Source organism: Trichosurus vulpecula, chromosome 8, assembly GCF_011100635.1.
Source record: "Trichosurus vulpecula isolate mTriVul1 chromosome 8, mTriVul1.pri, whole genome shotgun sequence".
NCBI lineage: Eukaryota > Metazoa > Chordata > Mammalia > Diprotodontia > Phalangeridae > Trichosurus > Trichosurus vulpecula.
This window is the reverse complement of record NC_050580.1, coordinates 194,657,017-194,729,105: the sequence shown is the minus strand read 5'-3', so window position 1 is coordinate 194,729,105 and position 72,089 is coordinate 194,657,017. Positions and strand designations below refer to the sequence as shown.

The 72,089-nt window shown below is 40.0% G+C and overlaps 2 protein-coding genes, 1 non-coding gene and 1 pseudogene across 3 annotated transcripts in view; 2 read left to right on the top strand and 2 right to left on the bottom strand.

Moving 5' to 3' along the window:
* Window positions 1-14,486: 14,486 nt before the first annotated feature.
* Window positions 14,487-15,787, bottom strand: LOC118829816 (annotated as a pseudogene).
* Window positions 15,788-41,245: 25,458 nt separating this feature from the next.
* TRNAS-GCU lies at window positions 41,246-41,327 on the top strand. The gene has a single exon. It is a non-coding gene; the product is annotated as a tRNA-Ser (tRNA).
* A 13,997-nt stretch (window positions 41,328-55,324) lies between these two features.
* On the bottom strand, window positions 55,325-63,337 carry RPUSD2 (RNA pseudouridine synthase domain containing 2). The gene is made up of 3 exons (XM_036769638.1): window positions 62,719-63,337; window positions 59,255-59,551; window positions 55,325-58,047 (listed from the first exon to the last, which is right to left on the bottom strand). Exons 1-3 carry the CDS (start codon window positions 63,319-63,321, stop codon window positions 57,331-57,333), a joined length of 1,617 nt encoding a protein of 538 aa, XP_036625533.1. The 5' UTR covers window positions 63,322-63,337; the 3' UTR covers window positions 55,325-57,330.
* A 7,387-nt stretch (window positions 63,338-70,724) lies between these two features.
* The window catches only part of CCDC32 (coiled-coil domain containing 32), a 13,734-nt gene continuing 12,369 nt past the window's right edge, over window positions 70,725-72,089 (top strand). Inside the window, exon 1 of the mRNA XM_036769515.1 lies at window positions 70,725-70,786. The gene's annotated coding sequence lies outside the window, so the exon portion shown is untranslated. The remainder of the gene's footprint in view (window positions 70,787-72,089) is intronic.

Sequence of the window (72,089 nt, the reverse complement as noted above, 5' to 3'; positions counted from 1 at the left end):
AACAAATGTTTATTGGCTTGGATAGGATTAGTCATTCTTGAAAGCAATTTGGAACAATGCCCAAAAAGGCATTAAACCCAATGATAACAAATACTAGTTGGAGTGGGCCCAAAGAGATTGAGTAAAGAGAATAAAAAACCCATAGGAACAAAAATATTTTTAGCAGCTTTTTTTGTTATTGTAGAGAGCTGGAAATTAAGGTTACCCATATGAATGTAATGGAATATTATTGCACTATAAGAAATGATTAAATGATTAAAATTAAAGATTTCATGGAAATCTGGGAGGACATATGCACAATGAAGTGAGTAGAACCAGGAGAATAATTTATACAGTAACAACAATATCATAAAGACTAACAACCTTGAAAGGGTGGTCAATACAGTGACCAGCCACAATTTTGGAGGATAGATAATTAAGCATACTTCTGACACTTGGCAGAGAGGTAAAAATTTATAAGAGACATGCAATTTTGGACATGGCCCATGTGGGAATTTGTTTTGCTTGACCATGCACATTTGTTATAAGGGATTTGTTTTTCTTATTTTCAGTGGTGTGGGAGGTATAGAAAAGAAGTGTTTGCTAATTTTAAAAAATGTGTTTACAAAAAAAATCTGTATGCTTAGAGAGACAGAAAGCAGTGATGACTGATCTGCATATCTCATTACTTATACCCTAGTAGATATGGGATTATAGATAGAGATCAATAAGGAGTGCAGAGAAATTAAGCCCACAGTCACACAGGTACTAAGTAGCAGAGAGGGCTTGAGCCCTTTGGGCTCCAAATCTAGCACCCTTCCACTGTCTTACACACACAATTTTCTCAAAAAGCACTTAAAACAAATGATATTGTAGATATAATACCACATTTACTCTTGGAAGTCTACTACAACAAAACAAACAAAATAGCATATTCAAAGGCTCAAAAGCGCTATCAGTGACAAGCAGTTAACTGAAGCCTCTTATTTTACAGATGATGAAACTGAGACCTATAGAGGTGATGTGATTTACCCAAATTCATGGAGCTAGTTAGTGGCAAAAATGAGACCAGAACACAGGTCTTCTGGCCCCCAGTCTAGTGATCTTTCCACTGCAATATGCTATTTTCTATGCTATCTATGCATTACAGTTGATCCTGAAAATGTTTCAAAGGGTAATCCAGGATATTGATTTTAATTTAGCAAAAACAATTTGTGGTTTAGGGCCTAAATTATTTTAGATATTCTCTCTATTGGTCATTAGAGAAAACTGAAGTTAAATAGAATATTCCTATTAGTCTTCAACTTTAAATCTCAGAGAGGATGGTATATATATTACCTAAGTGTGCTCGCTTCTGAAATTTCTTCCCTCTTTCAAAGAATCTAACTTAACTTATAGACTTCAAAGTAAGATGCAAAAATGAGTACAGTTGACCCTTCCACACTGCAGGGGTTAGGGGCATGGTGACCCTGCAATTGGGAAAACCAGCATAAAATGTTTTGACCCTCCCTTCACACCAGAGAAGTCTGTTGTTGATATTATACAATACTATATGTATGTATGTATATGTGTATATATGTATACACACAAAATATGTGCATACATATGTGTATGTATGTATATATGTGTGTGTATGTGTATATATATATATATATGTGTGTGTGTGTGTGTGTGTGTGTATATTTTTTATGCATTTTTGAGTTTCTAAATGTTTTCTGTATCACATGCTCCCCTAAAATTCCCATTTAATTTCTTATGCTGACCCACAATATATCAAAACCGTGATAGGTAAAGTTGTGATGTGGAAGGGTATAACTTGTGACACAACAGACTTAATATCCTTTTGGCTTCTTTGTTAGGAATCTTTCCTTCTAATATAATTAACTGGTATTATTTTTCAATTTATGCATGTATGTTAAAAAAGCTATAGGTTAAATACATACCTTAAAAATTTCTTTGACAGCTTACCTGTGCATACTGAATTAATAGGTGGCTATCAGTAATATCCTAAATTACACATCATACTGAATATAAAGAACAAGAAGATTCTCAACTTAATGCCTCATCCCAATACCCCAAGGTTCTTTTACATCTAATATATCCAGATAAACAGTTATGTGGTAAAGAACTCTACTTTTTCGTACTCACCAATGATCTCACATTGATTATCTTCTGTTCTTTTAGCTCTAAAAATTAAATAAAAGCAATTTTATCACGCTTCACAAAACTCGTTACAAGAATCATAACTTGCATTAAATGTTAAGAGCACAGAGTAGACAGTAATAAAACTTTCTTGGAATACATACAGTATGGATGTAACAGACATGTACGCACATATATGCATGTATGTATATATGTATTCTTTGTGCACACGCATATTCTGTGTATTTCCCTTGGAAGAAGTTAAAGGATACAATATATGATTACAGAAAAATTTTGCTACAGTGAAACATTTCATTTCTACTATATCTACTGACTATGGAGAGGAAATGAAAGGGGCCTAAGTTGATACTGTTTATTTCAAAACCACCGTAGAATACATTAAAAAAAAAAAAAGATGTACATGGTTTCCTTTTATTCAATTTCGGTAATCTCTTCCAGATTTAACTCTACTTTAGCTTATAGATATCGAGATGGAATATAGAAAGGTCCACTTCATATTAGTGACATGTCTATGGGTGTGTCTCCTGATACTCATCTCAGATTTAACCAGCAGGCAGAATTTAGATTAATAGTCTCAAAAGCGGTCAGCTTTATAAGGTTTATCTGAAGACAATCATGCAGAAAAGTAACGTAGGTTCAGCATCATCTCAACAATGATCGTTGAAGTATATTGCTTGTATCAAATTATTATAATTTGAGCTTTAAGAACATCAGACCGACAGAAATTCTCTCAAACATATTTAAATGCACTTTATTTTGGACAAACTACATAACTTTTTAAAAAAACAATCGTCCACTTCAAAAAAATTAACAAGGATCAAGATGACATCAGTTCAAAGTTTGTCCAATTCTTGGTGTCGCATGGGTGATGGAAAGCAGATGCCAGTTATCCAAAGTAGTCGGGTAAATTTGTTAATATTTCTCCAATCTACATTATCCGTAAAGAAAATCAAAATTGAACTACTGCATTCTTACAGAAGTCCAATAAACCGATTGTGCCACCTGGATTCATGTTTTTGCCCATAAAGTGCCAATAGGTTTTGATATGAACAAGGATATGTTTAATTTTTTCTTTAGCTCCCATCAAAAATGCTATTATTTTTTTCTGGTTTCTGTCCTTCAAGTTTTTCTTTGATTTCATATAATTTTTGTATACTTTTTGAAGGAGTTTTTTGTGAACCTAGTTTCTTGTAGATGGTGGTTCATTTAACTCCAATGATTAGAGTGGCTTCGGTTTCTTCACCCTTAGGACCTTCAGCAGAGGCATTTCTATCCAAAAGTGATTCATCAATATTATACTCTGACCTAGTGGCCATCTTCCCTTCTACCTCCAGACTCAGAATGACTGAGATCCCATGTTTGAAAAGATCTATCTCATCATGGCAAATGAGGTCTCAGTAAACCATAAAGGCAGCAGATGGAGGGAAATACCTGCACTAAAGCACTTATGGGGCCCAGAGCTCAGTGTGACCGTGAAGCAGGCTGAGATGCAGTTGAGGGCAAGGGAAAACAGATGGAGAAGCCAGAACACACTCTTGATAGCCACCAGGCAACATTTCTTAAGTTTTAAAGTGGAACATCTACCAGAGAAAATTTAGGCTTCATCACTGTTCCAATCAAGTGAATCCTGTGCTTTTTCCTATATGTATTCGGAGTAAAATACTTTTAAACTTTTTATTATTCTATATTTAAACTGCATATAAGTCAAGTTACATAGATACTACATAAATCTACTTGCTGAATACTGTAAAAGAAATACTTTTTGTTTTTCAGATTAATCTTGAGGGACCACAAGTGGAAAATGTTTCATACTCTATATCAGTAAGTTTTGCTTAAATATTTCCTTTTTCTGTCATATGGAAGGATATTATTTGGCAAGAGTAGGGAGTGATTACTGGGAAGTGATTCTAATGTGAAATCGAAATACATTAATAAAATATTAAAAAATGAATGCTGAGTACACTGAGAAGGTACAGAAATTTTTAAAAGATAACATGTAGTTATTTCTGAGAAGGAATTTTATTGGAATTTTAAATCCTTAAGTTTTTATTGATCTCAAAGTTGAACTATTTTAAAAAGAAGCCAAATCAAATTTGTTTGATAGAAACTAGGAAATAATAAACTTTGTAGAATTTGTATAACATGCACCAGAAACTCTTACAAGCAGTAAGATGTTTTTCTACTTACTGTTTAAATGGAACTTTTTCTCCTACAGCTAGTCCTAAAAGAAACCCAAAAAATACAATGTGTTAAGGAATGAATGAATAAAGCAATAAGAAAAACTGCATTAAGAATATTCATGAAAAGAATAAACATACTCTGGCAGAGGCCAAGTTGGACCTCATTTACAGAGCTTCATTAACTTTAGACAATTTCTTAGACATTCACAATTACTTAAGGAGACAGAAGGAAAACTAATTTGGGAAAGCTTGACCTAATTTAGGTTTAGTGAATTAAACAAATAACAACATAGTCACCTGTATTTTTTGGCTCTCCCTTAACTTCTGTAGGAACTTCTGTCTGGAATACTCTGGAAGAGCCAATAAAGGTTAATGAAAATCTGTAGATTTCAAAGGAAGAATGCTTTAAGCTTATATTCTGTTCTAAGCCAAGAATAATATTTTTTATTTCTGTCCCACTGTATAACTGTCCATAAGCTGAAAAAGCTAAAAGAACTTCATTTGTCACAAAACAATGAATTTCAAATACATCACTTAAATTTGCTAGTGTGGTCTTACTACCAATTAATTAACTGAATTACATTTGAACTGCCAGTGAAATGATATGATATACTTCTCATTAGAGACAGGATCTTGTTTTAATGAATACTATCCAGTTAAAAAGATGCATATGTATATGTGTACACACACACACACACACACACACACACACACACACTATGGGAGGGTCAGAGGCCTGGTTAGGGGAAGACTGCAGGACTCTCTGCTGACACTGGACATGGGACCTGGGGCCAATTCAGACTAGATGCAGTTCCAGGCTGTGGCTGTGGACAAGGAGTGAGAGCAGGCTGGTGAATGTGATTGCAGAGCCCTACTGGTTGTGGTCACTTGCAGAAGAATGGAGTCCCTGGTTTTGGTTCTAAGGCAGAGGGGTGAGCTGAAGCTTGTAGCACAGGAGGGACCACAGGGAGTAAGAGTGTTTGTGGAGACAACACATCTGGGGGCCCTGGTCAGATTGAGAGGCAGAGAGGAGTATCTGAAGTCAGGCTCAAAGAAAGCTCAGAAAACAACAGCACTAAAAACCTGAAGCTTGAGACATTATCCCTGATACCTCAGGGTTAGTGTCTGACTCTAAAACAAAAAAGTTAAATAAAAGTATTAATAAATTAATAAAAAAATTAACAGACAAGAAACAAGCCACTTTTAAAAAAATGAGTAAGCAAAAGAAAAAAAACCTGACCACAGACAGGCACTACAGTGATAGAGAAGAACTGGGTTCAAACTCAGAAGATAGTAAAGTCAAAACAGCTATTTTTACTTCACAGAAAAATGCTGAATGTTCACAAGCCCAAAAAGAGTTCTTGGAAGAGCTTTAAAAGGACTTTAAAAATCAAATAAGAGAGTTTAAGGAAAAATTAGGGGAAAAAAGATTAATGCAAGAAAATCAAGAAAACTATGAAAAGAAAGTCAACCAGCTAGAAAAAGAGATCCAAAAAGTTACAGAAGAAAATAACTCCTTAAAAATTAGAATTGGGCAAAGGTAAGCTAATGACTTCTTAAGATATCAAGAAATAATAAAACAAAATCAAAAGATGGAAAAAAAATAGAAGAGAATGTGAAACATCTCATTAGAAAAAACTGACCTGGAAAACAGAATGAGGAGAAACAATATAATAATTGCTGGACTACCTGAAAGTTATGATCACAAAAAGAAACTAGCCACTACACTTCAAGAAATTATTATGGAAAATTGCCCTGAAGTTTTAGAATGAGAGGGCAAAATAGAAATGGAAAAAATTCACTACTCATTGCCTGAAAGAGATTCCAAAATGAAAACTCACAGGAACATTACAGCTAAATTTCAAAGTTCCCAGGTCAACAAGAAAATACTAGAAGCAACTAAGAACAATTTAAAATACTGTTGAATGCAGTCAGATAACACAAGATTTAGCAGCTTCAACATTAGAAGACCTAAGGGCATGGAACATGATTTTCCAAGGAGCAAAGGAGCTGTGTTTGCAACCAAGAATAACTTACCCAGCAAACTGAATATACTCCTGAATGGGGAAAAAAAAAAAAGGATATTTAATGAATTAAAGTACTTTCACGCACTTGTGAGGAAAAGACCAGAACTAAATGGAAAATTTACAAGAATCGGAAGAAACATAAGAAGGCAAACATGAAAGACCAACTAAAAGGGATTTAATAAGGTCAAACTTTTTACTTTTTATATAGGAAAATATCTAACTCAAGAATGTTATTATTATGGTAGTTTGAAAGTGCATTCATAGATAGAAGGCTTGGAGTTAAATTGAGTATGATGGGATAATCCTAAAAAAAATTGTAGGGAGAGGTAAAATAGAGCAATTATCTCATATAAATGAGGCATGAGAGGAAGAACTACTATAGTGGAGGGCAGAAAGGGGTGGAGGGCTGGTAGTGCTAGAACCTTATTTTCAACCAGAACTGGGTTAAAGATGGAATAATATATACATCTAGAAAGTTATAAAAATCTTCTTAACCTATAGAGAAATAGGAGAGTGAGGGGACAGGATAATGTGGGGAGGAACCTGATAAAAGGCATGCAGATTAAGAAATAAGAGGGCAAAAAGGGAAGGGAAGGACTTTTAGAAGGGTGTGCAGATCAAGAAATAGGATAAGGGGAGGGGAATAGGAGGGCAAGGGGAAAGGATAAGAGAGGGAATCTTGGAAGTGGTACAGATTAGGGAGGCAGTGGTCAGAAGTAAATTAGATGTCTGAGGAGAGATAGGGTAAAAAGAAAGGTAGAAGGATAAACAGTGAGGAAAAAGAGGATGGAGGGAGGAGAGGATTCTGGGAAGATGGCAGAGTAGGTCAGAAAATTCCAAGCTCTCCAGATTTCCCCCACAAACAAGGCAAAATAGCTCTTCAGGGTGAAATTAGAGTGACAAAAATAAACAAGACTTGGGGCAGAACAGTGGTCCTCCTGGGGCAACTAGAGAAGGTCTGAAGAATGTCTGGAGGTTCAGTCCAAGTAAAGTGTAAACACCTACAGGTTAGCTCTGCTTAAAAAGCAAGCAGCAAGCCCTGAGGGCAGCTGGGTTGGGAGGTAGCCTTGACCTCAGGTACAGGAATTTTCACCTCCCAGACAGTGTGGGGAGTTGGGGGAGGATTGAGGGAGCCTCTGCTGACAAGGGATGCCAGGCCCAGCTGGGAGTGGTCCTGGGCAAGAAAAAACCAGCACACACATCCAGTAAGTGCAGAAGCAGTATAGCAAGGGTGCTGCTGGCTGTGGGCACTTACAGGATAGCCAAGTTCTTGGTCTTGGTTCCAGGCCAGAGGGGAGAAATGAAGGTTATAGCAACTGGCAGGTTCTCAAGGAGCAAGCGCATTTCCAGCATAGTGTGCCAGAGAGCCCTAGTTGTGGCTTGGAGGGAGAAAGGACTGCAGACATTGGGCCCAGGACAAAACTCAAAAAATAACAGTAAGGAGGACCTGAGGCCAGAGGCACCATCCCCCACACCCCAAGATTAGAGGTGATTATAATAACAAGCTGCTAAAATTTTAGAAAAAACAAATGAGCAGGCAAAGGAGAAAGAACCTAACCATAGACAGTTATTATGGGAATAGAGAAGACCAGGTAAATCTTCAGATACTGAAGCAAAAAAAGCCTCTCTTAATGCAAAAAGTAATGTCAAATGGTTACCTCCCCCAAAAGAATTCATAGAAGAACTCAAAAAAGACTTCAAAAATCAAATAAGAGAGATTGAGAAAAAAATTTTTTTTAAAAAGTAAGAGCAATCCAAGAAAAACAAAAAGATTATGAAAAGAAAGTCAACCAACTGGAAAAGGAGATACAGAATCTTAAGGAAGAAAATTATTCCTTGAAAATTAGCCAAGGGGAAACCAGCTTAGTTATAAGAGCCTAAGAAATAATCAAACAAAATATAAAGAATCAAAAAATAGAAAGGAATGAGAAAGAGCTTAAAAGAAAAACAACTGGAGAACAGATCAAGAACAGAAAACATAAGAATAATCAGACTACCTGAAAGCTATGATAAAAAAAAAAGAATCTTGATACAATAATACAAGAAATAATGAGAGAAAATTATCCTTTAGTGTTAGAACAAGAGGGAAAGTAGAAATAGAAAAAACTCACTGATCACCACCTGAAAAAGTTCCTAGGAGGAAAACCTACAGGAATATCACAGCCAAATTCTGAAATCCCCAGGTTAAGGAAAAAATATTACAAACAACAAGAAAAAAACAATTCAAATACAGTGGAGCCACAATTAGAATTACAGAAGACCTAGCAGCAGCTACAACATAAGACCGCAGGTCTTGAAACACTATAGATCAAAGAGCAGAAGAACTGGAGTTGTGGCCAAAAATATCATACCCAGGAAAGTATAATCCTGAACAACAACAAAAAAGGGCATTCAATGAATTGACAGACTTTCAGGATTTTGTTGCCAAATGACCAGAACTTAATAGAAAATTTGACACATGAGATCCAAGAGAAATATAAGGTAAACATCAAAGACTAATTATAAGGGACTCAATAAGAACAAATTGTTTACTTTTTATATGTGGAAATTTAAACCATATATCTAAGATTGTCATTTGTAATTGGGTAGTTTGAAAGAAAGAGTGGGGTAGAGCTGAATATGATGTGTTTCTAATGGTATAAGAAAAAGCAAAAAGCATCACTATATAAATGAGATGTGAGAAGAAGAATTGATACAGAGAAAATAGATGGGGGAAGAGTGCTGGTAGTTCTGGAACCCTACTATCATTAGGAATGGGTTAAAGAAGGAACAATACCTGTATATCTAGAAGGGTATAAAAGTCTTCTAAATTCAGAAAGAAATAAGAGGGTAAGGGGTAGGGAGCAGGGAGAAGGGAGGGATAGGAGGTATGTAGGAGGGTATATAGATTAGTAGGAGTGGGATAAAGAGGGAATACACACACACACACACACACACACACACACACACACACACGGACAGCAAGGTACCAGGTTAGAAGTAAAGCAGAGGCGTGAGAAGGGATAGGAATAGGGTGAGAAGGATAGTGAGAAAAACAGTAATGAAAAAAATATACAGCAAGTAATTATAAGTTAGAATGTGAATGGGATGAATTTACCTATAAAATGGAAACTGATGGATTAAAAATTTGAATCAATAATATGTTGTTTTCATGAAATGCTATAAAAATGAGAGATACACACAAACATAAAATAAAGGTCAGCAGTAGAATTTATTATATAAAAAAGCAGGGGTAGTAATTATGATCTGAGCCAAAATTAAAGCTAAAACAGATTTAATCAAAAGAGAAAAATAGGGAAACTGTACTATGTGTAAGCCATATTAATCAATAGTTTTAGACCATACAAAATAACTAGACAATATAAAAAATATGAAAAGTGGAAATAAACATAATACGGTCTTACATATATGTGTTTGAGTGTATATGTTTATGGATAACTATGTATATGTGTATATATATGTATACACGTGTGTGTGTGTGTGTATCTGAGCTTAATTGTAGTCTTCTTGGAGAAATATTGTTTATGGGTGGGCAGAGTCAACATAATAAAAATGACAATTCTACCTAATCTAATTTATTCAATGCCAGCCCAATTAAATTACCAAAAAATTATTTTATTGAGCTGGTAAAAAATAACAAAACTTATTTGGAAGAACAAAAGGTCAAGAACATCGAAAGAATTAATGAAAAAAATGTAAGGGAAGGAGGCTTGGCAATACCAGATCTTAACCTCTATTATAAGGCAGTAATTATCAAAACTATCTGATACTGGCTAAGAAATAGAAAAGTGGAACAATGGAACAGAGTAGACATATAATACACAGTAGAAATGATTATAGAATCCTTGGGTTTAACAAATGTGAAGCCTTAAGCTTGTGGAATGAGAATTCATTATTTGGTAAAAATTTTTGGGAAAACTGGAAAGTAGGGACAGCTAGGTGGCATAGGGAAGAGAACACCAGTTCTGGAGTCAGGAGGACCTGAGTTCAAATCCAGCCTCAAACATTTGACACTAGCTATGTGGCCCTGGACAAGTCACTTAACCCCAACTGCCTTGCCTTTCCCCCCTCCAAGAAAAACCCCCCAAAACAGGAAAGCAGAAATTGGATATGCACCATTTACCAAGAAAAAATCAAAATGGATACATGATCTAGATATAAAGGCAGATATCATAATTAAAAGAACATGGGTACCTATCAGACTTATGGATAGGAGATTTTATGAATAAGAAATTGAGGGCACTGTGAGGTGTAAATGGATAATTTTGATTATATTAAAAAGATTTTGTGCAAATAAAACCAAAGTAGCCAAGATTAGAAGGAAAGCAGAAAACTGGGGGGGAAATTTACAGGCAATTTTCTCAGATAAAGAACTTAGTTAAATTTATAAGAATATTAACCATTTGCTAATTCATAAATGATCAAAGGATATGAACAGGCAGTTTTATGACTAAGAAATCAAAGCCATATATGAAAAAATGCTTTAAATCATTGTTGATTAGAGAAATACAAATTAAAACGACTTTGAGATATCATCTCACACCTACCAAATTGATAAAAATGACAGATGTTGGAGGGGATGTGGAAAAACTAGGACACTAATACATTGTTGGTGGACTTGTGAACTGATCCAACCATTCTGGAGAGCAATCTGGAATTATGCCCAAAGAGTTATAAAACCGTATACCCTTTAACTCAGCAATACCACTATTAGGTCTGTTTCCCAAGGTGATCAGGGAAAAAGGAAAAGAATCTATATGTTCTAAAATATTTATAGCAGCTTTTTTTGTGGTGGCAAAGAACTAGAAATTGAGGAGAGGCCTATCAGTTGGGGAATGGTTAAACAAGTAGTATTATATAATTGTGATGGAATACTACTGTACTATAAGAAATGATGAGCAGGTTGATTTTAGAAAAACATGGAAAGACTCGCATGAAATAATGAAGAGTGAAATAAGCAGACCCAAGAGAACACTGTATACAATAACAGTAATATTATTTGAAGAATAACTGTGAATGACTAAGCTGTTTTGAGTATTATACTCAAATTAACTACAAATGACCTATGAAGGAAGATGCTATCCACCTCCAGAGAAAGAGCTGATAAACAGAAGTATGCATAGTCTGGTCTGCAGTTTGGAATTTAAAATGTAACAAAAAAATAAAGTTTAAAAATAAATACAAAATTAAAAGTGAAGCAAGTTAAAAAAAAAAGTACATGCAATGAACAGAATGAAGAACTCGAAATGAGGAAAATGTGAATTAAAATCATTCCTCAGATACTAACTACTTGACCCTGGGCAAATCTTCTCTAAGCCTCAGTTTCCTCATCTGTAAAATGGGAGTGATAGCACCTCACAAGGTTGTTGTGAGGACAAACAAAATAATGCAAAGCAACTTTCAAGACTTAAGTTTTACACACACACACACACACACACACACACACACACACACACACACACACTTTACCACTTTACTTTTATTGGAGAGAATGGTCAATAGGAATTCAAAATATCTGAACTCAGAAGCACTAGACCAGAAATCAGGAGATCTTGTCTATAAAATTGGGATATTTAGACCACATGAATTTCAAATTCCTTTCCAAATCTGAGATCATTAGTTTGGCTGGAACAGTACTGGTTTTTGACAATCAATTGGTCCCATTTGGTCTTATACATTCCTTAATGCAAAGCAGACTGGAACCCAAGGGGCTACCTTTCCTTATACCAGTTTGATGGGTATGTTCCAAGTTCCTAATTTATTTAAAGTATTTATGCATATGTGATCCATAGTTACTCCTGATAGACTAAAAGCCTTCTTCGCTTTTACCTCTCCCCCACTGAGTTCATCCAGCTCAGCCCCATACCTCTTCAGTACTTGTTCTTTGCATTATGCCTTCTGCACCTCCAATCTATCACTAAAAAGTAAATTCCTCTTCATTCTAAATCTTTCTCTCAATTATTTTTATCTTTTTGCAATCAGGGAAATGTGGTTCTGCATCTCATATCATCCTCTCCAGGGCTGGGTGCTCCTCCCTCAAACCTTCTGACTACACACAGGATAATGAGGTCAATATGTGCCTGGCACCCACTGTTATTCCAGATACACTCTGACATAATCACTGTGCAACTTCTCCCATTCAGATACCTGTTGCAATATACTAGCCTATTCCTTCCTTTTTTCAAGAAATTCATTACCCTTGCAATCATTCTTGGGAGCTACAATATACACATTGATTTACCCTTAAAGATCATGACTTTCTAGCTTATTAACTTTTCAACTTTCATGACCTGTATCTTCACTCCACCCTTAGTCACCTCAAGGTCTCCCTTATAATCACCTAAAACTGTGCCACCTCTACAATATTACATTTTGAAATTCCTCTCATCATAATTTCCTATCATTCCATCTCTCCTCAGCCTCCTTACCAATGAACTATTCTTTGTCCTCAATGACTTCCATTCACTCTACTCTTCCCTGTTCTCCCAGTCCAGCACTCTTGATTTGGCCTCATTTCCCTCCCTTCAGTCTTAACCTCTGACCAATCCAATCATATTGTTTTCCATGCTTAAATTCCTTACCGCCTTGGCCTACTTCCATCCACCTCCTGCTAATCCTTAACTGTGGGTCACTTTCATTATGTGTTTTCTAATCTCTTATTCGTAGGCTTGTTGAATGCTAACTAGGTCCACTACAAATTCATATCATCCTACCTCACTCAGATCCTCACTGCTGTACCCTGAATGACTCAATGATGATCCCTGTAGCAATTGTTCCAAAAACTCTCAAGGCCCTTATGCTATCCCCATGCTGCTCTCTCAGCAGATAACCTGAGGAAATAAGAGGCCATGCTTCCTTAACTTGTTCATCTCTCTGACTTCACACCTCAAAACCTACCTACATCTTTACCCCACCATCTCTTTCTTTGTTTCAGTCTAAGGATGAAGCTGCCTTCCTCCTTGCCCAGGTCAACCCTTGTATCTGAGCCCTGGATCCCATTCATTCCCATATCCTTTGGGTGGGGCAGAAAGGGACTCATGCTTAGGGGTGGCAAGTGCTGGATGAATTAGTAAAAGAGACTGAGAAGTAGCAGTCACCTCTCCTCTTCCAGGCTTTATCTTGGGGTTCTCTTCTCTTTCTATTCTCTCTTCCTTGATGATCTCATCAACTCCCATAGATTAAATTATCATCTCTGCACAAATAACTCCTGAAATTATATAGCCCCAGGGCTAATTTCTCTCCTAAGTTCAAGTTGTATTCTAATAGCTTCCTAGACAGCCTTCCCGGATTTCCCCTTGATACCTCAAATTCAGTGTCTAAGACAGAACTAATCATCTTGTCCTTTAAATCTGTTCTTCCTGAACCCATGCAAGACAGCTAGGCAAGGGAAAACCTGCTCCCACTGGGAGCACACTTTCCCTTTCCTTTTTCCTCTCTTGCTTGATTGATCATACAGCTTGAAAGCAATGAAAGCCACCAATTCTTTTCCTTCTAGTGAGATGGGGGAACACTAGGCTTGCCATCTGCCCCTGCCTCTACTCCCTTCAGAACCTCAAGCACTGTTATCTGAGTAACAAATATAGCCTATGCCCCCCTCCCCCCAGGTCTTGCTATCCAACCCACTGCTAAACCCATAGGATTTCCAGGCCTTTCCATCTGCTTAACTTTCTTTTATGTGTTATCTCTCCCAACTAGAGTATGAAGTCTTTGAGAAGGAACTGTTTCATCTTTTCTATTTTTCTACCCAGTGCTTGGAATTGATAGCCTTTAAGGTCTCTCTAGGTCTTTATATAGCACCTACTATGAGTCAGTGTCACAAGCTTTTCAAAAAACAAATAAATATCTCATCTGACCTTCACAATAACCCTGTGAGACAGATGCTATTATTATCCTCATTTTACAGCTCAGGAAACTGAGGCAAACAGAGGTTAAATGACTTACCCAGGGTCATACAGCTAGCAAGCATTTGAGGACATATTTGAACTCAGGTCTTCCTGACTCCAGGCCCAGCACTTATCCACTGTGCCACCAGCAATTTAGATAGTAGACCCCAAATGGTTATACTATATAAGCTGTAAAATTTTAAAATATACAATGAGATTGAAAAGGAATTTTTCTACTTACTTTGAGGAAATTTTCACTTAAACTTCAGTGACCAAAACACACTGAAAACCCATGAAACTTTTAGCTGGCTATCTTCAGCTAATCCAAGCTCAGGGAGGAACCAGTATATGTCCTCGCACTGGTCAATTACAGTACAATTGCAGACAAATTTCTTCTTAAAAGCTTTCATTAGTTTTTTTTTTATCACAATCATCAAAAATCTCATGAAGAGTAATGAGGAACTTCTTGCAGTTTCTTTGTTTAATTCTCCTTTACCAAGCTGTTGACTTTTTTTTTCATGGCTTTCCTGGGACACTCTCATTTCTCCTACCAATTTTTCCTCTACCTCTCTTACTTGATTTGAAAAAATCCTTTTTGAGCTCTTCCATGGTCCAAGACCAACTCATGCTTTTGAGGATATGGATGTAGCAGTTTTAACTTTGTTGTCTTGTGAGTTTCTGTTTTGATCTTCCCTGTCACCATAGTAACTTTCTATAGTCAGGATCTTTTTCTGCTGTTTGTTCATTTTTTCCAGCTTATTTCTTGACTTTTAACTCTATACTAAAGTGGGCCTCTGCTTCTGGAGTGGAGAGGGCACTGTCCCAAGCTTTAGGTTTTTTGTGCAGCTGTTTTCAGTTCTTCCAAGGTGGTATGATCTAGGAAGAGGCGTTTACTACCCTCCTGGCCTGTGCTCTGATTTATAATCCCAAGGACTCTTTTCTGCCCTTGGAACTGTGACAGGGGACCCACCTCCCCTGCAGCTACAAGCTCTGGTGTGCTAGTGCTCCTCCTTGCCCTTGGACTGAGACTCATATCCAAGTATGGGCAATGCAACAGAGCCCTGCCCCCAGCGCCAGCAAAAGGAGCCCTCTAATCTCCTTCTCACCAGATGACCCCCTTACTGCCTGTGGGCTGAGAGATCTGGAAACTACCCCTGATTCACCACTGCTGCCACCACTGATTCAGTCACCCTCAAGGCCAGTGCTGGCATGCTGCGGCATGGCCTGTGCTGGACTGCACGCTATTCACCTCAGTGCAACAGACCTTTCTTGCCAACCTTCAAAGTTGTCTTGGGGTGGAAGATTGTTTTACCCTATCTTTTTGGGGGTTCTGCCACCCCAGAATTTGGTTTGGAGAATTATTTAAAGTTGTTTGGAGGGGTTTGGGGGAGAGGTCAGGCAAGTCCCTGCCTTTTCTCTACCATCTTGGCTTTGCCCTGCCTTTGTTTAATTCTTATATAGCTATAATCCTCAGTGCCATCAAGAAGCAGGTTATCACCCTTATTAGCATCAGCAAAAGTTTTGAAAGAGTCCTGAGGTTCTGGATGGTAGTCATATAATATAATTCCTTTTCCTTAGTGGAAACAGTGGCAACTGTGAAGTTGGCAACAGGAAAAGGTATGTGATGGTAGTGTTGGGAAGTGACAAGACTCAATGGAGATGCTTCCGAGTAGTTTGGCATTACATAAGTACTTAAAAATGCTCATATATATTCATCCATCCATCCATCCATCTATCCATCCATACAAACTTTGTTATTTCTGTCGAGGAAACCACCGTCTTCCCATTGAGGGGATTCATTACCTAAGAATCATCTGCCTTTTCCCTTATTTCCAATCAGTTGCCAAGTTCTATTGATTTTACTCTCACAACATGTCTCATGTCTGTGCCTTCTCCATTTACTCTGCCATCACTGTAGTTCAAGGCCCTTAACACCAATCAAAAATGCAAAAGCTTTCTAACTGGTTTCCCTGCTTCCAGTATTTCCCCTCTCCAGTTTATCATAGCTGACAAAGTAATCACCTTAAAACATTGGTCTAACCACACCACTCCTCTCTTCAGAGACATTCAGTGACTGCTGCATTTAGAATAAAATGCAAACTCCTTGGCTTGTATTTTAAGGCTTTCCTCAATATGACTTTAACCTATTTTTCCACACTTCTTTCATATTACCCCCATCCTTTATGTAATCTGTCAAGGTAAAGAGGGCTACTAGCTATTTTCTGAATTCAAAATTCTATCTCCTACCTTCATGACTTTACACAAACTATTTCTCATGCCTAAAATGTACTCACTCCATCTTTTGGAATCTTTATCTTCTTTCAAGATTCAGTTCGGTTGGTACTTCCTCCATGATACTTTCTCAGACACCCCCAACCTCAAATTACTGTATATTTACATATATGTTTATGTTACACCCTCTGATAGAAGGTAAGGTTTTTGAGGGCAGGTACTGTTTTGTTTTTCTCTACCAAGAACCTAGTACAGTCCCTTTTACTTAAAAGAAACATAATTTTTGTTGTAATGACAAGGTGGAGAACTACAAAAATTACTAAATCAATTCAACCTACAAGTATTTGAGTAACTACTAAATGTTCTACCTCTAGCCAAGGTAGATTACTTTACAGCGTAATCTCCTGCACAAAATATAACCACATATAGATCTCCTTCAGATATTGTTGGAATACTTCCAAGTTTGTTAAATTAGGTTGCTAAAAAAAGCAGGAATTAGGGTAGTTTGTTGGAATGTTAGACTTGAAGTAAAAAAATGTGACATATAAATTCCAATTCTACCAACTCTACTTTACTCGCAGAGAATTGACAAATTAGTCAAGTTCTCTGAGCCTCAATTTTCTCATCCTTAAAAATGGAAACAATAATATTTGCCCTAACTCGCAAGACTGTTATGAGATCATATGAGATGAAGTACTTATAAACTCCAAAATGCTATATACTACATATAAACTATCATGATTCTTCTAGAATAGTACCTACAGGGGCACCAGCACAGCCTACCATATGTACCAAAACACTACGAGCTAGGAAGGAGGGTCCCAAGAGTTAGGAATCTCCACAAAATCAACGACATAACAGCTAATATTTTACTCAAATATAACTATGGCAGAAAGGATAAAGATAGGCAATATGATACCAGCCCTTTAGGGCATCATTCGTTTTGAAAAAAGTAAAATCTCCATTTTGCCCAAGTCCCTTCACCATAGGTCTTTGCTCGTGAAAATAATGTACACTCAATCTATTTTATACTATATACTAATAGGCTTCCCTTTTAATGAGGTTTGGATGCATCATAACAGTTTTAATATCCAATCTAACTCACTGAAATTAGATTTTTATCTGTAGAGATTTTTCCTTCCAGCGAGACATCTATACATCTCAATCTTTACATAAGCTTAAATACTAACTCTTTAAAACTAGAGCTTTCAGATGTTTATTTAACCCAACCAGAGACTGTCCTGTTGACCTCCTCTGTTATCGCATAGGACTTGACACATTAGTAGTATAATTTATAAACCCTAGTTACCTCCTTTTTTAACTTACTTAATAGTTTCTGCAAAGCTGACCCGACGAGAGCTTTTCCGACTTCTTGTAGTGACAAAGTCCTAAGGACAAAAAAATAGGTGGCATTATTGTTAAGATCAAGCTAGAGCTCAAGGGCATTATATGCATAATCCAAGTCTTATTTTTTAATTAATTTGGAACAGCACATTGCAAGAGAATTGGCATGTGAATGAAGAGAGCCAGTCTCAGAGTTGGAAAGACCTGGATTCAAAGTCTGATTCTGATACATACTGAAGTCCAGACTAAAAAATCATTTATCCTGCAAAACATCCCATGTATGAAAGTATTAAATTTGCTTGAATCTCATTCCCAATATAGAGGGGAAAAATATTAGAAAGTCACTACATATGAACAACTAGGCTATATTAAAGTGGGAAATTTACTCTCCTTTCCCGTCATACTCTCCTTTCAAATGAATAGGTGTGTTTGACTACAAGGGAAAAGAACAGTTCAAGACAGAGCAGAGAGTGTGATGTTAAAAAAAATTCTACCCAGATGCTCTTCTTTTCCCAGCCCCTTCTCTGACAAGAATAAACATCTCTACCCACAGAAAAACATATTCATAGGGGTTTTTACTGGGTGATTCTTCTTAGGGGAGGGCACAAACTTTTCTACGTTGGAGAACCAACAAATATTCTCTTTTTTGCATTCAGAAATTTATATTGCTAGTGCCATAAGAGATACAATGGGGTAACCTAAGCCTGACATGAATGAGGCTGATAATGTGGCTGATGTGCTATAGCTTGTGGCAGCAGACTAGTAATTTGTGAATTTGCACTATTGATCAAGTAGTGACCTCAAACTACCTGTACATTGACTTTCTTATATCAGTTCAACTGAGAGTAACTTATGAAGTTCTCTCTCCATGTTACCTAATAAATTTACTTGATATTTTACAATTATTAAAATTAGGCATGGTCATTTATAAAACATTACTACTGGAAACCCACCTGACCAATTTCATTTCCACTTCTTATGTCTTGAAGGGGACTCCGAGGGGGTTTCAGAATCTAAGAGATACATTTAAAATTATTCAAGTTATTCAGGTATATCTACTAGAAATCAATTCACTTTAAAGGATTATAGAATCATAGATTTAGAGCTATAGAGATAGAGGCCAAATCAATGCAAAGAAAAGTCAGATATTGCTGCTAAAAAAAAAAAAACAACTCTATGACAAATTCAATAACTACCCAACTCCATCCGATTCATCAGTGCTGAAGCCTGCAGTTAATTAAAAACTTTAAGAATCAGTAAGAGCTTAACATCATATTAAATGTGCAGCTTTATTCTAAGAGGCTAGTAGGTTAATATGTTCTACATTTCTGAAACATAGTTCATTTTACCATCTTAAGCCATTCAATATTATTCTGAACTTAAATGAAAATGATAGCTTATGTCATTTAATAAATCACTTTAGCTTGAAAATGTTATGCAGCCAAGGCTCCTCTAAAAACATCTGGGGGGCGGGGAGTGGAGCCAAGATGGCAGAGTAAAAGCAGGGACTTGCTTGAGCTCTCCCCCAAATCCCTCCAAACACCTGTAAAAAATGACTCTAAACAAATTCTAGAGTTATAGAATCTACAAAATGACAGAGTGAAATAAGTCTCCTGCCCAAGATGGCCTGGACGGTCATTGGGAAGGATCTATCACACTGTGCTGGGAGCAGAGCGCAGCCCAGCCCAGCCTGGAGTGGGCCAAACCAGGTTGGAGCAGACAGGGCAGAGCAGAGCTCAGGGCCCTGAATCATTAAGCTGTGGTGGTTTCCAGACTTCTTAATCCACAAACGACAAAGACAACGTAGCAGGTCAGTGGGAAAACTCTGTTGAACCTGGTTGAGAGGAGGGCAGGGTCCAGCCCCAGGGTGGTGGAGGTGGCTACAATGGCCATGCGACAGCAGCAGCAGAAGCAACAGCTGCTTCTGCAACGGCTGCTTCCAGAGTTCCAGGCCCATAGAGGGTGGGGGAAATCAAATGGCTGATCAGAGCAGGAGTGCAGGGATCTCTTTGCTGGGGCTGCAGCAAGATTCTCTTGCTTTGCCCTGTTTGGATCTGGGTCACAGCCCTAGTTGGTGGTCCTGGAGTGAGGAGGAGTGCTGGTGTGGCAGAGCTTGTTGTGCCTGTGGAGAGGGAGTCCTCCTGGCAGTTCCAAGGCAGAAAAGAATGCTCGAGGTCACTTACAGACCAGAGCACAGGTCAGTAGAGGAGTAAACACCTCTCCTTGGATCATACTACCTCAGAAGAACTGAAAATTTACAGGTGCCTACGGGTAGCTCAGAAAACAGCAGTGCAAAACCCCTGAAGCTTGGGAAAGAGCACTCTCTACTCTGGAATGAGAGTTATACCTTGACAAAGAACCTCAAAAGTCAAGTAACTGGCTGGCAAAATGAGCAGACAGTGTAAAAAAAATACTCAGACCACAGAATCTTACTTTGGTGACAAAGAAGATCAAAACATACAGCCTGAAGAAGGCAACAAAGTCAAAGAGCCTACATCAAAAGCCTCCAAGAAAAATACTAATTGGTCACAGGCCATGGAAGAACTCAAAAAGGATTTGGAAAATCAAGTAAGAGAAGTAGAGGAAAAATTGGGAAAAGAAATGAAAATGATGCAGGATAATCATGAAAAACGAGTCAACAGCTTGCTAAAGGAGACACATAAAATACAGAAGAAAATAACACCTTAAAAAATAGACTAAAAAATACAGAAGAAAATAACACCTTAAAAAACAGACTAACCCAAATGGCAAAAGAGATCCAAAAAGCCAATGAGAAGAAGAATGCCATAAGAAACAGAATTGGCCAAATGGAAAAAGAGGTCCAAAAGATCACTGAAGAAAATAATTGCTTAAAAATTAGAATGGAGCAAATGGAAGCTAACGACTTTATGAGAAATCAAGATATTATAAAACAGAACCAAAAGAATGAAGAAATAGAAGACAATGTGAAATATCTCACTGGAAAAACCAGTGACTTGGAGAATAGATCCAGGAGAGATAATTTAAAAATTATTGGACTACCTGAAAGTCATGATCAAAAAAAGAGCCTAGACATCATCTTTCAAGAAATCATCAAGGAAAACTGCCCTGATATTCTAGAGCCAGAGGGTAAAGTAGAAATGGAAAGAATCCACTGATCACCTCTTGAAAAAGATCCCAAAAAGGAAACTCCTAGGAATATTGTAGCCAAATTCCAGAGTTCCCAGGTCAAGGAGAAAATACTGCAAGCAGCCAGAAAGAAACAATTTGAGTATTGTGGAAACACAATCAGGATAATACAAGATCTAGCAGCTTCTACATTAAGGGATCAAAGGGCTTGGAATATAATATTCCAGAGGTCAATGGAGCTAGTATTAAAACCAAGAATAACCTACCCAGCAAAATTGAGTATCATGTCCAAGGCAAAATATGGACTTTCAATAAAATAGAGAACTTCCAAGCTATCTCAGTGAAAAGACCAGTGCTGAATAGAAAATCTGACTTTCAAACACAAGAATCTAGAGAAGCATGACAAGGTAAACAGGAAAGAGAAATCATAAGGGACTTATTAAAGTTGAACTGTTTACATTAATACATGGAAAGATGATATTTGCAACTCATGAGACCTTTCTCAGTATTAGGGTAGTTGAAGGGAATATGCATATATATAGACAGAGGGGACTGGGTGAGTTGAACATGAAGTGATGATATCTAAAAAATAAAATTAAAGGGTGAAAGGAATACATTGGGAGAAGGAGAAAGGGAGCAATAGAATGGGATAAATTATCTCACATAAAAGAGGCAAGAAAAAGCTGTTATAATGGAAAGAGTGGGGGGAGGTGAAAGGGAACAAGTGAACCTTACTGTCATCAGATTTAGCTTAAGGAGGGAATAACATACACACTCAATTGGGTATCTTACACTACAAAAGAGTAGGGGGGAAGGGAATAAGGGGGGAAGATGATAGAAGGGAGGACCGATTAGGGAGGGAGTAGTCAGAAACAAACACTTCTGAAAAGGGACAGGGTCAAAGGAGAAAACTGAATAAATGGGGGATGGGATAGGATAGAGGGAAATATAGTCAGTCTTTCACAACTTGACTATTATGGAAGTGTTTTGCATAAAGATACATGTATAACCTATATTGAATTGCTTGCCTTCTCAAGGAGGGTGAATGGGAGGGAAGAAGGGAGAGAATTTGGAACTCAAAGTTCTAAAAACAAATGTTAAAAACTGTTTTCACATGCAACTGGGAAATAAGATACACAAGCAAAGGGATATAGAAATCTATCTTGCCCTATAAGAAAGTAAGGGGAAAGGGGAGGGGGGAGTGGGGTAATAGAAGAGGGTAGACTGGGGAAAGGGGCAATCAGAACACATGCCATCTTGGGGTGGGGGGGAGAAATGGAAAGAAAATTTGTAACTCAAAATCTTGTGGAAGCGAACGTTGAAAACTAAAAATAAATAAATTAATCTTAAAAAAATTAAAAATTAAAACACCTATGAACTCAGTATTCCTTCAGAGTATTCAAAATAGAAGCTAAAATTTTTGTTGTCCATATGAAGCTTTGTGCTACTGACTACTTTTATTTTCTTTTTTTCCTCACCTACTGTTTTCAACTCAGATGAGAATCAGAATAGCTGGAAGGAAAAGTTGAAGTTGATGGCAATAAGACTGGGTCAGAAAAATTCATCCCTACCCCATCTATCCAAGGCTTTCAGAAATGCTTAAGGTCCTAAAAATGCTGTGTAGGGCTTTTTCAAAAACATCAGTAGATACAAAAAGCAGTGGCTAATCAAATAAGTATTCAAAACCAGACGTCCAGTCATGTCTGACTCTTTGTTTTCTTGGCAAAAAGATACCAGAGTGGTCTGCTATTTCTTTCTCCAGTGTATCCTCATTTTACAGATAGCAAAGAGGGGGTTAAGTGACTTGCCCAGGGTCACACAGCTAGTAAAGGCTGGATTTGAATTGAGATCTCCTGACTCCAGCCCCCCTCCCCACCACCACCCCCTCCCCACCCCACCCCCTCCCCAGTCCCCCCACCTCCCACTCTATCTACTGTACCACCTCGCTGCCCCAGGTGCATTGGTTTTATTGCCTGTCAGACATGGCTGCCAAAAATACAGGAAGCAGGTAATATATAACCTCTAAAGGAAAACAGGGAGAAATTAAATTGGTTTGGCAAACTCAGTATCTTCAAGTAGCTTAGAGTTCTGCCTTCCATCCCTGCTTTATATTACATACATTTTTTTCTTCCCATAAGAATAACATTTAAATCACAGAATATATTATAAATAATTTCCTCTCATTTTCGGTAACTTAGAACAGCAAAAATATCTTGGTACTTTTCAAGAAATGCAACCCTTGTTGGCAAAATTTAATAATGCTGTCTTTATAAACTGGAAGGAATTCTGTAAAAACAGGAATAACTACAATCCTAAACCACCATCACATATTGAAAATGTATGGGAAAACTCTTAGCACTAAAATGTTTTGTGACTTTCCTATAACCTAAACAGAGATAACTTCTCAAACAGTTAATTCATCAGCCTTAGGAGATCCAGTTGTCCATTTTGTTAGTACCTTAAAGTGGCAAATACTAATTTGATATTTATTTTTTTGTTAGTTCTATAAGTGATAACCAACACTTTTCCTGATAGCCCAGGACTAGAAACAAAATGCATAGTCATCAGTTAGGTAAAGGCCAAATTGTGGCACAAGAATATAATAATAATTATTATTGTTGTTATTGTTATTTGTTTGTTGAATAGACTGTCTTTTTCTCTTTCTTTGTTCCAATGGACAGCATATCAGCAGCAGCAGCAGCATTATCCTTACTAGTATTGTATAATGCTTTAAAGTTTGCAAAGAATTTTACATGTGTTATTTTGTTATCTCATTGGATACAACAATCCTGTGAGATAAGTGCCATTACCAATCCCATTTTACAGATGACGAAACCGAGGCTGAAAAAGGTAAAGAGGTTTGCCCAGAGTCACACAGCTGTTAAGTTCCTAATTTGAACTCAGGTTGACATTGAAGGGGGTGTAGAGCCAAGATGGCAGCTGGAAAGCAGGGACTTGCCTAAAGTTCTCCCCTAGAACCCTTCAAACACCTATAAAAAATGGCTCTGAACAAATTCTAGAACTTCAGAACCCACGAAATAGCAGAGGGAAGCAGGGCTCTAGCCCAGGAAAGCCTGGATGGTCGCTGGGTAAGGTCTATCCCACTGTACTGGGAGCAGAGCGGAGCAGAGCCTAGCGTGGGCCACTCCTGGACCAACCAGACCAGGAGCCGGGCAGAACAGGCCCTAGCGCCCTGAATCAGTGAGCTGTGGCAGTTACCAGACTTCTCAACCCACAAATACCAAAGACAACAGAGGTTAGTGGGAAAAACTGCTGGACAGAGTGAAAGGAGTTCCAGGTTGGCTACTGCCCCAGAGGCAGCAGAGGTGGTGCAGCTACAGAACTATTGCTGCAGTTGCTTCCGGCCTCAGGCCCACCTGGTGGGAGGAATTAAGTGGCAGATCAGAGCAGGAGTGCAGAGCCTGCTTAGATCTGAGTCAGGTCCGGGTTGGTGGTTCTTGGGGGAGGAGTAGCGCTGGTGCGGCAGAGTTTGCTGTGTAGAAGTAGCTCTGAAAACAGCAGCACAGCCCCTTAAGCTTGGGACAAAGTACTCTCTACTCTACAAGCAGTCATACACTGACAAAAAGCTCAAGGGTCAAGTAGTTGGCTGGGAACATGAACAGGCAGTGAAAATGCACTCAGATTCAGACTCAGACTTTGGAATCTTTCTTTCGTGACAAAGAAGACCAAAACATACAGCCTAAAGAAGTCAACAAAGTCAAAGAGCCTACAGCAAAAGCCTCCAAGAAAAATATGAACTGGTCTCACGCCACTGAAGCGCTCAAAAAGGATTTGGAAAAGCAAGTTAGAGAGGTAGAGGAAAAATTGGGAAGTGAAATGAGAGTGATGTGAGAAAACCATTAAAAGCAAGTCAATGACTTGCTAAAGGAGACCCAAAAAAATACTGAAGAAAATAACACCTTAAAAAATAGACTAACTCAAGTGGCAAAAGAGATCCAAAAAGCCAATGAGGAGAAGAATGCCTTGAAAGGCAGAATTAGCCAAATGGAGAAGGAGGTCCAAAAGACCACTGAAGAAAATACTAACTTAAAAATTATATTGGAGCAAGTGGAAGCTAGTGACTTTATAAGAAATCAAGATATTATAAAACAGAACCAAAAGAATGAAAAAAGGAAGACAATGTGAACTATCTCATTGGAAGATCCACTGACCTGGAGAATAGATCCAGGAGAGATAATTTAAAAATTACTGGACTACCTGAAAGCCATGATCAAAAAAAGAGCCTAGACATCATCTTTCAAGAAATCATCAAGGAAAACTGCCCTGATATTCTAGAGCCAGAGGGTAAAATAGAAATTGAAAGAATCCACTGATCACCTCCTGAAAAAGATCCCAAAAAGAAAACTCCTAGGAATATTGTAGCCAAATTCCAGAGTTCCCAGGTCAAGGAGAAAATACTGCAAGCAGCCAGAAAGAAACAATTCGAGTATTGTAAAAACACAATTAGGATAACACAAGATCCAGCAGCTTCTACATTAAGGGACTGAAGGGCTTGGAATATGATATTCCACAGGTCCATGGAGCTAGGATTAAAACCAAGAATCACCTACCCAGCATTACCGAGTATCATGCTCCAAGGCAAAATATGGACTTTCAATAAAATGGAGAACTTTCAAGCTTTCTCAGTGAAAAGACCAGAGATGAATAGAAAATTTGACTTTCAAACACAAGAATCAAGAGAAGCATGAAAAAGTAAACAAGAAAAAGAAATCATAAGGGACTTACTACAGTTGAACTGTTTTGTTTACATTCCTACATGGAAAGATGACGTGTATAATTCATGAGATGTCAGTATTAGGGTAGCTGAAGGGAATATACAATACAGAGAGACAGAGGGCACAGGATGAGTTGAATATGAAGGGATGATATCTAAAAAAATAAAATCAAATTAAGGGATGAGAGAGGAATATAGTGGAGAGGGAGAAGGGGAGAAATAGAATGGGGTAAATTATCTCGCATAAAAGTGGCAAGAAAAAAAGCAGTTCTGTAGGAAGGGAAGAGGGGGCAGGTGAGGGGGAATGAGTGAATCTTGCTCTCATCGGAATTGATCTGAGGAGGGAATAACATACATACTCAATTGGGTATCTTACCCCACAGGAAAGGAGGAGGAAGGAGATAAAAAAGAGGAGACAATAGAAGGGAGGGCAGATAGGGGGAGGATGTAATCAAAAACAAACACTTTTGAAAAGGGACAGGGTCAAGGGAGAAAACTGAATAAAGGGGGATAGGATAGGAAGGAGCAAAATATAGTGAGTCTTTCACAACATGAGTATTGTGGAAGGGTTTTACATAATGATACACATGTGGCCTATGTTGAATTGCTTGCCTTCTTAGGGAGGGTGGGTAGGGAGGGAAGAGGGGAGAGAATTTGGAACTCAAAGTTTTAAAAACAGATGTTCAAAAAAAAGAAAGTTTTTGCATGCAACTAGGAAATAAGATATACAGGCAATGGGGCATAGAAATCTATCTTGCCGTACAAGAAAGTAAGGGAAAAGGGGATGGCGGGGGGAGTGGGGTGACAGAAGGGAGGGCTGACTGGGGAATGGGGCAACCAGAATATATGCCATCTTGGAGTGGGGGGAGGGTAGAAATGGGGAGAAAATTTGTAATTCACACTCTTGTGAAAATCAGTGCTGAAAACAAAAAATATTAAGTAAATAAACCAAAAAAAAATATTAGCAGAGGGGGATTTTTAGGATTATAGAAAATATAACCATCATTTAAGACTACTGATGTGTATCTATGAGCATATATAATTTGATAAAACTTTTTTTAAAAATTAAAAAAAAGAACTCTTGATGACCCCATTTGGAGTTTTCTTGGCAAAGATAAAAAAAAAAAAGAATTAAGAGAAGCATAGGAAGACTTACGCAGCTGATGCAAAAGAGTAGTAAAGTAATATATACAACAATTATAACAATGTAAATGAAAAGAAAAAATCCAAAACTGAATGTTGTGTAGTTATAATGCCCAAATTTAGCACGGGAGGCTAAAAAAGGACACTTAAAAAAAGTGTACCAGCATTGTAGAAGTGGTGATTTATGAGTATGAAATGCGCATATGCTACCAGATAAGTCCAATGTGGTATTTCATTTTGATGAAGTGCTTTTTCTTTTTCTAAGTCTTTGCTACAAGGGACACTCATTGACTTGGAGATGGGGCAGGGATATATTCAGAAATAAATGTGATATAAAAGCACACTGAAGGTTAAAATTTTTTTAAAGCCTATAGGTTATCAGGAGAACATTATACAAAATTACAGACACACGGTATCTGTGATGACTAACTTTGACAGACTTGGCTCTTCTCAGCAATACAAGGTTCAAAGACAGCTCCAAAAGACTCATGATGGAAAAAACTATCGACATCCGGAGAAAGAATTATGGAGTCTGAATGCAGATTGAGGCACACTATTTGCTCTCTTTTTTTCCTTCTTTTTTGGTTTTATTTCTTCTGTCTCATGATTCATTCCATTGGTTATAATTCTTCACAACTTGACCATTGCATAAATAAGCTTAATGTGAAGGTATATGTAGAACCTATATCGGATTACATGCTGTCTTGGGGGGGAGTGGAGAGTAGAGGGAGGGGGAGAAAGTTTGGAACTCAAAAACTTGTGGAACTGAGTGTTGTAAACTAAAAATAAAAAATAATTTTTTTAAAAAGCCTATAGGTTATATACACTATTGAAAAACCAGAGAAGTGATTAAAGTTGGCTTTACTTACTGAAGAACGCCTCTTTCGACTTGTCTGTTCTTTATGGTTACTGGAAGGGAAGAAGAAAAACAACAGAAATATTCATGTACTCATTTGTAGTAAGGGACTGTTTCCAACACGTGATATCACTGCATCTATAGCAAGTTTTTAAAACTGGCTAGCACTACTTTAAAATTAAGAAAGCTTAATTAACTCAACTACCCTTGGCAGCACTACAACTTCACTCATCTTTCATTCTACCTAAAAAAATTTATATCAAGAATTTATGAGGTCTGCTTATACAGAAAATATTATAGCAAAAAAAAAAAAATAGGTTGTAATTTCATTACTTTTTCTTCTTGCCTCTGGAATTGAACAGAAAAAAGATTTCAAAAGTTAACAGTCTTTACCAATTAAAAAACCATCTATCTTTAGAAGAGAGAATAATACAAGTAACTATCTTTATATTTTCAGATGAAAGCACTGAGTGAACTTACTTTTCCTCACTGGACTCTGGGCAAAATCCATCCATTTCTGAAGAGTTATTTAGTTGCCCTATATAAAAATAAACAGAGAGGAAGAAGAGAAAAGATGATATAGAAACACATTAAGGGCATAACTATAATCTATATCTCAGAGTTATATATGAAGGAAAAAACACAGGAAGAGAAAAATCTAAAGAGAGTTTCTTTGCTAAGGGACGACAAATTCTTTTGACAGAACTTCCAACACACTAATGTCTTACTTGATTTAATACATGCTGTACTCTAAGTTGGGGCAAGATAAAGGTAGAGCTCGGCAACAATGATTTCAAAAAGGTAGTAGATGAGTTGATGGCATCAAGGACCAGCTCAAATGCTACCATTTCCATAAAGTCCTTATTGATTTTCCATCCCCACCCAAAGCTAAAATTTTCTCTTACTGCATTTTATACATCACTTATGAATTTACCATGGTCTAATTTGTATTACATTTATTTGTGAAGATGCCTTACCTCTTCTTATTAGATTGTTAGCTCTTTGAGGGCAAGTACATTAGATTTCAAGTCTACATCCCCAATAATTAGCCCAGGGCAACATACATCCTTTAGAAACTTTTATTGAATGAATCCCTTCGGAGATTTTAAAAATATTTTGAATAAAGTTGATTATTGTTCCAATTGAGATGACATAAATTTTATTGACTCTAGATGAAAAATTTGGCCCAATATGAAGGATTGTTATGTGGGTTATATAACAATTCAATGGAGAACATTTTCTAGATGTATTATTTTCTTAAAACAGAACATAATATCTAGAGCTTTTTTCTAAACCACATTAGCAACTGTTTTTATAACAATAGACCAATACTAAATAAATAAATTTTCAGATAGCTGGTGTTTTTTGCAATTTTTAAGCAAAAAGAAAAATGTGTGGGCAAAAGACATAATCTTACTATATATAGTATCATCATCATACACAACAAGAAACCAATTCTGAGCAACCTGACACAAAGAACTTAATCTCTAAACTGGAATGGAATTCTGCTAATTTTTGTATTTCCATTTCACTGGATTCAATTAGTTGGTAATGCAGCATATAAACTCAAGCTGTGACAGTAATATATTATGAAAAGTATATTAAATTGAAAATATTACTTCCTAGAAACTTCTCAGAAAACAAACATATGCACTAAAAACTTCATATAATAAAAAAAAACTTTGTGTGATAATTATTTAATAATTTCTTGGTGATTTGGTATCTTGAAGTGTGTCTCTATCCTAGTTATGCAAATCAGTTCATTCAGTGCCAGGGAAAAAAGGAGGGTTGCAATTCCCTTGTCTTGGTTGTTCTTCTTCATCCTTGGTTTTCAAAGAGGAGGGAGACTACAGGTGTAAGATGTTGCTTATACAATGAGATTTGATAGCTTTGTTGGTTGAGTTCTGCTCAAATTTTCCTTTGTTACAATTAAGGGAAAATTGGGAGGGAAATATTGTGCGATGATTGCTATTGTTAAAAAGGACACAAGTGAAAGTTATTTTTAAAATGGGGGGGTAGATTCCATTAACAATGTGGATTACAGGTGTGTAGGTTATAGAGAGATTCAAAATGTATTTATTCCAGGAAGTACCTTAGCAGTTGTATTTTTAAAAATTAAATCCCTAATATGGGTTTTTTTTTAAAAAAATGATTTGCTCCCATTAAGAGAAAAGTGACAGGGACAAGAAGAAAGTTAATTTGGTTTGTGTTAATTGAAGTATTATTGTTACTACAATTTTAGTATTTATTTCTATAATAAATTTTCTTATACTATCTTCTCAGCATTCCTGATTTCTTCATTCCTCTAATCCTCTACTGAGGATACCATTCCAATCATGAATCATTCAGTGTCCACTTTTTCTACTACATCCATGCTGCCAAAAACTTCTAGATTAGGGTAAAAAGTCTAGAAAAGTCACCCTTCTGGTTACTTTTTGCCATTCTTTTCCAGATTCTTTCTCCTACCTTTTAACTAAGTCCTTGGCTCTCTACTGTTCCTCACTTATACTCACATTTTCTAGAAGGGCTCAACAGGGTTTCAATTACCACCTGTACTAATAACTTTCACATACTCTTTTAGTTCTATATCTATCTCCCCAGGTGGATGGCCCACAGCTAACTACAACTTATTTCAATAATTTGTCATTTCATCTGGATGGATACTCCCTCCACAAATAGAGACAGATCAAAGACCACTTTAATTTTAAAGAGTTGCTATGGATGAAAAATTCATAATCCTGTAGTCAACTTGGTGATAAGCCTCTCTCAACGCAGTTAGGTTGTTCCTCAGACAACAGGCATGACAAGTGTACTTGTCTTTCTAAAGTCTTTCTAACTTACTGGCAGCTGCCAGAGCTTGTGTTCTATTTATTGGCTTAGCCTTGGAAAACCCAGTTACCTCAATTAAGAGGACTTTATATATCGAAAAAAAGCTAATCTGAATTTCAAAGATTTTATTTATAATGCTAGAATTTCAACAGTCTAGCTTGCTTATTCTGATCAGTTAGGTGGCCATGATTTGGGACCCATAGATATGAAGGCTTCCAAGGAAGACATCAGAATTTAACAAATCTATTATATCATCCAGGGAGGAAAAAAGGATGGGAACTATTAATTCTCCAGGCTGTCAATCCCGGGAAAGGGACTCAATCAATGAAAAAAAAAAAACATTTAAAAACCTACTATGTGCCAAGTACTACACACTAGCTACCAAGGATATGAATACAAAGAATTAAACAAAAAGGGAAACACATTTAAAGCAACTTGTTCAGAGGTAAGAAATTCTACTGTATCCTCACTTGGAACCTGCCCACAGATACAGTAAAACATTAAACAAACAAAAAAAAAAGATTTTTCCAGTGTTTAAGGCAGACATAAAGGAGGGATTTCTAAGATTCAGTAAAGCCAGGGAGGATCCAGTAGCAACATTTGTTTTTGGGGATCCTGATACTTGGACAGAGGGGGCTCAAAGCATCACACATAAAAGGACTAAACTTGGTTGGTACAGGTCTAGGATCTGAGCAGAAAAGGTTATTTTCTTGCTAGTCAGACACTGCCTACTGTGCCTCCCCACTGCATCAAAGCTAAACTCCCCGCCATCCTTTCTTATATTTCCAATTTCTTTTCTTTCTACTTTCCAAAACAGATACCCTATTCCAGTCAAGCCAACCTATACAATACATTGATTACTTCTACTTATGTCTTTATCGTGCCTCCCCACCTAGAATACATCTGTCTTTCTGTCAACCTATGTCCAAATTTCTGACCTCTATCTTCATAACTCCATACCTCCATGACCCAGAATTCTAAAAATCCTCTCTCTGACCACAAACTTCTATCCTTCGACTTCTTTTGCCTTATCCCTTCTAAACCTATTCTTAGTTTTCACCATGACTAGTCCCCTCCATCTCTCCCTGGATTTAAAACTGGAAGGGACCTCAGAGGCAATCTAGTCTCCCAGTCTACCAGTTCTGGTCTTCCTCCAAAGTCTGGATCACCCAATTCAGCCATAAACTATAAGCTATTTTGAAGACTATCATCCTGCTCTACATCAATAAGCTTGATTATCTCCCAAGGAACTTCCCTGGGTCCTTTCCATTTCTGTCTCTACATAATCTCCAGTCTTGTATTACCATCTCCCTGCCAGACATCTCCACTTGGATGCCCCATAGGTGTCTCAAACTCAACATATACAAAATAGAACTCATCATAGAATTCCCTCCCCATCTACCTCTCAAAAAACCAAACCTACACCTGTAATATTAATTAAGGTGGGACTTTCTTACTATCTTAAAATGATTATCTAAGTGTCTTTGATTGAGTCTTACTAGGTGCTAAACCCCAGGCCCAAACCCCTATCTACTAGGTGCTAAGCCTATGTGGGCGTGAAGCCCTCAGGATCCTAAGGGGAGTTGCTAAGATCAGAGCCAATAGGAGGAGCCTAAGTTCTGGTCACTCAGATGACGTTTGATGACGGCTGAAGTGGGTATGAAAAGCTAAAACAGCTATTTGCGGGGGCTCTCACTCTTGGAGCAGTACTGATGTGAAGACTCTGGGCAGCTGTAGTTAAGAGCCCTCCAACTTGTAAACCCGGATGTTGGGACTGTGTTAAACCCTGGTAACTATGCATTGAGATTTGAATCAGACAAGGTCTGTCTGTTGATGTTTTAATTTGTTTGTATTTGCTCTGAAGTTCAGGGTGCTGGTTTTTTCCCCTGAACTAAATGAAGGTTATTTGTATGTTGGATTGAAATAAGATTGTTAACCCCTTAATGTTACTTTCCTTAGTAAAGCAGATCAAAAGAACCTATGTTGGCAGCTTTTTGTGTGCTGGTTGTTGGTGGGTCTTACACCCCTACAGCAGCTGCTAGCTGAATTATTGAAACAACACCCCTTCTCTAAACTTCCCTATTTCTGTTGAGAGCATCACCATCCTTCTTATTACCCAGGATGGAAACCTCTAACACATCCTCAACTCATTACTCTTCCCCACCACCCATATACAGTCAGTTGCTAAGTCTTATTGATTCTCCCTCTATAACATTTCTCAAATTAGTCCCCTTTTCTTCCACACAGCATCTACCTGAGTTGAAGCTGTCGTCACCTCTCACATGGATTATTCCAACAGCTTCCTAATTAGTTCTTGGCTTCAAATCTCTCCCCTCTCCAATATATCTTTCATAGAAATGCCAAATTGTTATTTTTTAAAATAAAATTTTGCTTACATTTTGTTTCTTACATCACCATAGTATCCCATGTATCCTTCCCCTCTCCCTCCCAGAGAGCCATCCCATATGATAAATAGTATTTTTTGGAAAGGAAAAAGAGAAAAAGCACAATTGATCAATACCTTGAAAAAGTCCAAAAGCATGTGCAATGTGTGACACCTGTGGACCTCCCACCTCCTGAAACGATGGGTTGGGGTGTCTTCTCATATCTCTTCATTTTAGTCCCACTTGATCTTTATAATTTTGTCACATTTACATTTGATTTTTTGGTGAGTTGTTATTCTCATTTAAATTGCTGTGACTGCTGCATATTGTTTTCTTTGCTCTACTTAATTTACTCTGCATCAGTTCGTGAAGATTTTTCTACATTTCTCTGTATTCATAATTTCTTACAGCACATAATATTCTGTTACATTCACATACTACAATTAGTTTAGCCAATCCCAGTCGATGGGGATTTCCAATTTTTACCTATCACAAAAAGTGCTACTACAGTTTTTTTTCTTATGAATGGCTTCCTTGCAGTATATGCTCACTAATGGAGTCTCTGGTTCAAAGGGACATTTTACTCACTTTATTTGCATACGTCCAAATTGCTCTCCAAAATAGATCAGTTCCTTCTTTTGAGAACTGTTTGTTCATATCCTTTAACCATCTATCTATTGGAGAATGTCTGTAATTCATGTATACATTTATTAACTGTTTATATATTTTAGATTCTAAGCCCTTAAAGAAATTGGACTTGAAGATTTCCCCTCCCCCAGTTTGACCACTTCCCTTCCTATCCTAGATGCATTAATGTTGTCTGTGCAGGACAGTTTCAAGTTTCCTTCTTCTGCTGTAAACACAGTATTATGTTCCTTTACTTTTTTTTTTTTAAGGTGGCCCTGTTCCCACTGGCTCTCCTTACCCCGAGCCCCTCTTCCTGCTGGATATTCCCCCTTCCTCTCCTCCCCTTCAGCTAGTCCTGTTCTTTAGTTTTAAATTCCTCCACCCCCTGCCCTTTGCAAGAAAGGAATTCTCTCACTCTTTTCATTATCCATTTTCTCTATCAGTTTACTCTAGACTCCCATTCTTTGATTCATGACTCCTACAATTATCTTGTCTCTTTTCTCTGTGTTCTTCATGCTTTTGGGGCTTCCAAAGTATCCATTCTAGCCTCTCTACACTGTCTTACAGAGTTTGCCTCATGGATTCCCCTTTTCCAATGTGCCTCATTTCCAGACCAATGCCAATTATTATTAGCAGCAGTAGTAATAATGGCAGCTAACATTTATATAGCACTTACTATGTGCCAAGCATTGCGCTAAGTGCTTTACAATTATTATCTCATTTGATTCTCACAATAATCCTGGGAGACGGGAGAAGAGTTAGGTGCTATTCTTATCCCCATTTTATAGACCAGGAAACTTGAGGTGAATAGAAGTTAAGTGAACTGCCCAGGGTCACACAACTTGTAAGTGTCTGAGGCATATTTTGAGCTCAGTTCTTTCTGACTCCAGACCAGGCACTTTATCCACTATGTCATCTAGCATTGCCTCATTGTAGTGCCCCTCCTTCATCACCATTATGCAGCCTGATCTATATTCTCATGAACCTTTTATTCTACATTTGGCTCAAAATCTCCCTGTGCCCATACTCTCCTACTCCACCAGGTGCCAGATAGCCTCAAAAGTTCCAACTCTACCCTGCTCCAGGACAAGTACTTTTCAAGAACCAAATCCCCTAGACCTCATCAAATGTAAGGTCATTTCCCTTCACCACCCCTCTCTTCATTCATAGTAACATTCACCAGTGGAATCCCTTCTCACTTCCAAAGTAAGACCTCCTTCCTTTCCCTTTCCTTTCCAATCTTTTCTCTCTTCTCCTCACCCATTGCCTTATAGGCTCTTCTCTTTCTGAGACCACAGAAGTCACCCTCCCCTCCTTGACTGCCCCTGATTTAACCCAATTGCACCACTCATTCCTCTCTATTCCCCTAATTCTCCCCACCTTCTTTTATGTACCCTCTCATGTTGGAGTCCCACAAAACAAGTATTTACCTGTAGGAAGGGTGTAGCCATGTTCTATCCATAATACTCCCTCTGTCTGCCTATCACCTCTGCCAGAGTTCTTCCTTCACCTGTCTCCTTGTAGAAAGAAATTGCTTTCTGGTCTCTCATTGTCACTCAGTTGCTGTTACTGTCCTTGCCTGCTGCATATATTCATTCCCCCTGCACTTCAAAAGGCAAATGATCTCTTTAGTTCTGTTTTTGTCTAAAAATGTTTCAAAGTCTTCTTTATTATTGAATGTCCACTTTTTGTCCTGTGGGTTTAAGTTCCAATTTGTAGGCTAAGTCACCCTAGGCTGCATCCTGAGCTCGACTGTTCTGTGCAACACATTAATCCACTCCTTCATCCTTTTTCTACTGGATGTGGAATAGTCTTTCCTTATTTGAATGTTTTTTTCCTTTGTATTCAAAGGTCTTTCTCCTGATGGCTAACAGAACTTGTTTCTGAACTCAATGTTCATAACTGTCTTGGAGGTTGCAGCCTTGGATTTTTTTTCTGGAGGTGATCTGTGAATTATTTTCATTGGAACTTAATTTTCTACATTTAGAAGTTCTGAGTAGTTCTATTATTTCCTTCATCATAGTGTTAAGGTTTTTTATCCTGTCATGTTTTTCTGGGATACCTATAATCCTTAGGTTGTCCTAGATTCAAGTTCAGTATGCTTTGCTTGCATAATGAGCAGATTTTATTTTAATGTTATTGTTTTTTGCTTCTCTTCTGGATTGTCCTTCAGTTCTGTGTGTTTATATTCCCAATCTATGTTCTTTCTTTTGTTTCTTTGGTGAGGCTTGCTATTACAGATTCAAGTTTTTCTAGTCTGTTATTTTTGTTGTGTAAGACATAAATTCCACACTCTTATTTCTCATTTCTTTTTTAAGCCACTCAGGAATTCTTGTGGTTCCACAGTCTTCTCAAATTCCACTGCGTAATCAGTCTCGTCAAATGTTGGATCATTTTCCTTTGTTTTAGAGTTTTTTTTCCATAATTTCCTGAACTTGTTTACCAGATCTGGAGGCCATATTTCTTTCTGATGTTAGTTTTTCCTATTGATTTATCTGTTTATGTTCAAGCCTCTGAGTTTTATTTTTCCTGGAATCTTCCATAATTATAGGTTCCCCCCAACTTATTTTCCTTGTCACCCACTTCTTGACTCCCTCCTCTTTGATTCTGGTTTCCTTGGGAACTGTATCTCAAAGGATCTCACCCTCCTTCCATGATGAACATATCATGGTTCACTAGCCTAGGTCTCTGCCCCAAGAGCCTTTTAGGTGGTCAGAACTAGCCCTAGCTGGTTCTAACTATATTCTTCCCTTAGGTTTGGTGAAGTGCTGCATAGTTCTCCACATGTATGATGTCCTCTCCTGGTAACCTATCCCACTCTCTGTTTCTCAGTTCTATGGCCTAGGACCACCAATTCAGAGCCTGCTTTCCTTGGAACTGGCAGAACCTGTAATGACAGCACCAGTGCTTCTAGGGTGCAGTTTCTGGCAGACTTTTACTCTTAAAGGGCTGTGGCCAAGTGGGCTTCCTAAGCTTGGAGCCAAAGGTCTCTGGCACTGGAAACAGAGAGATGGGAATGGGGCCCAGGGGTGGGTTTTGATGTAAACTGGTGTCAAGTTCTTGGGTCCACTAATGCAGCCTAGCTGCCAATAGCTAGAGAGGAGGAGGAGGGGCACTGAATGAGCTCAGGTTCTGTAAGCCTTACTTCTGGGTTTTGAGAGATTTTTAAAACTTTCTTTTGAATTCTGGACCATGGAAACAGCTGAAGTTGCTTTATCTTTAGTGCATAATTTCTTTTTTTGAAAGGCTTGAGAGGTTGCAAGGATCAGAAAAAATGTCTACTCCACTATCTTGCTGCTCACGTGACCCAGAAATACAAAATTAATATTTTTAAAACATAAATCTAATGCTGTCATTTCTCTAGTCAAAAATCTTTGGTGCCTCCTCCCTACTGCCTTTGAGATAAAACACAAAATCTCCAAGACTTCCATAAATTAGCTCTCACCTATCTTTCCCCTTCAGGCATTCTCCATTCCAGTCAAACTGGCCCGCTTTTCTTCACTGTACATATACACTTCATCTTTCACCTTTCTGCATCTGCAGAAATAGTCCCTCATTTCTAGAATACACTTTTTCATACTTACCAAACTTAGCATCTCTAGTTAAACCCAGCTTAAAATTCTTAGTTATGATCCACAGCCACCTCCTTCATAAAGTCTCTCCTGATTTTCCCATTTATTAGCACTTTCTCCACATACAGTTTGCATTTATTTATCTGTGTATAGGTCATACAGCCTTCGCCCCACCCACTTCCCAGTAGAATATAAGTTCTTCGAAGGCAAGGACTATTTATTTTTTCTTTGTTTCCCACCAACTAGCACAGAGTCTGAAACATAGCAGATACATAATAAATGTTTGTTGAATTACATTGAGGCTCGTTTCAAAATATAGCAGCTCCAAGAAGGCTAAATCATAGGAGCATAAATTTAGAACTAGAAAAGACCTTGGAGGCCATCTATTTAGTCCAATTCTGATTTTACAGAGGACAAAACTGATGCCCATGGAGGTTAAGTGACACAGATAGTAAGCGTATAGGGCAGGCTTCAGGTCCTCTAACTCCAGAGCTAATGTTCTTTCCGCTCATAGTCTTGCAGCCAAATTCCCAGCACAGCAACCCCCCCATATAAATACACACATAAATGTGCATATGTGTTTATGCATATATATGTGTGCATACACACTGTATATGTATATCCCCTCTCTCTACATTTATACACATAAACATGCATATATTATGTGTATATGCATATACACACACACACACATACACCTTTCATAGTACTGCTCGATACAATTGGGTTAAAAAAAATAATTATCATTGGTAGTTTCAGTATCTTTTGATATCAAAAGACATCTCCTTCAGATTATCACATTATCAAATTAAACTTAACAAACAGCCTGAGAAATAGCTTTTTTCTGAAGCTAAAGCTTTGTCTAAATCATTATTAATCAAAATTTTCTATTCACATCCAGGCTTTGCTTTTACGTTGATTTTTCTTCATGGTATTTCTCATAATATAGCTTTTAAATACAATAATTGTTCATTTATACTTCCCAAATGCTTCTTAACTAATTACTACTTATTCTTTTCAACTTTGCCAATCATTCCCAACAGACATGAATGGTTTATCAAAAATCAAAACTAACAAAGCCCCCTCCCCCTACCTGTAAAAAAAAAAACACCCTGAAAAATCCTTCTCTAGCCATAATGGGACATCAATTAGAAACAATAAACTTCCGGGATAAAATTCCATCCAAGACAGTTAAATACCAGTTAGGTAGACCTAAACCTTTTATTTTTTCTTGTTGATCTGCCAATGGTATTAATATTCCCCATATCAAATTAATGCTATACAGGCTCATGAATCTTCATTACTACCATGATTAAATAATCTTTTTATACTCACTCTCTCTCTCTCTCTCTCTCTCTCTCTCACACACACACACACACACACACACACACACAGCTTATTATATACTGTCTTTGCTGACAGAAAGTGTGTTGTAACTTTTCATGGCATCTGGTACAGTACAACTAGTCTGGGTGCTCAAGTCGTGTCTTTTGGATACTATGATTAAAATAATAAGGTCAAAAGGAGAGAGAATTGTCAAGAGTAAGCAACATATCTAGGATACACCCATCAAATCTTTACTCTTTTCATTAACATGTACACATAACAGACACACTTAAAAAAAACAGGCATGCACATCTACTTGTTTTTCATTTGTACAGGGAACTCCTGGCAAGGAAACTCTACTACAGCAGTACCTAGCCCACTCTTCAACTTAGAATCTTCGGAAGTTATCATGAGAGGTCAAGAGATTTGCCCAAGGTCACAAAGCCAATATGTATCTAAGGCAGGACTTGAGTCCAAGTCAAGGCCATTTCCATTCATTATGCTAGGCAATGTCTCTTCGTGCATATCTATGCTCATAGGTAATTTTAAATTGTATTTCTGTTTTCCAAGATGGTATTAATCCTGATGTATCTGTTGTCTGTAGTCAATATGCATGTTACAAATGAAATTGATTTATAACAATATAAATTGATAACAATATGCAACAATATAAACTCTGGATCCGCTGTTACAGGAAACATTGCTCTGGCCAACTGTGCATACCTAACAGAAGAATGGTCCTCAAAATACATCTTAATTTGATAGGATTATCATAAAGTACAGTATTAAGTCTTACTAAAATCCAAGCTATAGTGTGGTACTACTACTGCTCTCTTAACTGTGTCAGAATCAATAAAATGAAGAACTGATTTTCTCATATTAGACTACATTGACCAATGTGCTTTTAAGGCTGAGTTTTTGACTGCCAACTTAAAAAAGCAATAAACCAGAGATACTGACTACTATCAAGTTTTATGTACCTTTCCAAACTACTTTATTCCCAATCCACTTCCTACCCATTTCCAGACTTTCCAACTATCTACGGGCCAAGGAGGGGTATATGCTACACTATTTTATGGCTAAGTCTAGATCTACTAAAAACTTGTACTGTGGTAGCCCTCAGTGTCTACTAACCAAGAAATCTGTTCACACTTCACACATTTCAGGATTGGAAAGGACTTCAGAGGCCTAAACAATATTCGGAAGAAGAATCCCTTCCAAATTAGTGTGAATAAACGTTCATTCAAAGTTTATTTTAAAATCTCCACTGATATCCAGAGATAGGCGCATTCCACTTTTACATCCTTACATCAATGTCAAAAGGTGTCTTTGCAATTTCGACCTGCTACTCCTTGTTTTGTTGTCTGGGAGAGTATTCACCCGAATACCTCCGGTGTTGGAGAACCAGTGCACCTCCCGAGGCAGCTCACTGTACTTCTGATCAGTTCTAACAGCCGAGGACTTTTTCCTTACATCAAGCCTAAATCTGCCTCTTGGCCCCTTTCACCCTTCTTACCAAGCAGGACAATTCGAATTACTCTTTCAGCTCAAATCCTTGAAAAACCGTCTGCCATACCTTCTGTCACACCCACCCCCAGGCTGCTCTTATCCCAGCTAAACACCCCTATTTCCTTCACTTCGTCGCTTTGATATCATGAACTGGGAACCATTCACCAACCTGGCGGCTGGCTCTGCGGCTCACCCACCTTCTTCCTAAAATGTGTCTCCCAGATCTGAAACACCACACTGCCCTGATCAGCTGTACTATCAATCAACCAACCAACCAACCAGCAAGTATTCATTGTGCCTATTATGGCGGGGTTGGCGGGAGCGAGGGAGGGCGTGCACTGTGCTAGGCACAAGGACCCCATTCCAAGACACTGACATTCTAACCCAGGTCCCTGTGTAGAGACAGAACGAACGTAAAGTGGCCACGTCGATAAGTATCCAAAGTAGCTAAATACAAGGTCTTCTGCTCTGGGGGTGGGGTTGGGATCAATGACTGACAGCTCCGGTTTGTGGAGCTTCCTGTCAAGTATAGCGCCCCGGGCCTCAGTTTCCCCATCTGGGTGGGAAGAATGGGGGTTGGTTCAGATATTCCTCGAGGCCCCTTCTTGGCTCTCCGGCTTCGTCCCAGGCTAGAGGGCCCTTAGGGGCGCCGGACCCGAGGCCTACCTGCCGGCCCCGGGAGGCAACCGCGGGGGCGGCACCGCCCTCCCGCGCTCCGCCTCGGGAAGGGGTATCCAAGCAACACAAGGAAACCCTTCAAGCAGTCGGGGACTCAGAGACCCTTCCCCCGACCCTCCAGGGCCCACCTGTTGGCCTACTCATCCTCTGGGGGCCGTGGGGGAGGATGAGGCCGCTCGCGGCGGGGTTCTGCTCCGGCGGGTGCTAGGTGCTGCCATACATCTCCTCGGCTGCCTCAGCGCCACCGTTCAAATCTAACCGCCTCGCGCCGCGCAGGCGCACACGGCGCGCCTGCGCGCCTGGGAAGCGCCGCAACCTTAGCCCCGCCCCCTTTCTCCCCTCCCCCTATCCCAGCCCCAGGCGTTCAACCCAATCTAGTGTCCCCGCCTCATTTTGGATCAGGCGGCTCCGTTTTATTATTCTCCCTTTCCTTTGCCTCTCGCTGTCTTTTTTCCTGTCTCTCTGCGTCCACTCTGATTATCCGGAGAGCATTCTTTCTTTCTCAGGGCAGTCCGTACAGTATGGCGGCGGCCACATCGGTTTTTTTTTTTTTTTGAACAGGGAACCCTGCTTGCTATAGTGAAGTATCAGAATGGCGACTTCCGCAGCAGCGCGTCACGGCCCGGATGGTTATATTCCCTATAGCTGCCAGGAAGCTTTAGGCTTCTGTGACGAGGTGGCCGAGTGGTTAAGGCGATGGACTGCTAATCCATTGTGCTCTGCACGCGTGGGTTCGAATCCCATCCTCGTCGGTACCTATTTTTGCCTCAAGCAGAGACCGCTATTCTTCCAGCACAAAAAGATGAGGCAATTTAACTTCCTCTCCACATCTGTTGTCATTTTGCCTCAAGTTCCAGTAAAAAAAAAAGATACCTACAATACTTTTAACGCAGAAAGATAAAAGAAGGTAATTTAGCCGCCCATCTTCATCTGTTGCAGTTTTGCCTCAAGTTTCAATAAAAAAAATATTTGCAATACCTTTAACACAGAAAGATAAAAGAAGCTAATTTAGCCTTTCATCCGCATCGTTTGCAGTTTTGCCTCAAGTCTCAGTAAAAAAGATATTTGCAATACCTCTAACACAAAAAGATAAAAGACAATTTATCCTACCTTAGAGATAACTTGCCCAACAGTATTTTCTACTTTTCAATTTATTTCACCTTCCTCCTATGAGTAACGTCATATACACAGTATGAACTCGATAATTTTTGTTGGACAAAATAAGTAAATAATTCTAGAATGCTTCTTAGCTCCCAGGGAAAGAGAGGTGGAGAGGCTAGCCTAGAGATTAGAAAATCTGCGGTTTTTATTTCCCCGGCCCCCCTCCCTTTTTTTTTTTTTTTTTTTTTTGCAGAGAATAAACTCTGTAACACATAGAATGTCTCCATTACTGTCGATGGGATAATTTTCCAGACCTAGATTTGCTCTTAGGGGTGTACAAGTCAATGGTGGGGCTTCATATTCCAGGTGCTGTCATTAGGATCCTTCCCCAGTCCCAATTCGACAGCTCTGAGCCGGCTAAGTGAGCAAGCCGCTGACGCGTATGTTCTTTCCTTCCAGATACAGCAAGTGAAAACAACGTTAGGAATAAGTGGGGAGATAACGGGAAAAACAGTGCCTATATTTGCAGTAGGGAGAAGGCCCGAGTTCAAATCCTGCCTTTGATAATCACCGGCAGGTGTGGCCCTGGGGAGATCCTTTAATTGCTTTGTGCCTCTGTTTCCTCATCTGTATAATGGAACTGGAGTCGATGGCCTCTCAGCTTAGAAGTCACTTCCAGCTCCGAGTCTACGATCATTCGAACTGAGTTAACACTGGTACTCGCCAGCATTATAACCACAGGCCAGTTGGTTAACCTCTCTGAACCTTCCAGTTGCCCCTCTGCAAAACAGGGATAGTTCTCATCCTCCCCGAATGGTTATTAAGACAGCTCGATAAATTTTACAAAACACTCTCTATATAGGGATAATTAATAATAAAGTAGAAACAACAGGAGTATCCCCAGGTGTAACCAGGAGAAACCCAAGGGCTTTCTTTCCAGAGGGCAGGGCTCTACCGATTTCAAGAAATCAGGCACATCAACCTGCCTGGAGAGGATGACGTAGGGAGGACAGGAAGCTCCTCAGCTGCAAATCCACAGACAGTCCTCCCTCATCTGTGTTGAAAAGCAACTTTCCGTTCGAATTGGAGAAAAACCATCTCTCCTCCTAGTATGAGAGCAGAGTCATGCCCCTGCAGAACATGCCGGCAATAACTGACCTTCATTTAGCTCTTGGAGATTTTCTAAGTCCTCACACGTTATCTTGCTTGGGCCTCACCATGATCCTATGCGATGGGGACTGCACACAGTTTTTTCTGTGCTGCTGACTGGCATAATTCCGTACCCTTTCCCCTTACACAAGAAAGAAAACAAGATTTAGAGCAATGGGACCAGGATTTGAAGCCCAGCTCTGGTATTACCTGTGTGATCTCAGGTTTGATGTGTGACACTCACTATGCCTTGGCCTCAGTTTCCTTATCTGTAAAATGAGAGGGTTGAGCTAGATAAGGTCCTTCCCAGCTTCAAATCTATGGCATAGTAGTCTATATCCCAACCAGTCAGTCATTTATTGTCTCCCATTGCATCCTGGGCCATCTCTAGTAGTCCTGGTGAATATCAGGCCACCAGACCCAGATGGCTCTGGAGGAGAAAGTGAGGCTGGTGACCTTGCACAGCCCTCCCTCACTCAAATCAAAGTCAACTGCAAGTCATGTCACCATTTCCCTGATGTCACGGTCCTCTTTGAGAACGAAGGACAAACACAACACAAGTCTATGTGCCAGGCATTGTGCTAAGCTCCTGGGATGCAAAAAAGAAGCAAAAGATAGTCCCTCATAGAGCTCACAATTTAATGAGATTAGATAACCAAATTGTACACCTCTTAGTTCTCTCTCATCTATCCAGCTCTTGTTCTTCCAGTTAAATTAGAATAGTGTATGTGTACCAGACCTGTACAACACACGGCCCTTGGGCCACTTGGGGCTCACCAAAGGATTGCCGGTGGCCCATGAAAAATGTAGAGGATGTAAAAGGAAAGATGTAACAAATGTGTTGTCCATGCCCCGCTAAACTGATCTTCTACTAGTCACTACTGTGCCGTGCCCTGTCATGTAACTTGGCAGGTGGGTTGCCACTGCACACTCTTTCCTGCTTGTCATGTGAAACCAACCATCATCAGGCTGTCTCTAGTCTGAGAGGAGAGAGAGTAGCTTCTTTTCACTGGGTTTTAGGTCCTTACTAAAAGTAAACAGTAAAAAAAAAAAAAAAACCCGAAAAATGTATTAAAACTTGAACTGCGTGGCAAAGTAATTTTTTTAACATTGATGTGATTTCATGATAAATAAAAATCTTAATAAGTGTGATTAATTGATATTAATTGAAATTTTTCTTTTTAAATATATGGTTTATTTGCAAAATAGTTTAATCATTAATTATACCTTTACTTGGAAAATGAGCTGCTGAAAACCTATCTGTGGCCCAAAGAAGTTTAGTCTCTTTTAATTTTGGCTCCTACCTACTGCCAAGTTGTGCAGGTCTGACCCAGAGACCCTTGATCAATTGAGTTCCCAGCTCCCCCTCAATCTAATTGATTGATTGATGAAATTGTAGGATGTAAGGCGCAGATAACAGAGATGATGAGATATATTTATTTGTGTAGTTGTCTCTGGTAGAATGGAAGCTCCTTGAGGGCAATAACTGTTTCATTTTTGTATTTATAGTTCCAGGACCTAGCACGATATCTGGAACATAGAGCTTACTAAATACATGCTGATTAATTGACAAAAAGCTCCAGCCAATGCTCACTCCCTCCTCTCTAATCACCTCCTCCCCAGTGTAGTAACAATCTTGCTAGCAGCTGCTGTGGGGGTGTAAGATCCACCAACAACCAGCACCCAGAAAGCTGCCACCACAGGTTCTTTTGATCTGCTTTACGAAGGAAAGTAGCATTAAGGGGTTAACAATCTTCTTTCAAACCAACACACAAATATCATTCCCTTAGTGCAGGGGAAAAAGTCAGCACCCTGAACTTCAGAGCAAATACAAACAAATTATAAACATCAACAGACAGACCTTGTCTGATTCAAATCACAACACGTAGTTACCAGAGAAGAACCAACATCTGAGTTGTAAAGCTGGGGGAGGGGGGCAGCTGCAGCTTACCCAGAGTACTCTTTCCATGAGTGTACCCCCAAAAGTCAAAGGCCAAGCTGTCCTCAATTTTAGCCTGGTCAGAGCCCTGACCTCACCCAGGCTGGGTGTAGGATAGTTCCCCATCCCCAGTATCACATCATATACAAATGACTCCCAATTGTCTCTGAGAAAATAACCAAGACAAAAAGATCCCACTTTATCTGCCCCATTCAAACAAAGGCCAGAATCATTAAAGGCGCTTAAGAGAAGAAAAGGAAAAAGTCCCACCTTAATTACTATTACACTTGTGAAGATCACTCATATGGGAGGGAAAGGTGGTGCTATATTTCAGAACTACCACAGAGAAGGGAGGACAGGAAAGCAGACAAAACCTTTTGATTTGTCTCAGAGGAAGTGAGCAGTGATGCTCTAATCCTGGAGATCTAAACTGTTAAGTCAAGTGAGAGGAAATGGAGTCTGGGGATAGAGGGCCACAAATGAATTCTCCAGATGGGTTTGGTTCAGTCTTTGTCATGCAACAGGCAAGGCCCAAAGCAGCAATGTCCCAGAAAAGGCAGGTCCTGAAAACCTGTAGGCAAAAACCAAATCAATCCAAATGACTGCAACCAACATTTATCAGTCCACTCTTCTGTGCACCTTGTGTTAGGTGTTGAGTGTACAAAGGCAAAGAGGAGAAGTCCCCATCCTCCCTCACGAATCTTACAGGAGATATGACATACACATAGATAAATAAATACAAGCCATATATAAAGTTACACAAAGTAATTTCAAGAGAGAAAGACCACTAACAACTAGGAGAGGGAAGTCAAAAAAGGCCTTTTTTGCTCCCTGGCATTTACATTGTGTTTTAAGATTTGTAAGGTGCTTTACAAATATCATCTCATTTGAGCCACACAACAACCCTCGGAGGTGGGTGGCATTATTATCCCCATTTCTACAGATGAGAAAATTGAAGCAGACAAAAGGTAAATGATTTGTTCAGGGTCACAGTAGTAATTAGAATGTTAGGCCTGGAGCCAAGAAGACCTGAGTTCAAATTCAGCCTCAGATACCTACTAGGTGCGTGACCCTGGAAAAGTCACTTAACCTCTGTCTGACTTGATTCCCTTAACTGTAAAATAGGGATAATATTAGCACCTACCTCTCAGAGTTGTTGTGAAAATAAAATGAGATCATATTGGTAAAACATCATGTAACTGATGGCCAGTAGTAGTAGTTCTAAATGTCTGAGACCACATTTGAGCTCAGATCTGTCTATCCTACTATTTAGCTCCTCATGAAGGAGGTGATAGCTGTGCCTTGAAGGAAGCCAAGCAGAACCCTTTCTACTATATTACCGTGACCCTCTCTTGATGCTTAATGTTTCTTAATAAGAAATATTTCCTTCTTTCCAGCACTGGGGAGGGTGGTAGTGTTAGGAAGAGTCAGGCTAAGAAAAGAACTTTGTGTGAGGTAAATAAAATATGAAGACTTCACAGAGAAGATATGTATAAATATATATATATATATATATATATATATATATATATATACATATATACTAAGAAATGTTTAAAAATCAAGAAATAGGGAAGTAGAAAAATTCTGAGGCCATGAGAGTCTGATGGCTCAGACTCTGGGAAAGTTTACCCTGAAACTTTTTGTCCTTTCTTCTGGTTCTGGTTTAAAGATTTGCTCAGTTAGAATAGAGTCACTGTGACCTGCTTTCCTTTACTGTAAAAGTACTGTAAGAGAATAGGGAGGGTCTCCCCCTCCCCTTATCCTATTCTCCTTCTTTAGATTTATAGATGTCACCTCGGTTGTAATCATTAACTAAGGGAATGGGAATTGGAGTTTCTGTGCCTCAGTTTCCCGGTTCTTTGTCTAGCTTTCGTGCTCAGACTGTAAGCCCACCTCCCAGCCAATGGTGAGCAGGGTCAGAGGTGGGTGGGAATTCTCTTGTGTTAGGTATTGGTGCTTTGCCTTTTGTAAAGCACCTCCTTTGCTGGTTCTGCTCTGTGCTAGCAGGGGACGCCCTATTCTTGAGAATGGAATAAAATTTATTTCTGTTCCCACCCTGAGATGGCTCCTTATTATAAATTAACTTTTAATTGATGAAGGTCTTTCATCCCACACAACTTGATTTCTGAGAGTACAGAAGTGATAGAAACAGGAGACAAAATGGAGTACAGTGCAAAGTGTACTCATTTGGATTTGTAGGACCTGGGTTCAAATCCTAGCCCTATTATTTAACTACCTTTGAGACCTTGAGTTTAACTTACCTGGGCCACAATTACTTTAATTGTTGGACTCAATCAATGAGTCCCCTCTAGATATATGATCCTGTGAAATTGTTTATTTGGGGCACCCTAGTCTAACCTTTACTGCTAAGTGATCTACTCTCGCATCTCAATACTCACATAAATTATAAGTATATATATATTTTTAAAGTTGGGATTCTGCCAGAGGAGAGGAAGAAGAGCAATTCAGACATGGCGGATCATTTGTACAAAGATAGAGAAGTGAGAGGGAAAATTGTGCACTATACCTATTGTGCCAATTTTACTGAAACAGAGAATTGTGTGTACTGTAAAACATGACTACAAAGGTAAACAAAGAACCAGATTGTGGAAGGCTTAAAATGCCAAGCTGAAGATTAATTTTATTCTAGAACTAATTGGGAACTACAGGAGATTTTTCATTAGGGAAGTGACAGGACCAGATTTGTGTTTAAAGAATATCAATGTGGCAGATGTGTGTCGGATGGATTCGAGAGAGAAGAGCTTGAAAGCATGGAGACCAATTAGGAGTTTGCTACGGTAGTCTAGATAAGAGGTAATAAGAGCCTGAACTTGAAAAAAAAATGATGACTTTCTAGGGGAGAGTAGGGAGAGATAAAACAGAGTTGTGTAAAAACAAAAGATATCAATAAAAAAATCTATCTTTTTAAAAAAAGACACTCTGTGGAGAGGAGATAGGATGAAACATTGTGGAGGTAGAATCAAGGAGACTTTGTGACTTTCACCCAACCTGGTGTGTTAAAGAGAGTGAAGAGACAAAGATGACCCTGAGATCATGAACTTAAGTGATTTGAAAGATGGTGGTGCTGCAGGGGTTTGGGGGAAAATGTAATGAGTTCCATTTTGGACATATTGAATTTGAGAAGTCTACATTCAGGTAGAGATATCCAGGGTATAACTGGTGATACAGGCCTCAAATTTAAGAGATTAGAATTAGATATATACATTTGGATAGTATCTGTTTAAAGATCATTGAACCTATAGTAATTGGTGAGTTTATTGAAGATTGTAGAGACATAAGAGACCTAATTCCTGGGGAAATTCCCAAGTTTAGTGGATAGGAGCATGATAATGTGTGATCCACCCAAAGAATACAGAGAGGTGGTCAGACAGCTGAGAAGAACCAAGAGAGGAGAGTGTCTCAAAAGCCAGGGGAAGCTCAAGGAAGGTCACAGAATCACAGAATTTAGATTTGGAAGGGACCTCAGATGCTATTTAACCCAACCCACACTTGACAAGCATTCCCTACTTCCCTATAACTAACAAGTGGTCATATAGTCTGCGCCCAAAGTTCTCCAGTGAGAGGAAACCCTTCACCTCCAAAAGTATCTCATTCCACTTTTGGAAAGTTCTAATTGTTTGGAGGTTTTTCCTGACAACGATCCTAAGTTTGTCACTCTTTGATTTCTACCCCTTATTTCTGGCCCTGTCCTCTGGAGCCAAACAGAACAAGTCTACACGACAATCCTTGAACACAGTCAGCATATCCTCTGAAGTCTTCTCTTATCTAAGCATCCTATTTACAGGCTTATAGGATTTACAGAACCAGTGTTTAAATTCTAGCCCTATTATTTAACTACCTTTGAGATTTTTGAGCTTAACTTACCTGGGACACAATTACTTTAGCTGTTGGACTCAATCAATGAATTCTAAAGTCTCCTCTAGATCTATGATCCTATAAAATTGTCTATTTGGGGCACCTTGGTACTTTATTGCTAAGAGATCTATTAAGAGGTCTTAAACATCTCATTTCTTCCAATGATCCTCAGATGACATGGATCTAAGGCTCTTTACCATCCTGGTGCCTGCTTTGAAAATCTTCCATCATGTTAATATCCTTCTTAAAGTATGGCACCCAGAACCAAACACAATATTCCAGATGAGGTTTGAACAGGGGATAGTATAGAGGGACTCTCACCTCCTTATTCCTTGCAACCTATGCTTCTCTTAACACAGTTGAAGATCATATTAGCTCTTTTGATTGCCACATCACACTGCTGACTCATATAGTGGGGAAGGGAATAAGTATTTACATAGTTCCTACTGTGTACCAGGCATTGTACTAAGTACTTTACAAATATCCCATTTTAACCTTACAGCAACCCTGGGAGGAAGGCATTATTATGATCCCCATTTTACAGCTAAGGAAACTGAGGCAAAGGTTAAGTGATTTGCCCAGGGTTACACAGCTAGTTTCTATCCACTAGCACTATCCACAGGGCCACATAAAATGCCCAGTTATTTTTTTTTCTTAACCATCGAACCATGCTTTTCCAACACTGTACTTCTGAAGCTGATCTTTAGAACCCAATTGTAAGGCTTTACATTTGCCTGATTTGCATCCATTTATGCCAAATGTCAAAAGCTGCAATAGGATCAAATGAAATGAGGACTAAGAACAAATTCGTTTTCTCCCCTCCTACTGAGATTAAATCCAGTTCATCCCACCATCTTTCAAATCACTTAGGTTCATGATCTCAGGGTCATCTTTGTCTCTTCACTCTCTTTAACACACCAGGTTGGGTGAAAGTTGCAAAGTCTCATTGATTCTACCTCTACAATGATCAGCTGTTTGATCCTGAGTCACTGGCTCTCTCTAGGCCTCAGTTTCTCAAAATACAAAATAGGGATGGATGTGGGGGGAGGGATTTTACTCAATAGTGTCAAAGGTCTCTTCTAGCTCTAACATTTCTATGGTTCTTGTTAAGTACGTGGGTCTCTGTCTCAAGGATGGGAAACTCTTTGAGGACAGGGGCTGTTTTATATATTCTCTCTATATACAATAATAAATTCTCCATATATAATATAAATAAATATATAAAATGTAAAATAAATATAATATAATTACTCTATTTGTAACAATATATGATATAATATAAATATGTTTTATACATACACACACACACACACACACACACACATATATATATATATATATATATATATATAGTATATGCTTTTAACACCTGCCTGATAAAGTGCTCAACGCCCATTGGAAGACTAATAATGCTTGACAGGAGGAGGATGAAACAGTACAATGTAGGCTTCTCAAGGGTAGGGATGGTTTGGTTTGGTTTGATTTTTGTCTTAAATCTACTGCAGTGCTGGGCATAGAGCAGTCATTTAATAAATGTATGTTGAATTGAATTAGGAAAGAAATGGGGGTAAATGTAAACCAAGAATAAAAGGACAATATAAGATTTAATAGCTAAGCTGTAAGAGAAAGGGCCACTGAGTACCTGCTGACATATTATATTTATTACCCTACAACCACTAGACTTTGGGGTATGTCTTTGGTCTGTGGCTGATTTTGTCATGTGCTGGACTCACTATACATACAGCCCTAGAAGTCCAGATATTCTTAGTGAAGAGGAGATGGCCATCACTGAAGGAAACAAGAAGGAAAGCCAGAAGGAGATATGGGCAGCCTCAAGGTACACAGTGAAGCTATTCTATATTTATAAGGAAAAGCAAGCAATCCTTGAAAGATGGATGATTTCATGCCTAATCCTTTCTCTATTCTACTTTGAATATGAAAATGGACATTTTATTTGCTATTTAAAGAAATCTTCATCCCCCAGGACAGGAATACAAGGCATCCGGATCTCCTTAGCTCCTCTCCTCACATGTTCCTACTCTTCTGACCTCCTTTAGAATCAGATGCTTTCTTCAAGATTCAGGTCCTCCTGACTCCAGGGCTGAGACTCTGTCCACTGCGCCACCTAGCTGCCCCTTTCTTCTAGATTCAACTCAGGTGCTATCACTTACACAAAGATTCTCTGATTCCCCCATAGTCCATGATTCTTTGGTGACCTTCAAACCATCTCATCCCCTACATAGCTGCCAAGTTGTTCCAAATCTATCTCCAAAACATATCTTGTCTCTCTCCCTTTCTCTACTAATGTGGCCACTGCCTCTGATCCAGAACCTCATCTTCTCAATATTGGATTATTAGAATAGCCTCCTAAATGACTGACTTCCGGCATCTTCCCCTTTCTAATCCACCCTCGTCTTAGCTGTCAAATATATGTTTCTAAAGCACAAACGGGGACATGTCCCTCTTTTATGAAATCTCCATATTTCCTCTAGGATAAAACAAAAACTCTTCTGGCTGGCATTTAAAGCCCTTCACAGTATAGCTCCAGCTTACCTTGCCAGCCTTATTTCACTTTATGACTCTTCAAGCACTTTACACTGGAGCCAGACAGGCCTTATTGGGGTTCTTGGAACTCATGGTCTAACCCCTGCCTCAGCATCTTTGCAAAGGCTGTCATCTCTCCTTCCCTCCACCTTAGTCTGGCTTCCTTCCGGGTTTAGCCCATGTACTACCTCCCAAGGAAGACTGTCTGAGCTGCTTATAGCTGTCAGGACCCCCTCCTCAAATAATCATATACCTCTCTGGGCCTCTGTTTCCACATCTGTAAATAAATGATGTGATTTATACAAAATGATCTTCAAGGTCCCTCCCAACACGATTCTCTGTCTATATCTGTATACCTAGGATCACAGATAGAGAGCTGGCAGGGACCTTGGAGGGTACCAAGTTTAAACCCCTCATTTGACAGATGAAGAATCTGAAGCTCAGAGAGGTTACTGAGATCATGCAGATATATGTATCCTTTCAGTTGCATTAAGTTCCTTTGGGTCACAAATTCATTATTCTTTTGCTACCTAGCACAAGGTTTTGTGCCAGCCCCCAGCAGGCACTTAACAGATGCCTGTTGGACTGCATACCAATCCAACTGGATACCATATGCAACAGTATGCTTTGTTATTGTTGTTCAGTTGAGCCTTGACTCTTCATGACCCCATAGACTATAGCTTGCCAGTGCTATCCATGGGATTTTTTAGGCAAAGATACTAGAGTGCTTTGCCATTTCTTTCTCCAGTGGCTTAAGGCAAACAGAAGTCAAGTGACTTTTCCAGGGTCACACAGCTAGTAAATGTCTGAGGCTGGATCTAAACTCAGGTCTGACTCCAGCCCCAGTGTTCTATCCACTGAGCCATCTAGCTACCTAAAAGCATATCAGGCACCTACAAAAACAAAAATAAAACATTTCCTGCCATCAAGCTTACATTGTAATGGCAGGACAGGAAGGATCTCCCCACGGATTTATACAGATAAGTAAATATAAAATTTTAAGAAGAGTTTAGTGTACAATGCACTTACCTTTCTGTCACTCAGGTTGGCAAACTTGGAATCCTTTTGAACTCTATACTCTTCTTCTTCTCCATCCCTGTCATCCACCCTACTATACCCCCTACAGTCAGCTTTCAGGATCTGTCTATTCTATTGTGCCCTTGACTTCTCTCTAGTCACAAAACTACCACCTACTTTAGGCCCTCAATCAATATTTTTTAAAGTGCCTATTCTGTGCTAAATGCTGGGGATACAGAAAGAGGCAATAGACAGTCTTTGCCTTCAAAACCTTATAATACAATGGGAGAGACAACACGAATATAGACCAAGCAAGCTATATACAGGATAAATAGGAGATAAATAGAATACTAGAATTGAGAGGGACTGCACAAGTCTCCCAGTAGAAGGTAGGATTTTAGTTGGGATTTAAAGGAAGCCAGGGAGGTCAATATTCAGAGGAGAGGAGGGAGAGAATTCCCAGAGACAATGCCCGAAGTTGAGATGGAGTGTCTTGTTTGTGAGATAGCCAGGAGGCCAGTCACTAGACTGAAGAGTATGAATTGGGAAGTAGGGTGTAAGAAGACTGGAAGGTTAGGAGGGGGCTAGGTAATGAAGGGTTAGGAACGCCAAGCAGGGGAGTTTGTATTTGACCCTGGTGGCAACAGGAAGCCACTAGAGTTTATTAAGTAAGGAGGTCATATGGTTGGACCAGAATTTTAGGAAAATCACTTTGGTGGCTAAATGGATGAATTGGGTGGGAGAAGCACTTTAGGCAGGCCGACCCACCAGCAGGCTTTTGCTTTCCCCACTGGCCTATTTGCTTCCAATCTCTCCTCTCCAAATAAAATTTCCACACAATTGGCAATCTTTGTAAAGCACAAGTTCAACCATATCACTTCCTTCCTTAAGAACCTTCAGTGGTTCCCCAGGGACTCTAGGATGAAATAGAAGTTCCTTACTTTTTATGTATTGAACCCTCCCACAATCTGGCTCTAGTATAACATTCCAGATGCCACATTATTTTCCTTCACTCACTAAGTTCCATAATAGACTTACTATTCTCATACATGATATTCCCATCTCCCACTGTTAGATCTTTGTACAAGTTCCACACTTCAAATTCACTCTACCATGTTTTAGAATCCAACTTCCTTCAAGACTTATCTAGGGTACAACCTCCTACATGGAAGTTTTTGATACCCTTTCCCCATGAACAGTGCTCCCCCTGCAAAATAAAAAATTATAGTATATGTTGTATTTACCCATGCATGTTCTCTCCATGACCATTTTGCCTTTGTACCCCCATCACCTTGCACAATGCTTTCAACATCACACACAACAATTGCTTTCCAGAGTTACTAGCACTAAAGCCAGGCCATGGATTCTGAGAGGCATAAACGAATGAGTGACACGATGGAAAAGGCTATCTACATCCAGAGAAAGAGCTATGGAGTTTGAATGCAGATCAAAGCAGACTATTTTCTTATTTTTTCTTTCTTGTGTTTTTCCCCTTTGTTCTGCTTCTTCTTTCACGACATGATTAATGTGGAAATGTTTAATGATTGTATGTGTATATAGTACAGATTTCATGTCATCTTGGGGAGGTGGGGCAAAATTTAGAACTCAGAATCCATAAAAGTAAATATTGAAAATGAATAATAAATAAATTCTTAAAAAAGAAATGATTGAGTTCTACTCATAGGGAATGGGTTAGGAAAATATAAGCAGGCAGGAGAAAGTTTACGGAACAGCTGGCATTGCAATTTGGCTGGAACGCGTTGCACAAAGGGGAGTAATGTGATATAAAGCTCGAAACGTGGGACAAAGCCAGATATTGGAGGGCCTTATATGCCAAGGCTGTTTGCATTTTATACCAGAGGTAATGAGGAACCATGAAAGGCTCTTGAGTAGGGAAATGACCTAGTCAGATCTATGCTGTAGGGAGACTACTTTGGATGGATTGCAGAAGGAAGTGATTAGAAACAGGGAAACCAAACAGTCTAATTAAAAGTCCAGGTCAGTAGTGTTAAAGTCATATAGAAACGGGCCACCAAACCCTGTAGGACACATATTGACATAGAAATACACGTATCAACACTATGTTTTATTTCATTTTAATTTATTTTGTTAAATATTTCCCAATCATATTTTCAGTCTGTAGTTGGGAGTGTTGTGAACTGCATGTGGCCTTGATAAGGGTACAGTCTCTGGGAACCCCCTGGAACCTTCCCACTTGATCTGGCTAGTTTCCACCCTTGATCTTGTCAAAGTGTCTATGCCCAAATCTGTTACCCTTAAACTAGCCTAACCCTACATTGTCTTGTTATCTCCTGGTAGCCTTCAGCTACTTCTCACCCTTAATACCTTTCTCTTGGTTCCTGGAGTCTGACCTCATCCCAGTCCCACCAAGTTCCTCCTTAGACTTCTCCTCAAGACCCTCCCTAAATTCCTCCTCCATGACCCCAGGACCACCCTAGATCCCTCCTACAATCTTTGTGTATATGTCTCATCCTGTCTCTATGAAGGTGCCCAGATTCAATCTGGCCACTTGTGAAAACAAGCGTCCCAAAGGGTGGGATTTCTTAAGACAACCCAACATGGCGAATCCTTAATAAACTGTCTTTTTCCTTGCCTGAGGAGGCTTGAGTTGAAGTCTTCTGGCAGGATCCGGCGTGCTGGTACTTTGGGGTGTTGAGCACCCCTTAACCCCAAATCTCATCAGCCTGACCACCTCTGGTCTAGGCTACAAATGCTAAGGGATTGAGCTAGGGTGGTGGCAGTCTCCTAGTGCTCATTGAATTTTAACTGAAGCTTCATTGTGGTGCTGAGGTGATCCTGGGTTCCCAAAAGCTGTGCTAAGAAAAGCTAGCTGGTCCTCCTATGTATACAGCTGTTAACAGAGGCTTAATAAATGCTTGCCTATTACACGAATTGATGCTGAATGAAGTGAGCAGAACCAGAACACTGCGCACAGTAACAGCAACACTGCCAAGATCAACTATGATAGATTTACAACAATTCCAAAAGACTTGTGATGGATAATGCTATCCCTATTCAGAGAAAGAATTGTGGAGTCCGATTGAAGATGGAAGCGTACTATTTTCACCTTTTTGTTTTTCTTGGTTTTTCCTTTTTGTTCTGATTCTTCTTTCACAACATGACTAATGTGGAAATATGTTTAACATGATTGTATATCAGACGGCTTGTAGTCTTGGGGAGAGGGGAGGGAGGGAAAAAATTTTGGAACTTAAAATCTTACAAAAATGAATGCTGAAAACTATCTTTACATATAATTGGAAAAAAATAAAATACTATTAAGTGAAAAAAAATTTAAATGCCAAGAGGATCCTCACTAGGGGGCTAAGCACCTGGGAGGATGAACTATTTTTTTTTTTTGGCAGAGCAAGTCACTGTTGGTTTCTCAAGTTGAAGAGTAGTTGCAATTTGCATTAGTGGAGGATGGCCCAAAGTTGATGAAATTAAGGATTCTTAAGGTACCAAATAAATGCTAATACTTAGCCAACACTGACCTCACTCCAGCAGTCTAAACCCTTCCAACTAGGGACCTACACATATATAATTTGCACATAAATGCCTTTCTCCCTGGGGCACAAACATGATGTCATGACTTGCAAGTGAATTGGATTAAGTGAGGCAGGGCAGTGCGAAGTTATCAGCTTTACTCTCTCCTCTACAGCCAACTGGGTCCAGAGGCAAGATACTGCTCAGGAGTATTGGATGCAGTGGGAGACCCTAGCACTTTTCAGTTAAGGTCTTCCCTAGGTCTCGGTTTGTCAGAGGCAATGTCCAGTCAGTGATTAAGGGTAGGTAAGAAGAAATGAGGCAAAGAATAACCTCTTTTACCTATTCAAAAAAAAAAAATCAATCTCAGAGGGGAGGGCTATGGGAACAATCCCAACACCACCGTTGACGGAGCTCTGAATTGGTACAACCATTCTGAAAATCAATTTGGAGTCTGTGAGAAAAGTCAAAGTAGAATAGATTTAGAGCTAAGAAGGGAGTTTAGGGCATGTCTAATCCAACGCCTGTATTTTCCAGATGAAGAAACTGAGGCCCAACAAGGATGTAAGTGACTAGCCCAAGATCATAAGAGTAAAGAGTAGGGATCTGAACTTGGGTCCTCTGACTCAATCCATTGATCTTTCTACTTTTTGTCACCTGGGTATGTACTCTTGGACCACATGATTCCACTACTGAGAACATACCTAGGTCCCATCCAAACCAAAATACTTATAGAAGCAAAAAACTGGAAACAAAAGTAGGGGCCTAATGACTGGGGAACAGATCGACTGTGGCATATGTAGACTATTACTGTACCTAAAGAATAACGAGGAATTCAGAGCCCCTAGGAACTGCTGTATGAACTGCTAACAATGCAAAGAAAGCAGAACCAGGAGAACCATGTGTGCAATGGTCACATTACTGCAAATGACAACAGAACTGAGATGAAATACAGTGATCAAGGTTGGTTCCTGATGACTGCGGTTGGGATGTCACCTCTTGGTGGAGAATATGGGGCCTGGGACCTGTTACATAATCTGTCATTTGCAGTTATGCTTAACAATTTTTGTTGGGGTAGGGGGAACAGACAGACACAGAATTGGGAAGAGATCATGATGTAAAAAACAATGCATTTAAAAAATATTTCCTACCTGACTAAAATAGCATTTCACAAATCTAGGTACCATATTACATATTCCTAGAGAAAAAGCAATCAAATCACAGTGGAAGGGACAAAAACTTTCTGCAGGAGAGAGAAAAACTCTGCTTGCATAACAAGGAAGGCTGAAGGGATCCAAGTACAGTTACAGGGTATGGGACCAAGCAGCAGCCCCCAAAAGCTCAGAGAACAACCCCCCTAAAAAGAGACACTGGGAAGGAACGTTTGCAGAACTAAGAGATGCCAAAACTCTGGCTGGAGGTAGGATGGCAAATGAGGTATGTAATTTTTTCTTTGCTCTGAAAAAGAGCAAACTTTTCAAAACCCAAGACTCCTCCTTTCTAGCGACCAAATGCCAACACAGAACGTACATTTTCCCTCATTAAAGGGTGCTAGCCATAGTAGCTCTGTGAGGGACGGTGGCCTGCTTCCAATGCAGAAGGCAATCCAGGAACCACACCCTTCAGTCTTCCTTCCAGTCATCTTGTGCCCAGGCAGGCATGGGTGAAGAGTACTCAAAGCCAGGCCCTTTATAGCGTAGGGCATGGAGGTACATCACCAGCTCCTGAGGCAAGGGGTCTTGTCTCACCAAACGGCATTCCTCACAGAGAGGGTCTATCTCTTTATTCTTAAGCTCTGACCCAGCTGCCTCTCTGGGGGCCAGCTCTGTTGTGTCCAAATCAAGGGAGACTGCTTGGTTTGGCTCCTCTGGAGTTGAAGCTGGCTCTTTCAAGTCCTGCTTGAAAAACGTGTCTGAGGTGGGTTTAAGACCTGGGGGTAGGTCCCCTTCAAAGAGATCTAGAACATCCAGGCTTTGTTTAGCCCGGTGTTCTTCTAACAGGTCCCTTAGCAGCTCATCATCTGTCTTAGGGATATGGCCACCTCGGCCCCGGGCCGGGCCCCAAGCTGCTGTATTATAAATGGGGTCATTGATGATAGGGTGGCCCAGGAATTGCAAGTGTACCCGGATTTGGTGGGTACGGCCAGTAAGAGGCCGACACTGGACCACGCTAGAGTGACCATTGTAACTCAGCCTCTGGAAAATAGTTTCACAGGGCTTGCCCCGTGGGTCCACACGGCACAGCCCCACCTTGTAGGACACCACCAAGATGGGCTCCTTGCAGGTGACTTCTTCAGCAGGGAACTCTCCTTCCACCCGGCACACATATTCTTTCTCCAGCTACAGAAGAGAAGACAAAGTCAGCAAAAAATCTCCAGCTCTTAGATTGCCACCCTCAAGCATTCTGGATTCCCTTCTCCCACATCCAGATTCAGCAGTCCCAAGATTCTAACTACCACCATGGAGCTTTCTGTGTCCAAGCTTTCCTCTTCCTCTTATAGGGCATCTCCCTTAAATTTTAGCACCCTTCCCACCTGCCCCTCTCCACCTTAACACATTGTTTTAAAAATGCTTACTTAGTAACTCTGATAAGACAATGATCCAAGACAATTCCAAGGGACTTATGATGGAAAATACTCTCTACCTCCACAGGGACAACTGATGAACTCTGATCACGGACTGAAGCATACTTGTCTCACTATTTTTTTTCTTTTGCAACATGACTAATATATATGACTTCACAGTATAATTGATAGTTTGCCTTCTCAATGGGTGGAGGAAGGACTGGAGGCAGAGAATTTGAAACTCAAAATTAAAAAAGAATGTTAAAAATATACTTATTTAAAAAAAAGAAAAATGTTTAATTTTATTGCTATCTTGTTTTTACATTCCATTATTTCAAAGTATATTCCTTCTTCTCGCTGCAATAGCCACTAGCAACTGTCATCATTATCCAGCAAGCAAAACATCTGCAACATTTCTTTGTTACTTTGTAATGAAGGAAGAGAGGAAAAAAAAGTACATCAACAAAATTCAGCAACCAATCATCCAAATCGGACAGTATATGCAACATTCACCCCCACAGTTCCCCACCTTTGCAAAGGAGGGAAAGAGGTACATTTTCTCATCTCCCTTCTGGGGCCACACTTGGTATTATAATTAAATAGCATTCAGTTCAGATGAACGGGTTACCAACCAGGGTTATGTAGTCTGCTACTTCTTACTGTGTGATGTTGGGCAGTTCACCATACTCTTATGAACCTCAGTTTCCTCATTTGTAAAATCAGGAGTTAGAATAGATGACCTCTTAGGTCCTTTTTAAACTCTACATCTTTACCAGCCTATGATCTCTATCTCTGAGCCCTCTGAAAACAACATACAATGTCGAGAATTCCAGGGCCTGACCCTGACCAGGTGATGAGAAGCCCTTCTAGATTTAGAATTCAATGATCCCCTTCCCAACACTGAACATCTGTGGGCTCAAGCTGCACCTGGCCTTGGAGAAGGGCACAAGTGGAAAGGACCCCGCCCGCCTGCCTCACTTTACCTGACGATCTCTAACTTGTTCATGGATCCGCTCAGAGACAGCAGCCGTCTTGGCAAACATGAGCACCCCTGAGGTGAGTCTGTCCAGCCGATGCAGAGGATGCAGCTCCTTAAGCCGATGCTCCTTGCCCAGGACAAAGATAACAGTGTTATGGCGGAAGCGACCACAAGGGTGAACAGGCATGGAGGAGGGCTTGTCCACCACCACCACTTCGTTGTCCTCTGCTAGCAGGCGAATGGGCTCTGCTGTCACGGGGGGCTCGTGCCGGTGGACGGTGTTCTGCAGGAAGTCGTTGTCCTGCCAAAGACATACATGTCTTTGAGTCAGCTCAGTGTCAGGCAAGCCTGCACCCAATCCAGGTGGGAAAGGAGCAGAGCATCAGGGACACCAGAACAGCCACTACCATTCCGGAGAAAGGATCACAGATAGTTAGGGTCAGAATGACATTAGAAGTCAGAGGACATTAAGAGTCTTACCCTTTCATTTTTACAAACAAGGAGACTAAAGATTAAGGGACTCAGCTGAAGTCACGGAGCTAGTGAATGTCTGAGGTAGGATTCGGACCCGGGTCTTCTCAACCCCAGGTCCAGAACTCATCCTACTACACCACACTATCTCTCAAGGGTTTCTTTTTAAATGCTTTGTTGTTGCTCTTTGAATTATTTTTACACATTACTCATTTCCAAATGACTTCTTGCCCATCCATCTCCCCACAGGACCTTTCCTAGTAACAAAAAAGGGATATTCAAGCAAACCACACATTCTAACCCTGTAGAATGCAAGCTCCTTGAGGTTGAGGACTGTTTCATATTTTGTTGTTGTATCGCCAGCATCCATCAGAGGGCCTGGCACATAGTAGGCACTTCATAAAGGCAAGATTGATTGCCTGATGTCTGAAAACATATGCCTCATTCAAAACCTATACTGTACTATCTACCACCTCTTTGCTAAGAGGTATGCTTCATTGTCAGTTCTCTGAAATTATAGGCAGACACTGGAACTGATCATAGTTCCTAAATCTCAAAAGGAATTATTAAAACTATTCACTCAACAAACATTTATTTATTGTTGTTTAGTCATTTCAGTTGTGTCTGAATTCATGCCCTGTTTGGGGTTTTCTTGGCAAAGCTACTGGAGTGGTTTGCCATTTCCTTTTCCAGCTCATCTTACAGATGAGTAACTGAGGGAAATAGAGTGAAGTGACTTGCCCAGGGTCACACAGGTAGTGTCTAAGGCCAGATTCGAATTCAGGTTTTCCTGACTCTAGGTCAGCACTCTGTCCACTTTGCCACCTGGCTGACCAAACATTTATTAAGCATCTAAAATATTCGGAAAGCTGTGAGGCTAGAGTTCAAAATTTAGATAAGGAAGTGTCAGCTCTCACAGAACTTATATTCCCTTGGCTAAACACAAGGCATGGATAAAATGTTGATTTGTTTTGCTTGAATGTCTTTTTTTTTAAACAAAGCGAGAGTTCTTATGGGGAAGGAGGAAATGAGAAAGCAGGTTGTGACAGCGATCCCCATTATGAATGGGGACCAGTAAGTCACATCCCACAGGTTAGGTACACACTGGGGCAGTCAGCAAATCAGATGTGTGCAGATTCACATATCTAGGTGTCCGAGAGACAGAGTTGGAAAAAATACTTCTTGCACTTAAGGGATTTACAACATAGTTAAGAGTGATGAGATATGTACAGAAAGTTAAAGTCAGCAGTGACAAGTACACAGGAGAGCAGAGAAGTCTAGAAGGTAGAGGATCACTCCTAGTTGGGGATGCCAGGAAGACTTCATGGAAGGGGTGGCAGCATCTGAACCCATCCATGAAAGAGGGAAGGGATTTTAACGGGCAGATATAAGAAGCCATTTCAAACAAGAGGACATTGTGTGTCAATGTGAAAAGAGAGGAAAAGTAGCTAATAGTATAGTATACATGAAAAGGAAATAATGTGAAATAAAACTGGACAGATCATGACAGCCTTATATGCCAGAAAAAAGTTCATTATCTTATCCTATAGATAATGGGGAGCTATTGAAGGTCTTTGAGCAGCATCAGACCTGCATATGAGGAAAATTACTTTGGCACTGATGTAAAGGAGAGACTGGAGGTACTTATTAACTCATAGGTGCTAAGAAGGTAGGAGCAGAAAGGAAAGGACACATGCTAGTGATAAAATCAATAAAATCTGACCACTAATTGGATGTAGGAGGTGAGGAAAGAAGGAAGAACTGATTGGTTGTACCACTAATAGAAACAAGGGGATCATGAGAAAAAGCAGATTTAGGGGAAGGGTGAGAGATAAAACGACTTCATTTTGGGCTGTTACATTTAAAGTGTTAGCAGGACATTGAAGTGAATATGTTCACCAAGGAGTGGAAGTCATCTGTAAACACATACTTAAGATTCTTTCATACAGAGATTGGAATTGAAGCTGATGAAATAAAAAAGATCATCAAGAAGGGGAAAAAACCACAGAATGAAGATAAGAGATCCAGAGGACAGACACCAGGATATACCCACCTACTCTTACAGGAAGGGTAGAGAATAAAGAGACCTCAAAAGAATGGACAGGAAGGAGAGAGCCAGGAGATAATCCTATAGCGGAAATCAGGTGATTACAGTGTCAAGGAGTGGATGTTCAACAGTGTCAAACGGTACATACAAGTCAAGAAAAATGGATCTCACTTAAAAAACTATGGGAAGGTTATGATTGGGTACCAGCATCACGCTAGGATTTGGTGGCAAGAAACTGTCATGTAAGGACCATGAGGACATCTTCCAACTATATTTAGCATTAATTAGGTCTTCATTATTAGAATGTGGCATCCAGTGCTTTATGACTTGATTGGAAAACAAGATCCATAAAAGAACTAGGAAAACGGTGCCAATCTGTCCATATGTGGCCTTTGTGTGTCTGTGAAACCCACATTAAGGAAGGACCAGTGCTGTCCAAGAGGTCAGGTTAACTACTTTATCGATTAGTCTACTTCCCTAACCCAATTAATCAGCCAAACTGCTCCTGCTAATTACGAATGAGACGTCAGAGCCGCTGTTCTTACGGAGCTTGCCATCTAACGAGAACACAAGACACGATCCCATTGTAACAGGAAAAGTACACAAGGATAAAAAGTAATGATACTAGCTAGGGTCTATATATGGCGCTTTGCAAATACTGTCTCATTTTAGCCTCACAACCACCACTCTGGGAGGTCGGTGCTATTATTATCCCCTTAATACACATGAGGAAAGTGAGGCTGAGAGGTTAAGGGACTTGTTCAGGGGACACACTGCTAGCTAGATGTCTGCAGCTGCATTTTAACTCAGGTCTTCCTGAGCCTTCTATGCCCTGGCACCACCAGTGAGCGCACTAAGGAGATCTGCAGGCGGAATTCGGGGAAGGCTTTTTGGGAAGAGCCGCTTGCCTTGGTGCTGGACGTCTCCCCCTCATCTCCCAGGGGCCCCACCTTAAGAATAACGCTGAGGTCTCGCACCGGCTGCTCGTTGAGGCGCAGGCGGCCGGCCCTGGCGGCCGCCTCGTAAAAAGAGAGGGGGTGGGCGCGAAACTCGGTACTGTAGACGTGGAGCAAGCTGCGGCCCACCCAGCGGCCCTTGCAGTACGTCTGGAAGTCGAAGTAGTACGGCCGCACCTTGCGCAGCCCGCCCTCGAAGTAATAGCTGGTCTCGGCAAAGTGTTGCTCGCTGAAGCTGACCCCGGCCCGCCGCTTCTTCGGGGGCGGCACGAAGCGCTCCCCGACCTGCCCCCGCCGCTTCTTCCGCCCGTCAGAGGTTGGGGACAGGGCTGGAACTGGCGCCTGCTTCTTCTCCCGGGCCGGGAGCTGCTGCTTCCCGGAGGGTTCAGCGCCGCCCTTCAGAAGCGGCTGCTCCTGAGGGTCCTCCGAGCAGCCGGGGTCTCTGTCCTTCCGTTCAGGAGCCTCGCACCCACCGCTTGCCATAATCAGCCTGCAGCCGCGGGGGCTGCCCCGGAGCCAGACAAAGGTGAATCCGCGCAGGGCACAGCGAGCTCCGGAGAGCAGGAAGACAGGAGCCGCGGAACCTCCCAGCCACATAGTCGGGGGACCGCTCGCCCACGTGGGGGGGGACGCCTGCTCTCTAGCGGCGCAAGAAGATGACGCAATCACGCACCAGCCAATCACTACGGCCGAACGCGGAGGCCGCGAAGAAAGCTGTCGCAGGCGCAGAGACGTAAAGAGCGAGTCGCGTCAATTAAGGGAGGGACATAGGAAGTCGAGAGAACCGGGGCCGCTAGAGTAAGGAGTACTGGTGGTGTTTTGTAGTTGACGGATGATGTTGCGTTGGAGGCTTTCCCCACCGCGAGTTGACTTAAAAAAATTATTGATACCTTTTTTTTAAAAAAACATATCTCTTACAACAAATAATATTTTTAAAGAAGAGGAAAAAATAAGACCTACCAATATATTAGAAAAGTTTGAAAATGTATATCCATAGCATGTTTCATATCTTCCACTCTTCAAAGAAATGGAATGGGGACCTAGCGCACTTTTGAAAATCAGTAAATGGAGGGGATGTGGAAATATAAGTACAGTAATGCACTGTTAGTGAAACTGCGAACTGGTCTGGCATACCCTTTGAACCAGCAATAGCACTACTAAGAGAAAAAAAGAAAATGGGAAAAAGGACTTATATGTACAAAATATTTATAGCAGCTCCTTTTTTAGTGCCAAAGAATTGAAATTCAAATGGAAATTGAGGGGATGCCCATCAATTGGGGAGTGGTTGAACAAGTTGTGGTATATGCTTGTAATGGGATACTATCGTGCTATAAGAAATAATGAGCAGGCTGATTTCAGAAAAACCTGGAAAGACTTACATGAACTTACACAAAATGAAGCGAGCAGAACCAGGAGAACTTTGTACACAGTAATAGCACTATTACATGATGATCGACTGTGAATGACAGCTATTCTCAGCAATACCATGACCCAAGACAATTCCAAAGGACTTCTGGTGAAAAATGCTTTCCAGCTCCAGAGAAAGTACTGATGAAGTATGAATGTAGAGCAGAGCATACTATTTTTTACTTTATTTTTTCCCCCTTGGATTTTTTTTTCCTTCGGTCCTCTCTTCTTTTGACTGATATGGAAATATGTTTTGCACAACTGCACATGCATAACCTATATCAAATTGCTTACTGTCTCAGGGAGAGGGGAGGTAAGGGAAAGAGGGAGAAAATTTGGAACTCAAAATTGTTTTTAAAACATTGAGTTCAAAATTCTTTCCCTTCCTCTCGCCCCACTCCCCACCCCCACTCCCCATTGAGAAGACAAACAATTTGATATAGGTTATACATGTGTAGTCATGTAAAACATATCCAAAATAGTCATGTTGTAAAAGAAAACATAGACAAAAAACCTCGAGAAAAATAAAGAAAGGAGAAAAAATATGCTTCAATCTGTATTCAGACACCATTAGTTCTTTCTTTGGGGTGGACAGCATTTTTCATCATAAATCCCTCAGAGTTGTCTTGGATCGTTGTGTTGCTGAGAATAGCCAAGTCATCCATAGTTGATCTTCTTACTGTTATTACTTATTTACTGTCACTTTGTACACAGCACATTTCACTTTGCATCAGCCCATGCAAATCTTTCCAGGTTTTTCTGAGAGCATCCTGCTCATCATTTCTTAAAGTACAATAGTATTCCATCATAATCACATGCTACAACTTGTTCAGCCATTCCCCAATTGATGGTTATCCCTTCAATTTCTAATTCTTTGCCTCCATAAAAAGAGCTGCTGTAAATATTTTTGTACATATAGGTCCTTTTCCTTTTTTTTTTTTGTCACTTTTGGGATACAGACCTAGTAGTGGTATTGCTAGGTGAAAGAGTATGCATGGTTTTATAGCCCTTTGGGCATAATTCCAAATTGTTCTACAGAATGACTGAATCAGTTCACAACTCCACCAATAGTGCATTAATGTCTAATTTTTCCCACATCCCCTCCAATATTTGTCATTTACCTTTTCTGTCCTATTAGCCAATCTAATAGGTATGAGTTAGTACCTCAGAATTGTTTTAATTTGCATTTCCCCAATCAATAGTGAGTTAGAATATTTTTTAAAATGCTGTTATAGATAGCTTTGATTACTTCATCTGAAAACTGATCATATCTTTTGATCATTTATCAATTGGGAAATGGTTCTTATTTTTATAAATTTGACTCATTTCTCTATATGTTTGAGAAATGAAGCCTTTATCAGAAAAACTTGCTTAAACTTTTTTTCAAAATAACTATTGCTAACTATATTTTCCTCAATTCTGTCTCCCCACTGTTTATTCTGTTCTCTTTCTCTTTTCTCCTTGTCCCTTCTAAAAAGTGTTTAGCTTCTGACTACACCCTCTCCTAATCTGCCCTCCCTTCTATCATCCCCCTCCTCATGTCTTATGCTCTTCCCCTTCTACTTTCCTGTAGTTTAAGACAGATTTCTATACCCAATTGAGTGTATAAGTTATTCCCTCTTTGAACCAGTTTTGATGAGAGTAATGTTCACTTACTCTGCCTCACCTCTCCTCTCTTTCCCTCCATTGTAAAAGCTTTTTCTTGCCTCTTTTATGTGAGATAATTTACCCCATTCCAACTCTCCCTTTCCCTTCATCTCAGTACATTCCTCTCTTACCCCTTAATTTTATTTTTCTTAGATATCATCCCTTCATATTCAATTCATATTCATATCTGTGCCCTCTGTCTATATATACTGCTTCTAACTGCCCTAATAATGAGAAAGTTCTTATGAGTTACATGTATCATCTTCCCATGTAGGAATGTAAACAGTTTAGTCATATTAAGTCCCTATGATTTCTCTTTCCTGTTTACCTTTTTATGTTTCTCTTGAGTCTTGTATTTGAAAGCTAACTTTTCTATTCAGCTCTGGTCGTTTCATCAAGTATGCTTGAAAGTCTTCTATTTCATTGAATATCCATTTTCCCCTCTGAAGGATTATACTCAATTTTGCTGGGTAAGTGATTCTTGGTTGTAATCCTAGCTCCTTTGCCCTCTGGAATATCATATTCCAAGCCCTCTGATCCTTTAATGTAAAAGCTACTAAATCTTGTGTTATCCTGACTGTGGCTCCACCATACTTAAATTGTTTCTTTATAGCTTCCTGCAATATTTTCTCTGACCTGAGAACTCTGGAATTTGGTTATAATATTCCTGGGAGTTTTTATTTTGGGATCTCTTTCAGGAGGTGATCAGTGGATTCTTTCGATTTCTGTTTTATCCGCTGGTTCTAGAATATCAGAGTAGTTTTCCTGGATAATTTCTTGAAAGATGATGTCTAGGTTCCTTTTTTGGTCATGGCTTTCAGGTAGTCCAGTAATTCTTAAATTATCTCTCCTAGATCTATTTTCCAGGTCAGTTGTTTTTCCCATATTTTCCCAATTTTACATTGTTTTCCATTATTCTATTCTTTTTGTTCTATTTTATTGTTTCTTGATTTCTCATAAAGTCATTAACTTCCATTTGGTACATTCAAATTTTTTAAGGAATTATTTTCTTCAGTGAGCTTTTGAACTTTGTTTTCCATCTGTCCAATTCTGCTTTTTAAGGCATTCATCTCTTCATTGGCTTTTTTGACCTCTTTTACTACTTGGCCTAGTCTGTTTTTTAAGGTGTTATTTTCTTCAGTATTTTTTTGTGTCTCCTTTACCAAGCTGTTGTCCCTTTTTTTTATTAGTTTCTTGCATCACTCTCATTTCTCTTCCCAATTTTTCCTCTACCTCTCTTCCTTGATTTTCAAAATTTCTTTTGAGCCCTTCCATGGCCTGAGACAAATTCATATTTTTTTTAAGGTTTTGGATGCAGGAGCTTTGTCTTTGTTGTCTTCTTCTGAGTGTGTTTCGATTTTTTTTTGTCACCATAACTTTCTATAGTCAGAGTTTTTCTTCTGTTGTTTCCTCATTTTCATAGTCTATTACTTGACTTTTAACTCTTTATTAAAGTAGGGCTCTGCTTCTGGGGTGGAGGGAGGGTGTATCATCTCAAGTTTCAGGGGTTTTGTGCAGCTATTTTCAGAGATACTTCTAGAGACTGTAAGTTTTCAGTTCTTCCAAAGTGGTATGATCTAAGGAGAGGTGTTTACTACTCTCCTGGCCTGTGCTCTGGTCTGTGAGTGATGACAAGCATTCTCTTCTGCCCTGGAACTATGGAGAGGGTCCCTCCTCCACTGTGGCTGCAAGCTCTGGTGGGACTTTGATTTCATTAGTATGCCTCCTTTACCCCCATCCCCAACCCCCAAGAAACCAGCCTTACCAATCCAGGTTGGTCCTGCAACATATAGTTTTAGAGAGTTGCCTAGACCCTAGAGCGCTCAGAGTTAAATTACTTGCCCAGGGTCACACAGTATTTGTCAGAGGCAGGGCTCAAAACCATTAATGAAGAGCTTTAAAGTCTTCCTTTCTTTGAGGCAAGTTCTCTGTCCATTATGCCCTTCCTCTCAATATAATTTTTAATCAATGATAAACAATCCTTAATAAGTGCCTAATGATTTATCAATCCATATTGCTATTAAGCAGGGTCCAAAGAGATTTAAAAGTAGAACATGATTTCCCTCCAGAATTAGATAAAGTGTAGCATTCCTGCCCATTATATAATACTATAGGAACACAGATGTAAATCACTGTGGCTTGTAAGGCAGAGGCAGAAAGTCATAGGGTAACTAGGTTTCGGCTATGCCTTCTCTCTGAGATTATCTCCAATTTATCCTGTACATATCTTGTTTGCAAGTTGTCTCCTTCATTAGATTGTAAGCTCCTTGACGGTAGAGACCATTTTTTGCCTTTCTTTGTCTCCCCAGTGCTTTGTGATAACAAAGACTATACAAGATGCTGCTCCTGACTACATACATACACACACATACATATACACACATATACATATATGTACATATATTATATGTATACACACATACATGACATACTGTTTCAGACATCTAGCTGAGTGCCTTGTACACAGCAGGGACTTAGTAACATCTAGCAAAGTGCCTTACACATAGTTGGCACTTAAAATAAATGTGTGTTGAGGATGAACTTATTTGAAATGGAGCTATGGACTGGATTGCTGTGCTTTTTTTTTTTAACAACCAACCAGCCTGGCACACAGTAGATGTTTAATAAACGCTTGTTGAATTGTCTAGTCCCGTCTAAAATATAGGTGGGTGTGGACAAAAGGACCAAGGTGAATCAACAATCTACTTCACACTAAGCATAAGTAAGGTCTGTAATTTGATTAGAATCTGTAATAAATGTTCAAAGAACCTGTTAATTTTCAACTGTTTCTTAAAATTCTTGAAAATGGCCTGAAGGTCTTGAGATGCTGCCTAGGGTTTAACTCCCATGTTAATGACATTTCACACTTTGAAATGACTGGGTAGCCTGATTAGTACTCTTGGTGCTAATGAATTAATAGATTGAGGAATCATATACTGTAATCGGAATTTTAGAGATGGCAGGAACCTTGGAGATTGGCTAAGAGATCAAGGAAGCATGGAATCATAGAATTGTACAGATGGAAGGGGCCTTTCTTGTAGTCATCAAACTCCCTACCCCTTCAAAAAATGTATGAAAGATACTCCAAAGAGTAAGCAGAGAGATTGTTTCTGATCCCCCACGATCTTCTAGCAAAAGTACGGAGTTAAGTTCTCTTGACAGCTTGTGAGTAGGTTTCATTCGTTCAACAAGTATTTATTGAGCACCTACAGGTAACAGCTTTCACATCTAGAGTAAAATGTCAGGCTTTTCCTCTGCCAGCTAACCTGATTTCATGCCCTAGGCAAGCTGCTGGTTGGGTGATTATCTCTTTAGAGCAAGATGACAGAAGCAAACAGTTCATAGGAAGAATCCAGGCTTCTCTGCCTGAAAAGCAGGCTGCTATAGCAGTGATAAGCAGACCTGTAGATAAGTCAGTCAGTATCAGTCTGCAACATTTACTGAACACTCATTTTTTTTTCTACTGAGTACCACACTAGATGCTATAGGGAGATATCACATACGTATATATGTGTGTATATGTATGTATATACGTACACATACACACACAAATAGCTCTTGCCCTTGGGTTCTTACAATCCAGTGTAGGACGAAGAACAAACAGAAAAGGACGCAAAGCTGTCTTACTACAGGGCTACATAATTCAGCAAGTATAAACATAGGTGGCAAAGGCATGGTTCTTTGATTTGAATTAGTGGGTTGAGTGAAAGGACGACTTCATAGAAGATGTGTGTTTTGAGTCATTTTGAAAGTAGGTCATACGCTACTGGAAGGAAAGTATTCCAAGTAGGCATCTGTCAAAAGACAGCAAGTATACACAGGCTAGGTTTGTAGGATCCCGAGATATTCCCACTCACCCCCCCCACCCCTATTGCCTTTTAGACTCTCCTTTAGCATAATGGAATTAACATATTTACACCCTGGCCAAAAAACCTTGTTTTTTTTTTTTTCCTTTCTTTTTTTTGTACCTCCTCCCCTTAGCAACCAACCTCCTTAGCAACAGAGTAGCCTTCCTTTGGTCTACCGTTCATTCCAACAGACTCCCTACCTCCAGACTGGAAGTCCAAACCACATCTGACACCCAAGGGATGCTCTGACACAAAATAACCCTGACTCTTTGCAACAAAGATGGAAAAGACTTCGTGGAGTGTGGTCAGAGTGATATTTGAAAGCTGGAAGGGGCCTCAGGGCTACCACCCTTAGGTCTACAGGAACCCCCTGCACTACATCTCTGCACTACATCTCTGCTCGTCCAGCGTGCATATCACCTCTAGTTACAGAAAGCTCGTTAACCAGGTGCAGGCGCTTATTATTATGGTTGTTTTTGTTTTCGTTACAGGACCAAAATCTGCCTCCCTGAAGATTGCAGGAGGGTCAGGGTGGGGAAACTGAGGCTCGGGCAGATCCCTAGGAGGTGAAGAAAGGGCACAGCACGCAAGTGGTCAGAGATCTTTCAATCAAATCAAACACGCTTTTATTAAGCCCCTGCTAAGTTCCGAGAACTGTCTTAGAGGCTGTGGATACAATCAATCAGAGTGAGAGAGTGTGTGTGTGTGTGTGCGAGTGTGTGTGCGCGCGCGCGCGTGCTCGCTTCCACTTTAAGGAGGAGCAGCGCTTGGGGTGCCAGGGAGCGAACCCGCGCCAGCGCCTCGGGGGTGCAGGTCCCCAGAAGGACGCCCCAGCAGGCATAGTAGTAACTCGCGCGCGATCCCACTCCGGGTCCCTAAACCTCGCGCCTCACTCTACAGTGGGACCCACCGCCTGCCACGTGCTCTCCGTCTCCAGGCAACCGCTGCCCCGCCCCCCACCTCGGCCTCGCCTTCGCTCTCAGCCCCGTCCCGCCTACCTTCTCCCTGCAGCCAATCCTCAGGCAGGACCTTACCAGCTCTAAAGGCGATTGGAGGAAGCGCGGTGCTTATCACTTGGAGACTCCGCCTATCGGGTCATTTTGGCTGCGAAGGCGAAGGTGGAGACAAGTTCTCTGCGGCTACCGGAGCCTGCCGTTGGGGTAGGTGAGGGAGGGACCCGGGAACCTGGGACCCTATCTCCGACCACTCTTCTCCTCCGGGGCGCGGCTCCATCCGGGCCTGGGGGCGGAGCCGCGGCCGTCTCAGGGGTCTGGACGCTTGACTTCCTTGCCCGGCCCCAGGCCTAGCCCCACCTCGGAACACTTCCTAGCGGGTTGCCGGGGCCTGACGGGGTCTGGCGCTGCGGCAGTCCCCAAGTTGCTGTGAGGATGCAGTATGTCGAGGGATGGCTGCTGTGCAGCCGACCCAGCTAGAAGTCTTCGTCCATCGTTTTCATTTCCGGCCCCTAGAGGCCAGCTGGGCCCTCCTCTGGGCATGTAGCTCCTCCCATGGGCTCCTGCGCTTAGAGATCCCCACAATGATGGCGGTGCAGGTCAAGGACGAGTCACTCGCCTGGTTTGTGCTCGAAAATATAGGAGGAAGGAGATAACACGGTCTCAGTCTGTCTAATAAACATTTATTAAGCGCCCACTATATACCTGACAGTGCTAAGCTCTGAGGATGCAAAGAAAGGCAAAAGATAGTCCCTGCTCTCAACGCGCTGACAGCCAAATGGGGCAGGTGGCATGCAAACAACTGTACAAACAAGATAGATAAGGGATAGGTGGGGTGTTGGCTGAAACGGGAAGGGAAGCCTCGAGGTGGAGATCGATCCGAACCATGAGAATGTGAATATACTTATTAAATGAGGAACAGAGAGACGGCAAGTGTCACTTGATGGCAGAGTAGGAGGGAGGGATATAAGATGTAAGAAGGCTGGAGAGGTGTGTTGGGCGGGGAGGTTACGAAAGGCTTTGAAGGTCAAACAGTATTATATTTGATCTTGGAGGTGTTAAGGAACTGCTGGAGTTTATTGAGTATAGTGGGGATAACATGGCCTCTCAGCCTATGTGGATTTATGCTTAGGGGCATGGAGGTGAGGGGCGTGGAAAACATTCACTTCATCAGGCACTTAATGCCAGTCGTGTGCCAGGCACAGGGAATACAAGACACAAATATGACACCTTCTGAGACCCAAGGTGCCTGCGCAATTCTGGGAAGAAACAGCATATACAGAGAAGAAAAGAAAATCTGCAGAGGAATGATGGAACACTTAAAACTGGAGTAATCAGGAAAGGGTTCTTGTAGGAGCAGAGCCTTTAGGATTCCCAGAGGTGAAAGTGAAGAGAGAATATTCCAGGTTTGGGGGACGACTTGTGCAAAGGCATGGAGGAAAGAGATGGAAACTTTTCTAAGTTCCAAGAGCTTTTCTCTTAAATGTTAAATTGAAGATCTAAAAACCTA

Bases quoted from the DNA above. Each gene is read 5' to 3' on its own strand.
- RPUSD2 (XM_036769638.1), bottom strand. From the start codon at position 63,321: ATGTGGCTGGGAGGTTCCGCGGCTCCTGTCTTCCTGCTCTCCGGAGCT. The intron at 59,552-62,718 runs GTGGGGCCCCTG...TGTCTTTGGCAG, and splicing joins ACCTCAGCGTTATTCTTAAG to GACAACGACTTCCTGCAGAA. The intron at 58,048-59,254 runs GTAAAGTGAGGC...TCTCTTCTGTAG, and splicing joins AACAAGTTAGAGATCGTCAG to CTGGAGAAAGAATATGTGTG.